Source organism: Salvelinus namaycush, chromosome 6, assembly GCF_016432855.1.
Source record: "Salvelinus namaycush isolate Seneca chromosome 6, SaNama_1.0, whole genome shotgun sequence".
Taxonomy (NCBI): Eukaryota; Metazoa; Chordata; class Actinopteri; order Salmoniformes; family Salmonidae; genus Salvelinus; species Salvelinus namaycush.
The window spans coordinates 2,941,513-3,012,543 of record NC_052312.1 but is presented as its reverse complement, the minus strand read 5'-3'; the positions used below and the strand labels follow the sequence as shown (position 1 = coordinate 3,012,543).

The following is a 71,031-nucleotide window of genomic DNA, read 5'->3' as shown; positions in this document are numbered from 1 at the left end:
GCAAGCTAGACAAGCAGTCATCATGAATCAAGTAGACAACCTACTGCCAAATCCTTTAAATTTCTTGTCATATGAAGAGATATTATTACACAACAAGTTTGAGATCCCAAATTCAACAATGAGTGGTTGGGAAGGAAACAGTGGCTAACTGGAACCGTTGCAAAGCAATCACTAGCCCGCTATTCAGTGGAGTGGGTGTGTGGTCCAAGTCTGGGTTTAAGGGTCTCTTTTCTGTCAAGACAGCATGGCTTCTGCCGCATTCAAAACAACTGGAAACTCAGAAATCTCAGACTTCAGAGAGTTCAAGACAACTGGGAACTCTGAAAAAAATGAGCTCCGACTCTGGGAAAATGTGTTTTGAACGGTCCTCCGACTCGGATTTCCAAGTCGGTAATTCGGGCCTCTTTCTAGAGCTACGACCTGAAGATCACTGACGTCATGATTCGACCTTGTTTTTTTTTCAGAGTTCCCAGTTGTCTTGAAAGTACCATAAAGCAAGAGAATGCCAGACTTTGATGACAAAGTTCGATGACAAAATTTACCCACAAGAAGGACCGCCGCGCCACCTTCCTGTACAAGTGAGCACAACAAGGGGAGTCCAAAAATGTATTGTACGCTGCTGCATAAATAATGTAATATGCCAGAGAGATATGTATACTGTAGCTAAGAAAGTAATATGTGTATGTTGTGTAATAAGCTGTTAGTAGCTCATGTGCCTCACTCTAATCATTTGATCCCTTTCCCCCTCATAACGTAGCCTACTGTTCTGACTTGGTGGTGCACATGTAGCCTATAGCCTGTTTTAGAGAAATGTCATCATTGAATATTGTAAGAGCTTTCATTGTCTGCTTATATGCCCCCTTTATTTATCCTACAGTTCTGACTTGGTGTACTGGGAGAATACTGTAAGAACGGCCCATGTTCTGAATTCTGTCGCTGTACATTTCAAAAGTGCTGAACAAATAGTTAGACTACGTCGGTCCTAGCTCGCTCATTGTCTTCATCTAAATTACGGACTGCCTCTCTTCTGCTCGTTGTCCCGTTATGCCATAGTTTATACATCTCAATTGTCAGTAGAAACCACATTTGTTTAAGCAAGTCAGCCATATCAGCTATGTTTTTTTTAAGTGCAGTAAATGAGGCTGAATGAGCTGTTTCGATGCCAGACAAGGCTCCCCTGATAGCCAGGTGTAGCAGTGGCAAGGTTTCACTTCATGGCGCCGAAAAGAAAGCTCTGCTGTTGGGACAGCTTTATATAGGCCGTAACAGTTTGTGGGCACCATTTGTCACCATTATAGTGCATTTGATGTATTGTTTAGTGTTGTGGCTTTGCTGGCATGCATCTAAAAAAGAAATGTTTTTGACCCACCAAGATTGACATGATAAAAATTGCCACTGCTCCCCTTATATGCCAATTATTTATTAATATGAAAATATCCTCTCCTTTTATTTATAATTCAGATTTCTGAAAGATATCTTCATAAATCTCTGGGAAATATTTCAAATGCATATGTGGCATTCCATGTGCCTAATATGGTATGATGTGCAGGAGCTTCTTTAAGTGTTTGCAAATTTAATGATGTGGGAAAAATGAATGGCTGAAAAACCATTGGAAGCATTTCTGTGTTTTTAATGGGAATTTATAGGGTGACACAGCGGTCTAAGGCATCACTACAGACACCCTGGTTCAAATCCAGGCTGTATCACAACCGGCCGTGGCGCACAATTGTCCCGGTGTAGGCATCATTGTAAATAAGAATTTGTTCTTAACTCACTAGTTAAATATGTTTTTATTTAAAAAAGGACACGTCCACTGTGGTGGACCATACTCCTAAACTTGAAAAACGAGAAAAAGGCGGCAATAATACTATTTGCCCAATTTGAGACGCCATAACCAGGATATGCTTCCTTAAAGTAGATTCATTCTGACTAAGAGAACTCAAAAAATATGTCATTAATTTCTACGTTTGTGCCGAAGAGATCTTAGATGTAAAATTATGCGACTAACTAAAATGTTTGGTGCTGTATTTTTCAATGGGGGGAAAAATGTGCATGAAAACGAATCGCCTCTCATTGAATGACAACAAATACTTCGAAAGAATCCTTACTGTTGACCAATCACCGACGAAGGGGCGTAGACTTCAGCTCCGAACTTCCGCTTGCCTCCATAAAAACTCTCGCCGAAGTCCAAAACTTTCGTCATAAAATAAATGCATATATTTTACCGAACTGTTTCGACTTCCAAACATGCTGTTCGCCTTAAAATACCTTAACTTGAAAAAAAAAAAAGCGTATTGTTTAAGTTTTTTAGGGACAAGAAATGTATCGTACGTAAGCAACAACAACACAATGTAATGAAGAATGTTCTTGTTTTCAAGTGAAACTGCAGTGAATAGCCAATGTCATTTGAAAAACGACTCAAAGGCGTGGTTCACTTCGAAATAACTGCTCGTAGCCTGCCTGATTGGGTAACCATTTGGGTGAGTAATGGGTTTTACCTCGGCAGTTTAGCCTACAAGTTCCAGGAACATTAGCAGGCCAGTAATATGGTGTATTTTGTCAGGGTGTATTGCGCTGACAGAAACATGCAAATGCTGGGATTTTTAGTGGAGCGTAATATGAACTATGATAATAGATGCGCGCAGAGAAAGTTTTATACATAGTTTCAGCGTTTGGCTATGGAGCCAGATACCTGTCAAAAGGTCGAACGTCGGGATCGTAAGAAAATCCATAAGTAAATTGTTAGACTCGTAAGAAAAGCCATGCGTGAAACATGAACGTAAACGTGACATTTAATCTGTGAACATACAAACGCCGTGTTACGATTACAGATTTAACATGTTACGCTTCAACTAATCTTGTTTTACAATAATACCTTTCAGAGTTTTGGCAGTTATCTCACCAACAAAAAAACGTACACCAAACGGTCTGTGAGTAGTGCTACTCGAACAAGCATAACGCAGTATTAAAAAAAAGGGAAAGGGGTATCCTGCATATGTTTTCAATTTAAAATTCTCTATTACTCCTGTTGCGTTTAATTGATATTTAGGTAGCTAATGTAATCAAATGTATTTATAAAGCCCTTACATCAGCTGATATCTCAAAGTGCTGTACAGAAACCCAGCCTAAAACCCCAAACAGCACGCAAGGCAGGTGTAGAAGCACGGTGGCTAGGAAACACTCCCTAGAAAGGCCAGAACTTAGGAAGAAACCTAGAGAGGAACCAGGCTATGAGGGGTGGCCAGTCCTCTTCTGGCTGTGCAGGGTGGATATTATAACAGAACATGGCCAAGATGTTCAAAGATGACCAGCAGGGTCAAATACTTTGAAATAACTGCTGGTAATGGATTTGTAGATAGCAGTGACGTTTCAGTCCGCTAGGTGTATCTACAGCATGGTCATGTCTCTGGGTGAAGTGGACATCCTCATGCGTGCGCCTTATAAAAACGACATAAATAAAGATCAATACATCAAACTACCCCTAGGTGGAGCCATATCCTTTTCTAACAAGCAGACCGACGTTGTCGATCAGTCTGCACAGACTCTGCTGTAGATTATGGTGCTGTATACTGTACAAAAATAGAAATGCACCAATATCATTGAATTTGCTGAGTTACAGTTCATATGAGGGAATCAGTCAATTGAAATAAGTTCATGTAGGCCCTAATCCATGGATTTCACATGACTGGGAATACAAATAGGCATCTGTTGGTCACAGATACCTTAAAAAAATTGACCTCACAATGGACCTCAGCATTCGAATTGCCATCGATTTAAATGCAATTGTGTTGTGCGTAGCTTATGCCTGCCCATACGATGACCCCACCGCCACTATGGGGCACTCTGTTCTAGAGGTCGGACGATTAATTAGGGCCGATTTTCAAGTTTTCATAACAATCGGAAATCTGTATTTTTGGACGCCAATTTTGCCTATTAAAAAAATATATAATAATTTACACCTTTATTTAACTAGGCAAGTCAGTTAAGAACACATTATTATTTTCAATGACGGCCTAGGAAACAGTGGGTTAAACTGCCTTGTTCAGGGGCAGAACGACAGATTTTTACCTTGTCAGCTCAGGGATTCAATCTTGCAACCTTACGGTTAACTAGTCCAACGCTCTAACCACCTGCCTCATGAGGAGCCCGCCTGTAACGCGAATGCAGTAAGAAGCCAAGATAAGTTTCTAGCTAGCATTAAACTTATCTTATAAAAAACAATCAATCAATCATAATCACTAGTTAACTACACATGGTTGATGATATTACTAGTTTATCTAGCGTGTCCTGCATTGCATATAATCGATGCGGTGCGCATTCGCAAAAAAGGACTGTCGTTGCTCCAACGTGTACCTAACCATAAACATCAATGCCTTTATTAAAATCAATACACAGAAGTATATATTTTTAAACCTGCATATTTAGCTAAAAGAAATCCAGGTTAGCAGGCAATATTAACCAGGTGAAATTGTGTCACTTCTCTTGCGTTCATTGCACGCAGAGTCAGGGTATATGCAACAGTTTGGGCCGCCTGGCTCATTGCGAACTAATTTGCCAGAATTTTACGTAATTATGACATAACATTGAAGGTTGTGCAATGTAACAGCAATATTTAGACTTATGGATGCCACCCGTTAGATAAAATACGGAATAGTTCCGTATTTCACTGAAAGAATAAACGTTTTGTTTTCGAGATTATAGTTTCCGGATTCGACCATATTAATGACCTAAGGCTCGTATTTCTGTGTGTTATTATGTTATAATTAAGTCTATGATTTGATAGAGTGTAACGGATGTGAAATGGCTAGCTAGTTAGCGGGTACGCGCTAGTAGCATTTCAATCAGTTACGTCACTTGCTCTGAGACTTAAGTAGTGTTGCCCCTTGCTCTGCAAGGGCCGTGGCCTTTGTGGAGCGATGGGTAACGATGCTTCGTGGGTGTCAGTTGTTGATGTGTGCAGAGGGTCCCTGGTTCGCGCCCGTGTCGGGGCGAGGGGACGGTTTAAAGTTATACTGTTACATTGATGCTGTTAAACCGTCCCCTCGCCCCGACACGGGTGCGAACCAGGGACCCTCTGCACACAACAACAGTCACCCACGAAGCATCGTTACCCATCGCTCCACAAAAGCCACGGCCCTTGCAGAGCAAGGTGCAACCCTACTTCTAGGTTTCAGAGCAAGTGACGTAACTGATTGAAACGCTACTAGCGCGTACCCGCTAACTAGCTAGCCATTTCACATCCGTTACGATAGAGCAGTCTGACTGAGCGATGGTAGGCACCAGCAGGCTCGTAAGCATTCATTCAAACAGCACTTTTGTGTGTTTTGCCAGCAGAAGCATTGCGCTGTTTATGACTTCAAGCCTATCAACTCCTGAGATTAGGCTGGTGTAACCGATGTGAAATGGTTAGCGGGGTGCACGCTAATAGCGTTTCAAACGTCACTCGCTCTGAGACTTGGAGTAGTTGTTCCCCTTGCTCTGCATGGGTAACGCTGCTTCGAGGGTGGCTGTTGTTGATGTGTTCCTGGTTCAATCCTAGGTAGGAGCGAGGAGAGGGACGGAAGCTACACTGTTACACTGGCAATACTAAAGTGCCTATAAGAACATCCAATAGTCAAAGGTTAATGAAATACAAATCGTATAGAGAGAAATAGTCTTATAATTCCTTTAATAACTACAACCTAAAACTTCTTACCTGGGAATATTGAAGACTCATGTTAAAAGGAACCACCAGCTTTCATATGTTCTCATGTTCTGAGCAAGGAACTTAAACATTAGCTTTCTTACATGGCACATATTGCACTTTTACTTTCTTCTCCAACACTTTGTTTTTGCATTATTTAAAACAAATTGAACATGTTTCATTATTTATTTGAGGCTAAATTGATTTTATTGATGTATTATATTAAGTTAAAGTAAGTGTTCATTCAGTATTGTTGTAATTGTCATTATTACAAATACATTTTAAAAATCGGTATCTGCTTTTTTTGGTCCTCCAATAATCGGTATCGGCGTTGAAAAATCATAATCGCTCGACCTCTACTCTGTTCACAACGTTGACATCAGCAAACCGCTCACCCACACAACGCCATATACGTGGTCTGCGGTTGTGAGGCCAGTTGGAGGTACTGCCAAATTCTCTAAAACCATGTTGGAGGTGGCAAATGGTAGAGAAATTAACATTCAATTCTCTGGCAACAGTTCTGGTGGACTTTCCTTTAGTCAGCATGGCAATTGAACACTCCCTCAACTTGACACATCTGTGGCATTTTGTTGTGTGACAAAACTGCACATTTTAGTGGCCTTTTATTGTCCCCAGCACAAGGTGCACCTGTGGAATGATCATGCTGTTTAATCAGATTCTTTATATACCACACCTGTCAGGTGGATGGATTATCTTGGTAAAGGAGAAATGCTCACTAACAGGGATGGAAACAAATCTGTGCACAACATTTGAGAGAAATACAGTTTTGTGCTTATGGAACATTCCTGGGATCTTTTCTTTCAGCTAGTGAAACATGGGACCAACACTTTACATGTTGCATTTATATTTTTGTTCAGCTTAAGTATGTAACAAATCAGATGGGTTTCTGCCCTCTAGTGGCTAGATAGATGCCAAGTCCTTACTATCCTCCTTTCCTTATATCCTTTCCTTCATGGCCACTGATCTGAGAGAGGTTTATAGGTTTAGGCAATATACAGCAGAAAGCTTTCCAACCTTTTATGTGGGTATTAAAGAAATGAGGCAAGTGGAATTGGGTCACCTGGGGGTGTTGGGACACAGCATCTCAATTAAGGCACAATGTTGCGGAACATTCAGATATAAATATATTTAGAAGAACAAACATGCACCTGTGACATGCAGAATGAGGTCAGTTTTATTCTTAATAGTTCTATCTACAACGTTCCACAATGTTTGCCTGCGTTGAACCTTATTGTCTCTCATTATGTACAGGAACTGAATACCGGTAGGAACTGAATACCGGTACAGATGCAGGTACTCGGTTCCCGGTGAGCTCCTTCCCAAGTCAAGCACTGCTTAGAGTTCAATTATCAGAATGAAAAGTGACCTAATCAAGATGTATACATTTAAAGGTAGACTCCCCGACATGACGTTGCTACGAGCAGCACCGGAGATATTGAAATGAGTGAGATGCAACACTTTGCTTTCATACAGTCACACACAGTATCTGTACACGTGCACGGGTTAGCTTCACGCTGTTCACAGCCTGGTAGCCAGGGCACTAAAAAAAGCGGAGAAGTTGAGCCTCACACTTCAACGCTCTTAGTTGTTGCGGAAATTTACCCACTATGCTGTTTACTTTCTTCAGCTACGTCATATCGCTGAGTCTACCTTTTAAAATTACCTTGTAGGGAAGACACCCTGAGATACTGTTGTGGGCTTTGGCATAGGGGTCTTACTGTTGTCACACCTGTTGTCATGGAGACTTGATAGTGAGGAAATTAACATAATTACATTTTGTCATGAACAATTACTAAACAATTTTGATAACACTTTTTACCATCCTGTCCGGGTGAGGTAATATCTTATTTACATACAGTTGAAGTTGGAAGTTTACATACACCTCAGCCAAATACATTCAAACTCAGTTTTTCACAATTCCTGACATTGTTGGAAAAATTACTTGTGTCATGCACCAAGTAGATGTCCTAACCGACTTGCCAAAACTATAGTTTGTTAACAAGACATTTGTGGAGTGGTTGAAAAACGAGTTTTAATGACTCCAACCTAAGTGTATGTAAACTTCCGACTTCAACTGTAGGTTCATCCGTCCTTTGTGCTCATAGCCAGTGCTTGGCTTGGGCCAGAACACACTGGTACTGAGTAGTAACTACGAGCACCTCAAATAAAACATTTTACGACTTGAATACTGGTAATGTACCTCTTATAGAATAATTGTCACGTTCCTGACCTTATTTTCCTTTGTTTAACTTTGTTTAGTTGGTCAGGACGTGAGCTGGGTGGGTAGTCTATGTTATGTGTTTCTATGTGGGGTTAAATGTGTTGCCTGATATGGTTCTCAATCAGGGGCAGGTGTTTGACGTTTCCTCTGATTGAGAACCATATTAAGGTAGGCTGTTCTCACTGTTTGTTTGTGGGTGATTGTTCCTGTGTCTGTGTCACCACATGGGACTGTTTCGTTTGTTCGTTCGTTTTGGCTAGTCTTACCTGTTCGTGCGTTCTTCGTGTCTATGTAAGTTCTCAAGTTCAGGTCTGTCTACGTCGTTTTGTTGTTTTGTTTCTATTCCAGTGTTCTTCGTGTGTTCGTCTTTGCTTTAATTAATAAATTCATTATGTCATCGTACAACGCTGCGTTTTGGTCCGACCCTTACTCCTTCTCCTCATCCGAGGAGGAATTAGACAGCCGTTACAATAATGGCTTAATTACGGCATTTCCCGCCACCAATTTTCCATCCACTTTAAGCACTGATCATAGCCTCATAGTCCTGCGGTCTTTTGGATCATGTTAGTCAGTGAAGTGAAGAATACACAAGTTGCTGTTACCATCACTTTTCTATTCATGATAAAAGGTATGATAACTCCTCCCACACACAGTTACCTCATCACGTTGTTTGCTACCAGTTCCTTTCAACCAGTATGATAGTATACCAACTGGCATGAATGTATACCCTGATTACCTGTGTGTGACTTGGTCAAGTATGTGTCAACCTGGGTTGCCTGCACTTCTTGTTCCAAAGTCAACAGGCGACACTTGACCAGAAAATCTAGCTTCAGGTTAGGGGGCCACAGTTGACTTTCTAGGTCAAAGGCCACTCATCATCACACGAGGCTACGGATCTGTTATACATGTGTATTCACACAGGCAAACTACCTCTGTACATGTACCAATTGCCACTTTAATTAATATTCTAGTAACACATTTGACTTAAAACCCACAAATATAATGCATTATTATGCTGTTATAATGCATTATTATGCTGTTATAATGCATTATTATGCTGTTATAATGCATTATTATGCTGTTATAATGCATTATTATGCCGTTATAATGCATTATGACGCCGTTATAATGCATTATGACGCCGTTATAATGCATTATGACGCCGTTATAATGCATTATGACACCGTTATAATGCATTATGATGCCGTTATAATGCATTATTATGCTGTTATAATGCTGTTATAATGCATTATGATGCTGTTATAATGCATTATGATGCTGTTATAATGCATTATGATGCTGTTATAATGCCTTATGATGCTGTTATAATGCCTTATTATGCCGTTATAATGCAGTATGATGCTGTTATAATGCCTTATTATGCCGTTATAATGCAGTATGATGCTGTTATAATGTGTTGCGGAGCCATTTACACCTAAACCTCTACAGTTAATTATATTGAATTGATTAATAATGCACAAGCTCTGCCTGTTACCGTACGTGGGTATGTCAGAACTGTTTGATCACATTCAGTACAAGGTGAAGCTAGCCTCTGTTTCAGAGCATCAGTTCTGTTGCTTATCACCGACTAAGCAAACAGACTGATCTATAAATACAACAACTCATTATGGGGTTTTCTAGGTCAGTCTGATCAGTTGCTGTGCAAAATCGGTGATCAGCGATAAAAGCAGAATTGATGCTGTTTTTCTCACAAACATGACCTACACATGCTAAATAACCGCTAGCCTAGCTCCGCTAGGTAACCTGAGGTCACCATCACAGGTTCTGTCACTCTCCTCATCTCCTACCTGGCCCTGCCCCAGACCATAATCACAGCCAACTACCCACAGTAAATATCACAGCCAAATACACACAGTAAATATCGGGCCAAATAATCATCCTATCCGACTTCCAAAGGAATATAAAGAAATAAGTAGGCGGTGACCTGCAGGACTTTTTGACACACTCAACGTTTAAAAAAAACTCCAAACACATGTCAATTACAGTAGATGTCAAATCAAATTGTATTTGTCACATGCTCCGAATACAACAGGTGTAAACCTTACCGTGAAATGCTTACTTACAAGCTCTTAACCAACAATGCAGTTAATGAAAGAGTTAAGAAAATATTTACTAATTAAACTATAATAAAATAAAACTAAAAAGTAATACAATAACGAGGCTATATACAGGGTACCGTGTCAATGTGCAGGGGTACAGGTTAGTCAAGTTATTTGTACATGTAGGTAGGGGTGAAGTGACTATGCATAGATAATAAACAGTGAGTAGCAGCAGTGTAAAAACAAAGGGAGGGAAGGTCGTGTCAATGTAAATTGTCCGGTGGCGATTTGATTAATTGTTCAGCAGTCTTTTGGCTTGGGGGTAGAAGCTGTTAAGGAGCATTTTGGTCCTAGACTTGGTGCTCCGGTACCGCTTGCCTTGCGGTAGCAGAGAGAACAGCCTATGACTTGGGTGACTGGAGTCTTTGACCATTTTTGGGGCCTTCCTCTGACACCGCCTAGTATTTAGGTCCTGGATGGCAGGAAGCTTGGCCCCAGTGATGTACTGGGCCGTACGCACTACCCTCTGTGGAGCCTTACAGTCAGATTCCGAGGAAGAGGGGAGAGGAGAAATATTAGAGCTGTTAGACTGGCTGATCTGCTGAGATACAGGTTGCTTTCCTGTAACTGGGTTATGCTACTGTGTGCTTGTGCTGTGAAAATGGCTTCAGCTATTCAAACACAACAGAGGCATTGCAGTGCCACTCATAGTGCAGGTTATACCAAGAGATGCATGAATATGCAGGCTAAAGTGTTTGAGTGTAATTATGTTCGTCATATTTGATTCAGAATGAAATGTATTCAAAATAAAGATGTTTACACGTCATTTAACCTCCATCAAATGGTATTATAGCAGCCATATTGGATTTTGGACGCCATATTGGATTTCAGGCAAAATCCAGGGTGGCCGCAAAGATCATCAGTGGTGGACCCCTGACTAATTGCAAGAGTAGGGACTAAAGATAGAAAATCCTTCAAGGAACATTGGACCCCCCCCCCCCCCCCCCCCCCACACACACCACAAAAAAATGAGTGTTTTGATGTCTGTCCCAACTTGTTTTCCTTAGAGCCGATTTAAAATAGTCACAACATCAGGAGACGTGTAGCTATCCCTTTGTTTTCACAGAGCACCATACAGCACTGAATGAGAGGAAATTTGACTTGGCAAGTTTTCTATTAATCATCAGCTAACGAAAAGTAAAGCTTACATTCATCATAAGTATTCACAGGTCTATATTTCCTAGATGCATTAAGATATCCTAATGCTGTTCGTTTGTGTATGTTGGGTAGACAATTTAAAACTACTTGTAATTCCACATTTTAGCAATATCAGAGCTTGCAATGGGTTACATGTGGCTCATCGCCCCTCAGCCAGACATTCTGCACTGTTTGAGTTTAGGGGGTGTGTCATATCTATCAATTTAACCACTTTTGCAGTAAACTATGTTTTCACAACCATCCATTTCATAAATGGGAGACATTAGAGATGTGAAAAAACATGGTTCTGTTTCGTTCTACCTCGGGTAGGGGTATTTAAAAATTTAATTTAAAAAAACAACTTTTTTCTCAAATACTTTTTGAGGATTGACCACTAGCCTATATGTGAGTTATATGTATCTAACCTATGTGCAAAGATCTAGTAATAGTTTATAATAGTCTACAAAATCATTGAAAAGTATTTGATGACCTCATATCAGTGCCCCCACCCGATCAGGACATTGGGGCTATTCTGTAGAGATTCTAATTCTAATTCACGGTCACATTTCGCACTGCCCTAGTTTTGAAGACTGTTTACCAGAAATACCATGTCTCTCTCAACCACCCAGCCAGCCGCGTGATTTTCGAGTTGGGTTGGGAGAATATTCATCGTCACGGTGCTAGTCTTGCAGAGGCACGTTGCTTTGTGCATGGACATCTTTCCAGCAGCTGCAAGTAATTGTATAGTGGCGCACGTGCAAAAAAAGAAAGAGGTTAGCAAATTACAATGACACTGTTTTTAACGTTCCAGTTTACTACTTCGTATGCGAAGCTTTGTCAGTAAATGATGTATTACAGGATTGCATTCAACAGGATTAATAACAGTTGTGTTTTCTTTGTTGATGATGTTGTGTACACTGATTTTGAGACAGTTCGGTCCCTAGAAGTACAGTGAGGGCACTGGGCCGTCATTGTAAATAATTTGTTCTTAACCGACTTGCCTAGTTAAATAATGGTTACATTTTTTTTTTTAAATTAAAAAAAATATCTACAAGTCTGTTTTGAGTTTCGGAGAGCATGCACGATGCAACGTGCGAGTTAAGCACAGCAGAGTCCCGTGTGGCAAGCGCCGCTCTCCTCGACCAATGGGAACATGCCTGGGTGTAACTGGGCTGGGTATTTGCTAACTGAGAGCCAATGAGTTTGTTCAATAGAAATGACCATGGAACCGATACAGGGCACGTGTACCTATGCGTGTAGACTGACATGGGCGAAGCGAAATGTGTGTGGTACGACAGAACAGAAACGAAGCAGGGGAGAGAAGTCCACTATCTCTATGGTCCATACCTTTTGAATTAAGACATTACTTATTGACAAGGACTATTCGAGAACAATATCGAAACAAGAGAAATTAAAGGTAAGATTTATTTTTATTTTTACAATAACAGTATTTGCGCTTTGGGAGTGGTGTCTGAATAGAACGTCAACCAATGCCAACTAACGTTAGCTATGTCGCATTTTTTTTCGGTTTATTTACAGTTTTTGTAGATATATATATATAGTTAGTCGCACATTGTGTATGTATTCTATGGCCCGTAAACGCATTCAACTGTTAGTCAACACCAGCTGTTTAGCAAGCATGTGACAAAGACATGTTGATTATTTAGTTGTATCTTTAAAAAAAATGTATCTAAAGATCACCCGGCAGCTAACATGACCACGCTGACTCAAATGCATCCACCGGGCAATGAAGGCTTTGCTGCTTTTGGCTCTTTGACTGTGACTTTGACTGGCCCAAAATAATAAGAATGTCCTACCTAGTTATGCGTGGTGATAGGATCTATTCAAATGTGACGTATAACTTTATTGTAACCTTAACTTTATCTTGTTACTTTATTACATTTTCACTTGCAAGATAGTTTACTGTAGCTATTCCTGAACATGCCAGCCAATCAGGTTTGGGAAGAGAGACAAGGGATTACAAGGGGAGAGGTGGAATATCAGATGCAGAATAGAGGGGGCTGTGTCTCGTTGATTTTTATTTTATTTAACTAGGCAAGTCAGTTAAGAACACATTCTTATTTACAGTGACGGCCTACCAAAAGGCCTCCTGCGGGGACGGTGCCTGGGATTAAAAATAATAAAAAATACTCTAATTGTGGCCATAAAGACACATCAGAACAGATGAGATTAAAAATAACACTCAGCACTTTGAAACAAACGACCGTTAGCCTAACCCGACATTTACTGGCCTGATTTGGTCAAAAGAGGACACCCAACAAAGATTAGGCTACACAGCACGATCGCTAGAGCGAGAGGGGGGACAGGGAGAGAGCCAATGACTCGTACACCGCCGTGACTCGGGAGTCAGCATATTTTTATTTATTTAACTAGGCAAATTAGTTAAGAACAAAATCTTTATTTACAATGACGGCCTGAACAAGGCCAACTGACTTGTTCAGGGGCATAACATAAAGACAGATTTTTACCTTGTCAGCTCGGGGATTCGATCTAGCAACCTTTCGGTTACTGGCCCAACGCTCTAACCACTAGGCTTCCTGATATGTCTGAGAAAACAACATAATCCTTTAGAAACAGTGTCCTCGTTGCAAATGGCTACAACAGCGTGCATTAAATGCCATCCACCTCTCCTGGTGAGAGAGTGAATGTGTTGATGGAGCTGGGCTGTAGATTTGATTAGAGCTTTGGATGTGTTTTCTAGACAGGTCACTATTGGTGGCCTCTTCTAACAAACGGCATGTTATCCTAGAGGAATAAGTTTGGTTTACCTCAGAGAGGTGTGTAATTCATTGGGCGTAAACAACAATGGTCCTTCCCAGTGTACCTGTTTTCTCACATTATTTTCTACACCAAACCAGTTGGTTCACATCCATTACTGCATTACACCCTGTGGTTGTTTCTTGCATGGCATCAACAAGTCACTGGTAGACAGTTAGCCACCTGGCTAACAAAGCATGCTGGGAGATTAATTGGAAGTTTAGTAAGTGAGTTGCATATCAGTGAAGTGACTGACTGGTGGAGAGGTTGAGGAAAACTTTCTAGATTGTAAAATTACGTTTCTTGTACTTGTTACATTCAGTTTCTCCAGTGTTAACCAGCTCCTTCAACTGTTTCACAACTGTAACGCCACTAATATCCTTTTACGGATCACGTCTTATCACAATAGTCGAGTAAGTCCACCGATTTTGCTGTCAGGTCACACTGTAAGTGACCGTTTCTAAGGTAACTATGACCGTTTCTACGGTAACTATGACCGTTTCTACGGTAACTATGACCGTTTCTACGGTAACTTAACAGCTTCACCGGGGCTCTCAAGTAAATCATTTGATGCATGATATAGGCTCAAGTGGAAAAAGTCAGCCAATCAGTCTAATATGCAAATGTTTTGAGAATAAAACTTATTGGGAAATGGATTTGACAGTTTTCTCATGAGCTTGAACATTTGGGACATTTGACAGTTTCTTTTGAGCATTGTTCTCTAATGGTCATTGGATGGCTTTAGTTTGCTTGGGCATATTTCATTTACATGAAATGTCAGTGCTGATGAGCCCATGTCTCGGTCAGCTTCGACTCCTATGGTTGATTGAAACCTATTGATTCAACGATTTGAAATGTACAGTCATGTCTCAGGCTCATCTCTTTTGGTGGCTGTTTTTTAAATCCAATATTTAGTATTTGATGACTCGTGGTTGTAATGCAGAGTCTACCAAAGCAGCAACACTCAGGTATAGCTTTAACGATAATGCCACGATGGTTACAATATCTACGGCTCCTGTAATTACAGTGTGATGGCACACAAAATTACACTCCCCTGCTGAAATGTATAGATTTAAAGTACTCATTAGTACTGGGTCATTCAAAGTCTTATACGTTGGCCTACTAAATATGGCTCAGACTGCGTCTTCAAATGGATTTTGCCTACGCTAAGAAATATTCGGCTCAGCCCTGATTTAATAGCCTATGCGTTGTATGTGACGTCTTCTCCTGGGCTGCATCTGTTCCATGAACGAGGTTAGTCTCCTAACGTTTGTGAGGGAGGGGTAGGTAACCTGTTGTCACATTGTGACAATTTTGATGTAATATCAGGATTTTTCTATGTGGGAGCTCCATTTTTTTTAATTTTAGGCCTTGTCGAAAAGAAACAAACTCACTTATTTTTAAGGCATCATGTTTTTTTTCTCAATAAATATGTTTATCACTACTGTGGGAAAGACATTTTTAAATTAGTCTTTTTTTATGGACTCTTAGCAGGACGTTTGGTTTTTCATCATAGTGGTACGGTCACTGTGAGAAACATGCACAGTACTAAGTTATCTGTCATTGGCTGGGCGCTCTGTCCAATGAGCAGCCTGTGAGGCTCGGGTAAAGCACAGCCGAGTACACGTGCATCATGTGTTTTGAACAGAGGAGCAGAAGGGAGCGATGACGGGCCACTAAAATCTCACTCCACACTGGGCGTTATATGCAAGGAACAGAATTTACAGACGCTCATAGAGACACCAACGGACCCGCCCGCCTCAATCTACAACCGTGAATATTTGTTCTTATTTACTGCTCACGTGATCGTGCCGAACTTAATCGTTTGAGCCATATGCCATGCCATCTTCTCTGCTACGTCTTAGCAACATTAGTAGAAGATAACTATACACACGTTTCTGATTCATCGACGTGTGTCTGTAACACATCTGCACATTGTGGTAGGAATTTAATTTATTTGCAATCTCTAGATGTATTATAGTTAGAGTGATGCTCTGTGATGCATGCATTTCTCAATATGGGTCCATGTTTCCTTGATTTCAGATTCTGTACAAGAATCTAGGCTGTTTTACTGCTGTTAATGTAAAAAAAAAAAAAAAAACGGGGGGTAAAGTAACCAAAAAAAGATTGATTTAGAATCGGAAGAATATTTGAGTAATTAAAACCAAACATGACCGGGCGGCTGGTGGGCACTTCAGTTCCTAATGGTTTATTACATAACCGGAATAGACCACAGTTGTAAATGCTTTTGTCAGGCTACAACTGTAAAACTAGGTCTGGAGGGAAGGGACAGTTATTTGAACAAAGCATGTGTGTTGACCTGGGTAGTTGTCTTCATCTGTAAACAGGAACTTGCCACTTATATTGAGAAATTGTATTTGTGGACACAATACTGCAATGTTGTTGTATTAGAGTGGCACAATGCCAACGTTTTCCCGGTTCCCCACTGACTTTCGGACTCTGACGCACTCCTTGTCGGATTTCCTGTCATTATTACACAGCTTTGAACAGTAAATATATTTTCTGCCAATATTTCTTCATTCAGAGAAAAGTTTTTTTTTAGTTTGGATAGACCACGGGAAATGCCAGGCACCGGTAGGTGCCCATAGTTAATATCATCCTAATAATACTGAGTTATTATGACCCTGTTAGGGTAGGTGAGTGGGGTATTGGGACTGCATGACTGGCTGTGGCTGCTTCAGATGTTGGGTCAGGAGGTGATCTGGATGGCTGTAACCTGAGAACAGTTACCCAGCCTGGGAAGTATGCATGGCTCGATCCATCACCCAGTTGAGGCACAGGATGTGTTGTGCTGTGTCATCCATAGGGTCTGTCTGCCACCCAGACCAACAGCTTTTTACATTTTTTTTAAAATTTAACCTCTAACTAGGCAAGTCAGTTAAGAACAAATTCTCATTTTACAGCCTACAGTGGGTTAACTACCTTGTTCAGGGGCAGAATGACAGATTTTTACCTTGTCAGCTCGGGGATTTGATCTAGCAACCTTTCGGTTACTGGCCCATCGCTCTAACCACTAGGCTTCCTGCTGCCCCATATGGTGACACAGGGTTTGGTCCAACATGACTATTGTAGACACCATCGGTAGACACTATCAAATTGGTATGAGTCAGTTCATTCAATCTACTTCCATTCACTTGATAAGATCATGTGTTTTACCGGTTTTACCGGTAATCCAAGGTGATGTTCTTGTTGTTTATCAAGTTTTTAATCACATCCGGCCTTGTCACTCAACACACGCGTTTACTCATTTAGGCTTATCCTTCCTGAGTCATCAGCCTCTTGCTGAGCCCCTTCACTCAGACTCCGCGACCTAAGACGGCTCTTCGGTGACCGTGCTCTGCTGGGTTTAAACCTGGCTGCTGTCGACACTGCCTGCGTCACACCAATTATAGGCCACCTGATGTTGGCCCGAAAGAGAAAGTGAGCGAGAGAAGAAATGGCAAATGTGTATCAGCATTGGGCTTCTAGTTCTGAGGATTTCTGGGATTTAAGGGAGAGGTATCTGGGGAGTAACTAGAGGAACATTCCCTGCGTAGGGGACCGGCCTGCCAATGCTCCCGGTGAAGGACCATTCAGGAATAACCGCTGATCTTTATGGCACCAACCTTGGGATAGTGATGATCTTAATTGAACAGACTAAGACTTTAACCTGTCCTGCAAGAGAATTAGGTTACAAATGACGATAGCTGAAATTACAAGTTGGCTGGCAGCAATTGAGATCTGTACCGGGGTGCAGATGGGAGTCTTTCTATTGTAAGCTAGAGGGAGGCCCGGTTTGCACCGGTTGTCTGGGAAATGGACCAACAGTTGGGTGCTGGTCACATGTGCGCACACAATCACACACACAGCCAGACTCATCCATGCTGGGCAGCTAGGAACCAGCTGAAACTGCACACACAGCCAGACTCATCCATGCTGGGCAGCTAGGAACCAGCTGAAACTGCACACACAGCCAGACTCATCCATGCTGGGCAGCTAGGAACCAGCTGAAACTGCACACACAGCCAGACTCATCCATGCTGGGCAGCTAGGAACCAGCTGAAACTGCACACACAGCCAGACTCATCCATGCTGGGCAGCTAGGAACCAGCTGAAACTGCACACACAGCCAGACTCATCCATGCTGGGCAGCTAGGAACCAGCTGAAACTGCATGCTGTTCTCAGTCAAAAGACAGACCAGCTGACAGAGACTCTGGGGTAGTCGGGGACTGTTGTACCCACACAGATGGACAGAAGGAAGCACAAAATGATTATAACATTTTAATAGAAAGGTATTGATAGATGTGGACACACACACACAGAGAGAGAGGTACAAGTCAGCTGTCTGCAGTGCTGTCCTCTCATAGGTTTATTTGATATTACCTTTGGCTTTCAACTGAAAAGGTGGCCTCCATTTGAGGTCTTGAAGCCTCTTCAGAGCCCCCTGGTACACCAAAGGAGCTTGGGTATATTGTTTTTTATAGACACTATCAAAGATTTAAGGAGTTGCCGCTGTAAGTATTGACTAGGAGACCCCCTCACTATTTATATATATAATCTCTCTCTCTGTAGGCCAAACCTCCCACAAAGCCCACTGTACTGCAGTTTGGACAAGGCAAGATAATATTGTACTGGTACAAAGCAAGTTGACAGAATGCATAGACCAGCTTCAATACATCAGACTAATCCTATCTCGAGAGAAAAGAAGTCCACACTATGAAGTCTAACCTGTTGTTTCTCCTTCTCCCCACCAGGTGGCCTGTAGCACAGAGAGTAACAGCCACACGGCCCAGAGAGTAACAGCCACACGGCCCAGAGAGTAACAGCCACACGGCCCAGAGAGTAACAGCCACACGGCCCAGAGAGTAACAGCCACACGGCCCAGAGAGTAACAGCCACACGGCCCAGAGAGTAACAGCCACACGGCCCAGAGAGTAACAGCCACACGGTAACAGCCACACGGTAACAGCCACACGGCCCGGAGGGTAACAGCCACACGGCCCGGAGGGTAACAGCCACACGGCCCGGAGGGTAACAGCCACACGGCCCGGAGGGTAACAGCCACACGGCCCGGAGGGTAACAGCCACACGGCCCGGAGGGTAACAGCCACACGGCCCGGAGGGTAACAGCCACACGGCCCGGAGGGTAACAGCCACACGGCCCGGAGAGTAACAGCCACACGGCCCGGAGAGTAACAGCCACACGGCCCGGAGGGTAACAGCCACACGGCCCGGAGGGTAACAGCCACACGGCCCGGAGGGTAACAGCCACACGGCCCGGAGAGTAACAGCCACACGGCCCGGAGAGTAACAGCCACACGGCCCGGAGAGTAACAGCCACACGGCCCGGAGAGTAACAGCCACACGGCCCGGAGAGTAACAGCCACACGGCCCGGAGAGTAACAGCAACACGGCCGAGAGCAGGCGAGACGCCAAGAGAGAAGTAGCGACCTGTTCTTTTCTGTTTCCCAGTCGTTTCTTGAGCGGAAGCAGCAGCGTCTCTCGATCAGTCCATCTGTGAGAGTCACGTTGGTCTACTTAGTTAGCAGAATATTATCTCTCCCTTCTGCGGGTGGAAAACCGCGGGTGGATCCCTCACCCTTTAGCACTTGACCGGAGGGTTTCAGCAAAAACGAACATTTTCCCAACATTTTCTGGAGAAACAATGTTTTCTCTCCTTAGTGTTTTATCAACCAATCAACCAACCACGATACACAACTGCAGTCACGCTAGTCCCACCTAATCAACTGGAAAAGAAACATTTTCTATAATTATCTTACATTACACTTGTTGAGAGAGCTTTATCTCAACCAAGCCTAACCAGCCTCATCCTAACCTATTATGAGTTATGCCGACTCAAACTCCGCCGCTGGCGATGACACTTGGGGACGAGTGGGAAGCGCCAATGAAGAAGAGGAGGCGGGAACAGGAGTGAGCTCCCTCCGCAGCAACAACAACCATGGCAGCCAATCGGGAACTTCGGACTTGGCCAATCGGGTGCGAGGATCCTCTCCAAGTGGTTCCGGCTCCGGTGGCTCGTCTGGGGGGGACCAGAGGGGTCCCATCTCAGATGACGGGGACGCTTTATCCAGCGGGAACGACTCCGGCGAGAGGGAGTCGAGTGAGGGAGGGAGCGGGTCCAGGGGACATCAGTCCAGGAGTTCCCACTGCTCCTCCAGCCAGAAGGACTCGGGCATGATGCTGGAGAACACAGAGAGCAACAAGAGCTCTAACTCTCTGTCCCAGAGCCCGTCTCCCCCCAGCAGTTCCCTGGCCTACAGCCTGCTGTCAGCCAGCTCAGAGCAGGACCCTCCTTCCACCTCCGGCTGCAGCAGCAACGAGCATCACCAGACGGCCCGCGTCCAGACCCAGAAGGAGATGCTGAAAGCCCTGAAGGAGCTCAAGGTCCGCCTACCGACCGAGTGCAAGGGCAAAGGTCGCTCCAGCACCCTGGACGCCCTCCAGTACGCCCTGAACTGTGTGAAGCAGGTGAGGGCCAACCAGGAGTACTATCACCAGTGGAGTGTGGAGGAGTGTCATGGCTGCAGCCTGGATCTGTCTGCGTATACCATTGAGGAGCTGGACAACATCGCCTCAGAGTACACCCTCAAAAATACAGTACGTCAACATCCTCCAAACAATGACTAAGCATTTCACACACGTATTTCAATTTCACTTTGTTTTTGAAAGTACATTTTTTTTAATGCAGTTGACTCACACGGTACGCAAGCAATCATTCCTGACTCACACTCTTCCTCCCCCTTCTCTCTCCTCCTCCCTCCAGGACACCTTCTCCATGGCGGTGTCCTTCCTGACAGGCAAAGTGGTGTACATCTCCCCGGAGGGCTCATCCCTGCTGCGCTGCAAGCCAGAGAGGCTCCAGGGGGCCATCTTCTCCGAGCTGCTGGCTCCCCAAGACGTCAGCACCTTCTACAGCAGCACGGCCCCCTGCCGCCTGCCCGCCTGGGCCACCTACATGGGCTCTGTGTCCCCACCGACAGACTGCACCCAGGGGAAGTCCATGTTCTGTCGCATCAGTGCCGACCGGGCGCAGGGAGGCGAGATCAAATACTACCCCTTCCGCATGACCCCCTATCAGCTAACCCTGAGGGACTTAGACACGTCAGACCCCCAGCCCTGCTGCCTGCTCATCGCTGAGCGGGTACAGTCTGGATACGAAGCTCCCAGGATCCCGGCTGACAAGCGGATCTTTTCCACCAGTCACACTCCCAGCTGTCTCTTCCAGGAAGTAGATGAAAGGGCTGTGCCGTTGTTGGGCTACCTTCCCCAGGACCTGGTGGGAAGCCCTGTACTCCTCTACCTCCACCCAGAGGACAGACCCATCATGGTGGCCATACATAGGAAGAGTAAGTACACCTTTTATTGTCTGTCTTCCTCCACATCTTTCAATCTTATTTTACTATTTTATTCTCATTCTGTCTGAATCATGTCGTCTCTCTCTTTTTCTGTCTGTCTCTTTGTCTCTCTCTCTTTCTGTCACTCTGTCGCTCTCTCTCGCTCTCTTTCTGTAAAGCTTAGTGTTCTTCCATTCTAACCTCTTTTCCTTCCGTCTTCCAGTCCTCCAGTCTGCAGGCCAGCCCTTCGACAGCTCTCCCATGAGGATGTGTGCCCGCAGTGGGGAGTATGTGACCATCGACACTAGCTGGTCCTCCTTCATCAACCCCTGGAGCAGGAAGGTGGCCTTCATCGTGGGCCGCCACAAAGTCCGAACCAGCCCCTTGACCGAGGACGTGTTCACCCCTCTGCGGGGCTGTGAGGGCCGCCCCATGGCCCCGGAGATCGTGCAGCTGAGCGAGCAGATCCACCGTCTCCTGGTGCAGCCGGTCCACAGTGGAGGGTCGCAGGGCTACAGCAGCCTGGCCTCAAATGGATCCTGGTCCCACGAGCAGCAGTACCGACGCACGGCCTCCTCCGCCTCCGACAGCAAGTCCACCAACGCCATGGAGGCCATGGAGGCAGCCGTGGTCGCTCTGCACAAACCGGTGAGTGGAATGAAGACACTCCAAAAGCCTATACACACGCACGCAGAGGTCTTCATATTTTACATGTTAGTCATTTAGCAGACTCTTCTTCAGAGTGACTTACAGACTTAATTACAGTTAAGTGCCTTGCTCAAGGGCACATCAAAAGATTGTTTACCTATTTGGCTCGGGGATTCAAACCAGCAACCTTTTGGTTACTGGCCCAATGTTCTTAACCGATAGGCTACCTACCACCCTATATATTCACACACTGACTTTTGATGGTCATTGTGCTGTTGTTCACCCAGATGACGTTCCAGCAGATCTGTAAGGACGTGCACATGGTCAAGACCAGCGGGCAGCAGGTCTTTATCGACTCTCGCAACCGAGCCCTGTCCCGGCGACACGCTGTCACAGCGCTCCGAGCCATTGGAGAAGTGGAGCCCGTCAAGAGTCTGATCCCGGAGGTGGCGTGTCCACCCAAAACCCCGGTGTTCAACACCCAGCAGCTGATGGAGGAGCCCCCCAGTGCCTACAGCTACCAACAGATTAACTGTCTGGACAGCATCATTAGGTATGTACTGGTGGGAATACTGCTGGTTTTAATAGTCATTTTACTGGGAATACTGCTGGTTTTAATAGTGATGGTTTTGATAGTGATTCAATTTATGGTTTGAATCCTAAATTGAAATCAAGTGCACTTCATAAAGTGAACCAAATGGACTTACGTTGTCACTTCCTGTTCCCCTCCCAGGTTCTTGGACGGCTGTAACGTTCCCAACACGGTTAAGAAGAAGTTTGGCTTGTCCTCTGGCACGTCCACATCGGACGAAGACAAACAGCAGGAAACCGCTGGGAATGCAAAAGGTACATTCACCCTACAACCTGTTAGATAGACGCTGTACACCAGGTTACCCTACAGCCCCTGTTAGATAGACGCTGTACACCAGGTTACCCTACAGCCTGTTAGATAGACGCTGTACACCAGGTTACCCTACAGCCCCTGTTAGATAGACGCTGTACACCAGGTTACCCTACAGCGTGTTAGATAGACGCTGTACACCAGGTTACCCTACATCCTGTTAGATAGACGCTGTACACCAGGTTACCCTACATCCTGTTAGATAGACGCTGTACACCAGGTTACCCTACAGCCTGTTAGATAGAGGCTGTACACCAGGTTACCCTACATCCTGTTAGATAGACGCTGTACACCAGGTTACCTACATCCTGTTAGATAGAGGCTGTACACCAGGTTACCCTACAGCCCCTGTTAGATAGACGCTGTACACCAGGTTACCCTACAGCGTGTTAGATAGACGCTGTACACCAGGTTACCCTACATCCTGTTAGATAGACGCTGTACACCAGGTTACCCTACATCCTGTTAGATAGACGCTGTACACCAGGTTACCCTACAGCCTGTTAGATAGACGCTGTACACCAGGTTACCCTACATCCTGTTAGATAGACGCTGTACACCAGGTTACCCTACATCCTGTTAGATAGACGCTGTACACCAGGTTACCCTACAGCCTGTTAGATAGACGCTGTACACCAGGTTACCCTACAACCTGTTAGATAGACGCTGTACACCAGGTTACCCTACATCCCCTGTTAGATAGACGCTGTACACCAGGTTACCCTACATCCCCTGTTAGATAGACGCTGTACACCAGGTTACCCTACATCCCCTGTTAGATAGACGCTGTACACCAGGTTACCCTACATCCCCTGTTAGATAGACGCTGTACACCAGGTTACCCTACATCCTGTTAGATAGACGCTGTACACCAGGTTACCCTACATCCTGTTAGATAGACGCTGTACACCAGGTTACCCTACAGCCTGTTAGATAGAGGCTGTACACCAGGTTACCCTACAGCCTGTTAGATAGAGGCTGTACACCAGGTTACCCTACATCCCCTGTTAGATAGAGGCTGTACACCAGGTTACCCTACAACCTGTTAGATAGACGCTGTACACCAGGTTACCCTACATCCTGTTAGATAGAGGCTGTACACCAGGTTACCCTACATCCTGTTAGATAGACGCTGTACACCAGGTTACCCTACAGCCTGTTAGATAGACGCTGTACACCAGGTTACCCTACATCCTGTTAGATAGACGCTGTACACCAGGTTACCTACATCCTGTTAGATAGACGCTGTACACCAGGTTACCCTACAACCTGTTAGATAGACGCTGTACACCAGGTTACCCTACATCCCCTGTTAGATAGACGCTGTACACCAGGTTACCCTACAGCCTGTTAGATAGACGCTGTACACCAGGTTACCCTACATCCTGTTAGATAGACGCTGTACACCAGGTTACCCTACAACCTGTTAGATGGACGCTGTACACCAGGTTACCCTACATCCCCTGTTAGATAGACGCTGTACACCAGGTTACCCTACAGCCTGTTAGATAGACGCTGTACACCAGGTTACCCTACATCCCCTGTTAGATAGACGCTGTACACCAGGTTACCCTACATCCTGTTAGATAGAGGCTGTACACCAGGTTACCCTACAGCCTGTTAGATAGACGCTGTACACCAGGTTACCCTACATCCTGTTAGATAGACGCTGTACACCAGGTTACCTACATCCTGTTAGATAGAGGCTGTACACCAGGTTACCTACATCCTGTTAGATAGACGCTGTACACCAGGTTACCCTACATCCTGTTAGATAGAGGCTGTACACCAGGTTACCCTACAGCCTGTTAGATAGACGCTGTACACCAGGTTACCCTACATCCTGTTAGATAGACGCTGTACACCAGGTTACCCTACAGCCTGTTAGATAGACGCTGTACACCAGGTTACCCTACAACCTGTTAGATAGACGCTGTACACCAGGTTACCCTACATCCTGTTAGATAGATGCTGTACACCAGGTTACCCTACATCCCCTGTTAGATAGACGCTGTACACCAGGTTACCCTACATCCTGTTAGATAGACGCTGTACACCAGGTTACCCTACATCCTGTTAGATAGACGCTGTACACCAGGTTACCCTACATCCTGTTAGATAGAGGCTGTACACCAGGTTACCCTACATCCTGTTAGATAGACGCTGTACACCAGGTTACCCTACATCCTGTTAGATAGACGCTGTACACCAGGTTACCCTACATCCCCTGTTAGATAGACGCTGTACACCAGGTTACCCTACATCCCCTGTTAGATAGACGCTGTACACCAGGTTACCCTACATCCCCTGTTAGATAGACGCTGTACACCAGGTTACCCTACAGCCTGTTAGATAGACGCTGTACACCAGGTTACCCTACAGCCTGTTAGATAGACGCTGTACACCAGGTTACCCTACATCCCCTGTTAGATAGACGCTGTACACCAGGTTACCCTACATCCCCTGTTAGATAGACGCTGTACACCAGGTTACCCTACATCCTGTTAGATAGACGCTGTACACCAGGTTACCCTACATCCCCTGTTAGATAGACGCTGTACACCAGGTTACCCTACAGCCTGTTAGATAGACGCTGTACACCAGGTTACCCTACATCCTGTTAGATAGACGCTGTACACCAGGTTACCCTACATCCTGTTAGATAGACGCTGTACACCAGGTTACCCTACATCCCCTGTTAGATAGACGCTGTACACCAGGTTACCCTACAGCCTGTTAGATAGACGCTGTACACCAGGTTACCCTACATCCTGTTAGATAGACGCTGTACACCAGGTTACCCTACATCCCCTGTTAGATAGACGCTGTACACCAGGTTACCCTACAGCCTGTTAGATAGACGCTGTACACCAGGTTACCCTACATCCTGTTAGATAGACGCTGTACACCAGGTTACCCTACAACCTGTTAGATAGACGCTGTACACCAGGTTACCCTACATCCCCTGTTAGATAGACGCTGTACACCAGGTTACCCTACAGCCTGTTAGATAGACGCTGTACACCAGGTTACCCTACATCCTGTTAGATAGACGCTGTACACCAGGTTACCCTACATCCTGTTAGATAGACGCTGTACACCAGGTTACCCTACATCCTGTTAGATAGACGCTGTACACCAGGTTACCCTACAGCCCCTGTTAGATAGACGCTGTACACCAGGTTACCCTACAGCCTGTTAGATAGACGCTGTACACCAGGTTACCCTACATCCCCTGTTAGATAGACGCTGTACACCAGGTTACCCTACATCCTGTTAGATAGACGCTGTACACCAGGTTACCCTACATCCTGTTAGATAGACGCTGTACACCAGGTTACCCTACATCCTGTTAGATAGAGGCTGTACACCAGGTTACCCTACAGCCTGTTAGATAGACGCTGTACACCAGGTTACCCTACATCCTGTTAGATAGAGGCTGTACACCAGGTTACCCTACATCCCCTGTTAGATAGACGCTGTACACCAGGTTACCCTACATCCTGTTAGATAGACGCTGTACACCAGGTTACCCTACAGCCTGTTAGATAGACGCTGTACACCAGGTTACCCTACATCCTGTTAGATAGACGCTGTACACCAGGTTACCCTACATCCTGTTAGATAGAGGCTGTACACCAGGTTACCCTACAGCCTGTTAGATAGACGCTGTACACCAGGTTACCCTACATCCTGTTAGATAGAGGCTGTACACCAGGTTACCCTACATCCTGTTAGATAGACGCTGTACACCAGGTTACCCTACAGCCTGTTAGATAGACGCTGTACACCAGGTTACCCTACAGCCTGTTAGATAGACGCTGTACACCAGGTTACCCTACATCCTGTTAGATAGACGCTGTACACCAGGTTACCCTACATCCTGTTAGATAGAGGCTGTACACCAGGTTACCCTACATCCTGTTAGATAGAGGCTGTACACCAGGTTACCCTACATCCCCTGTTAGATAGACGCTGTACACCAGGTTACCCTACATCCTGTTAGATAGAGGCTGTACACCAGGTTACCCTACATCCCCTGTTAGATAGACGCTGTACACCAGGTTACCCTACATCCTGTTAGATAGAGGCTGTACACCAGGTTACCCTACATCCCCTGTTAGATAGACGCTGTACACCAGGTTACCCTACATCCTGTTAGATAGAGGCTGTACACCAGGTTACCCTACATCCCCTGTTAGATAGACGCTGTACACCAGGTTACCCTACATCCTGTTAGATAGAGGCTGTACACCAGGTTACCCTACATCCCCTGTTAGATAGACGCTGTACACCAGGTTACCCTACATCCCCTGTTAGATAGACGCTGTACACCAGGTTACCCTACATCCTGTTAGATAGAGGCTGTACACCAGGTTACCTACATCCTGTTAGATAGACGCTGTACACCAGGTTACCCTACATCCTGTTAGATAGACGCTGTACACCAGGTTACCCTACATCCTGTTAGATAGAGGCTGTACACCAGGTTACCCTACATCCTGTTAGATAGACGCTGTACACCAGGTTACCCTACAGCCTGTTAGATAGACGCTGTACACCAGGTTACCCTACATCCTGTTAGATAGACGCTGTACACCAGGTTACCCTACATCCTGTTAGATAGACGCTGTACACCAGGTTACCCTACAGCCTGTTAGATAGACGCTGTACACCAGGTTACCCTACATCCTGTTAGATAGACGCTGTACACCAGGTTACCCTACAGCCTGTTAGATAGACGCTGTACACCAGGTTACCCTACAGGTATATTAGACTTGGACTAGACCGCTGGTCACTGCAGTCCACAGACACCACAGGAGAAACGGGACACACGAGTGTGAAAGAGAGTGGGCGAGGGGACTCTTAATGAGAACTTTGTCTGTTCTATAAAGGCCTGCTTGTTGTGACACGCTGAACTGGGGGCGGGGTTTTACCACGAGAGCAATCCGTACGATTGACTCACCTAGGCCTGTCCGTTCGTCTGTCTGTGTGTGTGTTGGGTGCTACAGGTGGTCCAGCTACTACAGTCACCCTGGTTGGGGACTCAGCGGGGGTACACCCCCTGGCCATGCACAGCCACAAGGCGAAGAGTGTAGCCTCAGTCACCTCTCAGTGCAGCTTCAGCAGTACCATCGTCCACGTGGGAGACAAGAAGCCCCCCGAGTCAGGTGGGAAAGACAACATGGCCGCCACGCTTGTCTCCTGGCCCGTAGTAGTGTTCTGTCACGGGAGTCTGTCTACTATACCACTCCTATTAAACTAGTGGTCTGTCACGGGAGTCTCTCTCTGCCACCGGTGTCTGTCCGTGGAATCTCTCACAGTTACTTGATAGTAACTCGTAGTTGCTTGTCGTTGCTCTGTTTTGTCTTGTGGTTATTTTTTTCCGTCTATCTCTCTCACCCCATCTAGTTTCTTATAGCTTGTTTGTTTCTCTCTCCATGACCTTTTCTTTCTCTCTCAAGCCGCCGAGTCCAGCCTTTCCTCTTCTCAGTGTTTTTCTGACACTGTCTATAACGTTTCCTCCTCCTCTTCTCTCCTACACAGACGTTGTCATGGAAGATGCTCCTCCCACTCCTATGCCAGCCACTCCCACCACGACCAAGTCTCCACCGACCGCCATCATTGCCCCTCCCCCGCCCAGAACGACCTCTCCACCCAGCCGGAGAGGAGGTGGCCTGACCAAGGGCCTGACCAAGGAGGTGCTCTCTGCTCACACACAGCAGGAGGAGCAAGCCTTCCTCTGTCGCTTCAGTGACCTGAGCCAGCTGAGGGTGATTGAGCCAGCTGAGGCCCTGCGTTTCCCGCTCCCCAACAGCAACCCCCGCCGCAGAGGTACAAATGCATTTCTCAACAACACTCTTTTCATCAACTCGATTTTTAACTCGGGCCACCTATCCAACTGCACTGAAATCCACACTTCACTGTTCTGTTAACTTATGCATCTCTCTCTCGCTCTCTCAGGAGCGTGTTCCCCTGACTACCATGCAGCTGGAGGCAGCAGTGGCCGCCGTGGAGCCAAGAGGCTGAAGCAGCAGGAGTCCTCAGAACAGAGGGGCCCTCTGGCTTTGGGCCTGACCGGACCCGTCGGGGGCCCCAATGTCGTCCCCATGAACTCCCCCCCCAGCTCCACCTACACCCTCCCAATGATGCCCCTGGGGCCTCCCACAACATCCTCCTGGCCCGCCTCCGTAGGATCCCAGGCCAGCCTGCCCTCTGTGCCCTACCCCTCGGGCACGCTCCCCCTCTACCCCATCTACCCTCCCCTCTCCCAGCCCATACAGAACCAGATGGTGCCTCCTATGATGGCCCTGGTGCTGCCCAACTACATGTTCCCACAGCTCAACCCCAACCTCCCCCAGATGGTCACAGCCATGAACACAATGGGAAGCCCCATGCCCCAGCCGGGCGCCGCCATGGTTACCCCCGGCCCACAGCAATTCTTCAACCCCAACGCTGGTTTCCCCTTCCCCGGTACCAGCGTCATGCCATGCCCCATGCCTACGATGCCCTCGCTCATGCAAACTGCCATGCCTATCCAGACCCAACGGCCAGCCTCTGGGTCCAGCACCCCTCAGTCATGTAGTCAAGTACCAGTCGGCCAGGAGGGTGCAGAGTCGCCCCTCTTCCACTCTCGCTGCTCCTCCCCCCTCAACCTGCTGCAGCTTGTGGAGGAGTCGCCTAGCAACCGGCCGGAGGTCGCCACGGCGCTGGCTGCTTCCGCGCTACAGGCCACGATCCCCGCACAAGGGACTCGGGGGAGATCGGCAGATGACTCCAAGGAGAACGTGAGTTGAAAAGATGTCATCTCTAAATGTACATTATTCATTATAGTTTGAACTCAATACTTCTAGCTAAGGTATTATAACTCATATCTCTCTCCTTCCTCCCTCTCTCTCTCTCTTTAGGCCAATGATTCCAGCCAGGATGGTGAATCCACCCCCAGTGACATACTGGACCTGCTCTTGCAAGAGGACTCTCGCTCAGGCACCGGCTCCGCGTCCTCTGGGTCGGGTTCTGACTGCTTGGGCACTGTGTCCAACGGCTGCAGCTCCTCAGGCAGTGGAACTAGTGAGTAATCCCTCAATACTGCCTGACATGGCAAATGGAACAGAACATGTTGACATTCACATGTCATTCTGTTGTTGCCTACATCGCTAGGTAAATGTCACCTAGAATGTATTGAAATGTCAAATCTTCTAGCTGTCACTCAAACATAGTGGGAATACCCCAATCACTAGGAAAATACTGTTCACACTAAAAACTCCAGCCGGTTCAGGTCTGACCTATAACAACTTCTTCTGTCGTCTTCTCCCAGGTCGCAGTCGCAGTAGCCACACCAGCAAGTACTTTGGCAGCATCGACTCGTCAGAGAACGACCACTCCCGCAAGCAGCCAGCAGGTGGCAGCAGAGCAGGAGGCGACGGGGAGGAGCAGTTGATTAAGTGTGTCCTGCAGGATCCCATCTGGCTCCTCATGGCCAACACCGACCACAAGGTTATGATGACCTACCAGCTGCCGACCAAGGACAGGGAGACGGTGCTGCGGCAGGACCGCGAGGCCCTGCGGGCCATGCACAAACGCCAGCCCCGCTTCACTGAGGACCAGAAGAGAGAACTGAGCCAGGTCCACCCCTGGATACGTACCGGGCGCCTGCCACGCGCCATCAACGTCTCGGTAAGCACCCCTCCCCTCTCGTACAAACGTAACTTTATTTATTTTGTTTTATGTGAACATAGACCTACACCCATATGACCTGTTTCATCCACAAGTGATCATACAGGAAGTGTTTTGGCTGTCAGCTAACCCTCCTCTACACCTCCCTCTCAGGCATGTATGGGGTGCAAGTCTTCCCCCTTACCAGAGAGCACCATGGACCAGGGAGGAGAGGCTCACAGAGAAGAGAGCAATGCGGCGCACTCTGAAACACAAGGCAACGACCAGGAAATGACAACAGAAGAGCAGGAAGTGACCTGGCCAACAGAGGAGGCGAAAGCAAGGGCTGCCGAATCCAAAATGACCCACTGAAAGGTTGAGAAGGGATCAAGAACACTTGATTGTGAGTTTTTCTTCCGGCTGACAGACGCCACGCTAAGAGATGCAAATTCCAGGCCCAAATGTCCCAACGCTAATCCGAGAGAATCAAGACTTTGTTCGCAGGCGGTTGCGGGTAATCGAAGTGCATTCTTTTTATATTAGCTGGGACTGCTGCCATGTCAGTGTCCCTATTGGCTGGCGGTCAAATCAATTGGGACTCTGGGTCCAATCGGTCAGTCCGCTTTGTGTGTTCCATCACCAGTATGACAGTGGTTGTGAGAGAGACTGTCGACATGACAGAAAGCCTTGAAAGCACGGGGGACACAGCACACTGTTAAAATCAGTGTACCATTGGATTGTACACACCAATATATATTTTTCCTTGTGTATTTATTGAACATGTTAATTTAATAAGAAACGCTAAGGTGTTAAAGGTGTGAATGTGTTACAAAATGGCCACTTTATTTCACAGCACGTCTACTCCCGTTTTGGGATAGAATGGTTTCTCCTGTACAGTTCTAGTTCCTGTTGGGAGGATTCATTTCACAGGGAGAGAGGGGGACCCCTTGGTTATTTTTCTCTGTTGGGAGCTTTTTTCTGATAACCTGGGATTGTTGTAAATTGTTTTGTTTTCTGCATATTTTTTTTCCACTTAAAACAAATGCTTGTTATACGAGTCCGTTTTAAGACCACATTTACACGGGCAGGTTTACTTTATTTTGTAAGCAGTATGTATATTTTATATCACTGTAAATTCTGTTCTGAGAAGAAATTGAAATTGTCTTGTGTTTGGTCAAAAACAAAACATTTATGAAAATCAAAGTACCCTCTGATCTCAGGGGAGTAGATGTGGCTGTTTCTGTGGTAACACAATCGAATGTGGTGTCACTCTGGACAACGGGGTGACGGTTGAACATGTGGGACCGCTGTACCCATTCCTGATTTGCTGGGCATTATGGTCACCCTGCAGTGAAACCGGTCCATTAAACGTTGCTGCAAACATATTTTCCTATGAAAACAGTCCAGGATACTGAACAAGGTAAAAAAAAAAAAAACTTCCAGCTTCCATAGCAACAAAGGGAACAGACTTTTGATTGGAGGCATCCATCACAAGGATTCGGGAATACTGAAAACCAGATTGGCAATGTTCTGATGGGTTTGAAAGGACTTTAACCTTTTCACAGCAGAACATTGTTCAGCTCTTAAGAGTTTTTAGAGACTATCGTTGTTTGACTGTCTCGCCTCTCTGTGGCACTGTACTAGTGATATGATATTCAAGCTTAATTTCCCAATATTTTGTATTAAAAAAAAGTAAATAAATGAAATGATATCCAATGTTTCATGACTTTGTCTTCTTCTGTAGTGCACCTGACTCAGGGAATGTAGCCTGTTAACCCATACTGAATGTACAGTTTCTTTAGATAAGGTATTTAAAACCCAGTTTCAACATCTGACAGCAACAAGCTAGTACTATAAAAATGTATTTGTATCATTTTTTTTGTTTGTTTGTTTTTGCTCATCGTTATGGAGGTTGTCTGAGGACTACGTGCTCAGGGACAGCCATATCCTGAGAGGGCCACAGGAGGCTGCTGATGGGAGAAAGATTCATAATGATGGCCAGGAACGGACCAAATGGAATGATACCGTTCCACCCATTCCGCTCCTGTCATTAACACGAGCCCGTTCTCCCCAATTAAGGTGCCACCAGCCTCCTGTGGTGTGCGCGCTGCTACTGGTAGGGGGACTTTAGTAGGTGGGGTTTAGTAGGGGGACTTTAGTAGGTGGGGTTTAGTAGGGGGAGTTTAGTAGGGGGACTTTAGTAGGTGGAGTTTAGTAGGGGGACTTTAGTAGGTGGAGTTTAGTAGGGGGACTTTAGTAGGGGGACTTTAGTAGGGGGAGTTTAGTAGGGGGACTTTAATAGGTGGGGTTTAGTAGGTGGGGTTTAGTAGGGGGAGTTTAGTAGGGGGAGTTTAGTAGGTGGGGTTTAGTAGGGGGACTTTAGTAGGGGGACTTTAGTAGGGGGAGTTTAGTAGGGGGACTTTAGTAGGTGGGGTTTAGTAGGGGGACTTTAGTAGGGGGACTTTAGTAGGGGGACTTTAGTAGGTGGAGTTTAGTAGGGGGACTTTAGTAGGGGGACTTTAGTAAGGGTTCCCATCCCCCCTAGAGTAGAGGTTTATCTGGACTGGCCTGCTGTCCAACTATAGTGTCTCAAACTGATTCACTCATACACATTCACTGAGCCTTTTTGTCTGGGGTTTGATAACTCTGTCCCATAGATTAGCTACCTGAGTCCACGTGTTTTTTTAAAGTCAGGTGACGCCACTCCTATGCAACGCTTGTCCCTCAGCCTCGCTGCAGATTAATTTAGAGATAACTAACGTAAGACATAGCATCCACGTGGAACACTTGAGACATTCCTATTCAAAAACAGCTGTGTGATATTTAAGTGATGATGCCCCCGAAGCCGGTGTTTGGAGGATATATTGGCATGGCGTTGAGGGGCGGTAAACCGTGCCAATATATCCTCCAAACACCGGCTTCCAGGGCATTATCACTTTTATACAACGGGTTACCAACATATTCAGATAATGATTTACATATTTTAATTAAAAACATTTTGATGAATTCATTCATACTATTTGATCCTTCCACAAGATATATAGTGCATTCGGAAAGTATTCAGACCCCTTGACTTTTTCCATATTTTGTTACATTACAGCCTTATTCTAAAATTGATTAAATTGTTTTTCCCCCTTCATACATCTATATACAATACCCCATAATGACAAAGCAAAAACATGTTTTTAGACATTCTTGCAAATTTTTTAAAATTAAAAACTGAAATATGTTTACATAAGTATTTAAACCCTTTACTCAGTACTTTGTTGAAGCACCTTTGGCAGTGATTACAGCCTCGAGTCTTCTTGGGTATGACGATACAAGCTTGGCACACCTGTATTTGCGGCGTTTCTCCCGTCCTTCTCTGCAGATCCTCTCAAGCTCTGTCAGGTTTGATGGGGAGCGTCGCTGCACAGCATTTTCAGGTCTCTCCAGAGATCGGTTCAAGTCCGGGCTCTGGCTGGGCCTCTCAAGGACATTCAAAGACTTGTCCCAAAGCCACTCATTCATTGTCTTGGCTGTGTGCTTATGGTTGTTATCCAGTTGGAAGGTGAACCTTCGCCCCAGTCTGAGGTACGGAGTGCTCTGGAGCAGGTTCTCATCAAGGATTGTACTTTGCTCTGTTCATCTTTCCCTCGATCCTGACTAGTCTCTCTGTCCCTGCTGCTTTAAAACATCCCCACAGCATGATGCTGCCACCACCATGCTTCACTGTAGGGAGGGTGCCAGGTTTCCTCCAGACGTGACGCTTTGCATTCAGGCCAAAGAGTTCAATCTTGGTTTCATCAGACCAGAGAATCTTGTTTCTCATGGTCCGAGAGTCTTTAGGTTCCTTATGGTAAACTCCAAGCAGTCTGTCATGTGCCTTTTAATGAGGAGTGGCTTCCATCTGGCCACTCTACCATAAAGGCCTTATTGGGGGAGTGAGGCAGAGATGGTTGTCCTCCTGGAAGGTTCTCCCATCTCCACAGAGGAACTCTAGAGCTCTGTCCGAGTGACCATCAGGTTCTTGGTCACCTCCCTGACCAAGGCCCTTCTCCCCCGATTGCTCAGTTTTCTTGGGGACCTTCAATGCTGCAGACATTTTTTGGTACCCTTCCCCAGATCTGTGCCTCGACACAATTCTGTCTCGGAGCTCTACGGACAATTCCTTCAACCTCATGGCTTGGTTTTTGCTCTGACGTGCACTGTCAACTATGGGACATTATATAGACAGGTGTATGCTTTTCCAAATCATGTCCAATCAATTGAATTTACCACAGGTGGACTCCAATCAAGTTGTAGAAACATCTCCAAGATGATCAATAGAAACAGGATGCACCTGAGCTCAATTTCGAGTCTCATAGCAAAGGGTCTGAATAGTTATGTAAATCAGGTATTTCTGTTTTTTATTTTTATAAATTAACAAATACTAAAAACCTGTTTTCGCTTTGTCATTATAGGGTATTGTTTGTAGATTGAGGGGGGGGGGGGGAAGATTTCATCCTTTTTAGAAAAAGGCTGTAACGTAACAAAATGTGAAAAGGGGGAAGGGGTCTGAATACTTTCCAAATGTACTGTAGTCCTGGCACAAATCTAGGGTTCCTACCCAAGAAGGGCTGGTTTTTCGTTCGTCAGAGACGCGACCCAGTCATTCAGTCTTTCTGTTCTGTATCTATGGACGCGACCCAGTCATTCGTTCTAAATGTTCTATTGCCAAACTGGCAGGCAATGTTCTTATCCCTTGCTTGCTAGCTAGCCAACTCCGGCTAACTTACAGTCACGTCAAAAAGTGCAGCCAGAATAACAGCAACGTTTAAGCTGTTTTCGAGTGACATTTATTTGGATAAATCCATAACAATTTCCTCTCCTAATGAGCTCGCTGAAGAGTCTGTCCAGAGTCTGAGTAAGATGAGTTTGTGGAGGCTGCAGTTTGTATACTAACCAGTCTCTTCATATTCTACATTCAATGTGGTTTCTGCCCAGTGGCCACCACAGCTTAAAAAAGACCAAGGAATGCCTGCGTTGTGGTTCTGCTCTTATTGACGCGAACACACAAACACTCACACGCACACACACACACACACCAGACAAGGATGGTGAAGGGAGGACGGCTCATAATAATGTCTGGAAAGGAGGAAATTAAATGGCATCAAATGGCCTGGAAACCGTGTTTCATGTATTTAATACCATACCACTCCAGCCGTTACCACGAGGCGGTCCTCCCCGTTTAAGATGCCCACACACAGACACACACAAAAAGATAACTAATGTAAAATAGTCTGTCTTTAAAATGTGTATAGTATGAATAAACTGGAAGAAGAAGCCCAAGTATTGTTGTTCATTAGTTTACTTCAATTAGGGGAGGGGTGGTAGGGTTAGGAGACAATACTGAAGTAGAGAGAAAAGTACATATAGGGGATTGGAAATGATGCAGACAATTACATTGATGGAACCCACAATCTATCTGCAATATAAAAACTGGATCTACCCCCTTTAAAAACAGAACTCTAACACACTCCAAACACAATGGTGATGATGATGATCACACAGTGGGTCGCAATGACAGGGATTTCCATTCCAAAGCCTGGTCAGAGTTTTAAATACCTACACAAAGGGTGCACATGTTGATACTATACATTTAGGCAGATCATATGGGAGTCATTTCCTTTCCTTCAAATCTATTTCAAGCCTATCTATTTTCATATCCACACATCAAATACTTTTAGACGAAATGCAGTTTTAACTACCAGTTTCATGAAATGGAAGGATTCTCTGCCCTATCTTTTTGACCAGAGTGCCCTCGGGTTGCCAATAAAAACAGGTCTCCTACCATCATATCCCCAAATAATCCTCAATGACATTGGCTCTCGCTCTGTAGAAATAAATGGTGTGTGTGGTTCAAGCAGGTTAGAGTTACAGTTAGAGTTACAGTTACAGTTAGAGTTAGAGCTAGAGTTAGAGCTAGAGCTAGAGCTAGAGTTACAGTTAGAGCTAGAGTTAGAGCTAGAGTTAAGGTTAGAGCTAGAGTTAGAGCTAGAGTTACAGTTAGAGTTACAATTAGAGCTAGAGTTAGAGTTAGAGTTAGAGCTAGAGTTAGAGCTAGAGTTAGAGTTAGAGCTAGAGTTATAATTAGAGCTAGAGTTATAGTTAGAGCTAGAGCTAGAGCTAGAGTTAGAGGAGTTAGAGCTAGATTTAGAGTTAGAGCTAGAGTTAGAGCTAGAGTTAGAGCTAGAGTTAGAGTTAGAGCTAGAGTTAGAGCTAGAGTTAGAGCTAGAGTTAGAGGAGTTAGAGCTAGAGTTAGAGTTATAATTAGAGTTAGAGCTAGAGTTAGAGTTAGAGCTAGAGTTAAGGTTAGAGCTAGAGTTAGAGTTAGAGTTAGAGCTAGAGTTAGAGCTAGAGCTAGAGTTAGAGCTAGAGTTAGAGCTAGAGTTAGAGCTAGAGCTAGAGCTAGAGTTAGAGGAGTTAGAGTTAGAGTTATAATTAGAGTTAGAGCTAGAGTTAAGGTTAGAGCTAGAGTTAGTTAGAGCTAGAGTTAGAGTTATAATTAGAGTTAGTTAGAGTTAGAGCTAGAGTTAGAGTTAGAGCTAGAGTTAGAGGAGTTAGAGCTAGAGTTAGAGTTATAATTAGAGTTAGAGCTAGAATTAGAGTTAGAGCTAGAGTTAGAGTTAGAGCTAGAGTTAGAGCTAGAGTTAGAGTTATAATTAGAGTTAGAGCTAGAGCTAGAGTTAGAGCTAGAGTTAGAGCTAGAGTTAGAGCTAGAGTTAGAGTTAGAGTTATAATTAGAGTTAGAGCTAGAGTTAAGGTTAGAGCTAGAGTTAGTTAGAGCTAGAGCTAGAGTTAGAGTTAGAGCTAGAGTTAGAGTTATAATTAGAGTTAGTTAGAGTTAGAGCTAGAGTTAAGGTTAGAGCTAGAGTTAAGGTTAGAGCTAGAGTTAAGGTTAGAGCTAGAGTTAGAGTTAGAGTTATAATTAGATTTAGAGTTAGAGCTAGAGTTAGAGCTAGAGTTAGAGCTAGAGTTAGAGTTAGAGATAGAGTTAGAGCTAGAGTTAGAGTTAGAGCTAGAGTTAGAGCTAGAGTTAGAGTTAGAGTTAAGGTTAGAGCTAGAGTTAAGGTTAGAGCTAGAGTTAAGGTTAGAGCTAGAGTTAAGGTTAGAGCTAGAGTTAAGGTTAGAGCTAGAGTTAGAGTTATAATTAGATTTAGAGTTAGAGCTAGAGCTAGAGTTAGAGCTAGAGTTAGAGTTAGAGTTAGAGCTAGAGTTAGAGCTAGAGTTAGAGCTAGAGTTACAGTTAGAGCTAGAGTTACAGTTAAGGTTAGAGCTAGAGTTAAGGTTAGAGCTAGAGTTAGAGTTATAATTAGAGTTAGAGTTATAATTAGAGCTAGAGTTATAGTTAGAGCTAGAGCTAGAGCTAGAGTTAGAGCTAGAGTTAGAGTTAGAGCTAGAGTTATAGTTAGAGCTAGAGCTAGAGTTAGAGTTAGAGCTAGAGTTAAGGTTAGAGCTAGAGTTAGAGCTAGAGTTAGAGCTAGAGTTAGAGTTAGAGCTAGAGTTAGAGTTAGAGCTAGAGTTAGAGCTAGAGTTAGAGCTAGAGTTAGAGTTAGAGCTAGAGTTAGAGTTAGAGCTAGAGTTAGAGTTATAATTAGAGTTAGAGCTAGAGTTAAGGTTAGAGCTAGAGTTAGTTAGAGCTAGAGTTAGAGTTAGCGCTAGAGTTAGAGTTAGAGTTATAATTAGAGTTAGTTAGAGTTAGAGCTAGAGTTAAGGTTAGAGCTAGAGTTAAGGTTAGAGCTAGAGTTAGAGTTAGAGTTATAATTAGATTTAGAGTTAGAGCTAGAGTTAGAGCTAGAGTTAGAGCTAGAGCTAGAGTTACAGTTACAGTTAGAGTTACAGTTACAGTTAGAGCTAGAGTTAGAGTTACAGTTAGAGTTACAGTTACAGTTAGAGATAGAGTTAGAGTTAGAGTTAGAGCTAGAGTTATAATTAGAGCTAGAGTTATAGTTAGAGCTAGAGCTAGAGTTAGAGTTAGAGTTAGAGTTAGAGCTAGAGTTAGAGTTACAGTTACAGTTAGAGTTAGAGTTAGAGCTAGAGTTAGAGTTAGAGTTAGAGCTAGAGTTATAATTAGAGCTAGAGTTATAGTTAGAGCTAGAGCTAGAGCTAGAGTTAGAGCTAGAGTTAGAGCTAGAGTTAGAGTTAGAGCTAGAGTTATAATTAGAGCTAGAGTTGTAGTTAGAGCTAGAGTTATAGTTAGAGCTAGAGCTAGAGTTAGAGTTAGAGCTAGAGTTAAGGTTAGAGCTAGAGCTAGAGCTAGAGTTAGAGCTAGAGTTAGAGTTAGAGCTAGAGTTAGAGTTAGAGTTAGAGCTAGAGTTAGAGCTAGAGTTAGAGGAGTTAGAGCTAGATTTAGAGTTAGAGCTAGAGTTAGAGCTAGAGTTAGAGTTAGAGCTAGAGTTAAGGTTAGAGCTAGAGTTAGAGCTAGAGTTAGAGTTAGAGTTAGAGCTAGAGTTAGAGTTAGAGCTAGAGTTAGAGCTAGAGTTAGAGTTATAATTAGAGTTAGAGCTAGAGCTAGAGTTAGAGCTAGAGTTAGAGCTAGAGTTAGAGTTAGAGCTAGAGTTAGAGTTAGAGCTAGAGTTAGAGTTATAATTAGAGTTAGAGCTAGAGTTAAGGTTAGAGCTAGAGTTAGTTAGAGCTAGAGTTAGAGTTAGAGCTAGAGTTAGAGTTAGAGTTATAATTAGAGTTAGTTAGAGTTAGAGCTAGAGTTAAGGTTAGAGCTAGAGTTAGAGTTAGAGTTATAATTAGATTTAGAGTTAGAGCTAGAGTTAGAGCTAGAGTTAGAGCTAGAGCTAGAGTTACAGTTACAGTTAGAGTTACAGTTAGAGCTAGAGTTAGAGTTACAGTTAGAGTTACAGTTACAGTTAGAGCTAGAGTTAGAGTTAGAGTTAGAGCTAGAGTTATAATTAGAGCTAGAGTTATAGTTAGAGCTAGAGCTAGAGTTAGAGTTAGAGTTAGAGCTAGAGTTAGAGTTACAGTTACAGTTAGAGTTAGAGCTAGAGTTAGAGTTAGAGTTAGAGCTAGAGTTATAATTAGAGCTAGAGTTATAGTTAGAGCTAGAGCTAGAGCTAGAGTTAGAGCTAGAGTTAGAGCTAGAGTTAGAGTTAGAGCTAGAGTTATAATTAGAGCTAGAGTTGTAGTTAGAGCTAGAGTTATAGTTAGAGCTAGAGCTAGAGTTAGAGTTAGAGCTAGAGTTAAGGTTAGAGCTAGAGTTAGAGCTAGAGTTAGAGTTAGAGCTAGAGTTAGAGTTAGAGCTAGAGTTAGAGCTAGAGTTAGAGGAGTTAGAGCTAGATTTAGAGTTAGAGCTAGAGTTAGAGCTAGAGTTAGAGTTAGAGCTAGAGTTAAGGTTAGAGCTAGAGTTAGAGCTAGAGTTAGAGTTAGAGTTAGAGCTAGAGTTAGAGCTAGAGTTAGAGTTATAATTAGAGTTAGAGCTAGAGCTAGAGTTAGAGCTAGAGTTAGAGCTAGAGTTAGAGCTAGAGTTAGAGTTAGAGTTATAATTAGAGTTAGAGCTAGAGTTAAGGTTAGAGCTAGAGTTAGTTAGAGCTAGAGTTAGAGTTAGAGCTAGAGTTAGAGTTAGAGTTATAATTAGAGTTAGTTAGAGTTAGAGCTAGAGTTAAGGTTAGAGCTAGAGTTAAGGTTAGAGCTAGAGTTAAGGTTAGAGCTAGAGTTAAGGTTAGAGCTAGAGTTAAGGTTAGAGCTAGAGTTAGAGTTAGAGCTAGAGTTAGAGTTAGAGTTAGAGCTAGAGTTACAGTTAAGGTTAGAGCTAGAGTTAGAGTTAGAGCTAGAGTTAGAGTTACAGTTAGAGCTAGAGTTGGAGCTAGAGCTAGAGCTAGAGCTAGAGTTAGAGTTAGAGCTAGAGTTACAGTTAGAGCTAGAGTTACAGTTAAGGTTAGAGCTAGAGTTAGAGTTAGAGCTAGAGCTAGAGTTAGAGCTAGAGTTAGAGTTAGAGCTAGAGTTAGAGTTAGAGCTATAGTTACAGTTAGAGCTAGAGTTACAGTTAAGGTTAGAGTTAGAGTTAGAGTTAGAGTTAGAGTTAGAGCTAGAGTTAGAGCTAGAGTTAAGGTTAGAGCTAGAGTTAAGGTTAGAGCTAGAGTTAAGGTTAGAGCTAGAGTTAGAGTTAGAGTTATAATTAGATTTAGAGTTAGAGCTAGAGTTAGAGTTAGAGCTAGAGTTAGAGCTAGAGTTAGAGTTAGAGTTAAGGTTAGAGCTAGAGTTAAGGTTAGAGCTAGAGTTAAGGTTAGAGCTAGAGTTAAGGTTAGAGCTAGAGTTAAGGTTAGAGCTAGAGTTAAGGTTAGAGCTAGAGTTAAGGTTAGAGTTAGAGCTAGAGTTATAATTAGAGTTAGAGTTAGAGTTATAATTAGAGCTAGAGTTAGAGCTAGAGCTATAGTTAGAGTTAAGGTTAGAGCTAGAGTTAGAGCTAGAGTTAGAGCTAGAGTTAGAGCTAGAGTTAGAGTTAGAGCTAGAGTTACAGTTAGAGCTAGAGTTACAGTTAAGGTTAGAGTTAGAGTTAGAGTTAGAGTTAGAGTTAGAGCTAGAGTTAGAGCTAGAGTTAAGGTTAGAGCTAGAGTTAGAGTTAAGGTTAGAGCTAAAGTTAGAGTTAGAGTTAGAGTTAGAGCTAGAGTTAGAGCTAGAGTTAGAGTTAGAGCTAGAGTTAGAGTTAAGGTTAGAGCTAGAGTTAGAGTTAGAGCTAGAGTTAGAGTTAGAGCTAGAGTTAGAGCTAGAGTTAGAGCTAGAGTTACAGTTAGAGCTAGAGTTACAGTTAAGGTTAGAGCTAGAGTTAGAGTTAGAGTTAGAGCTAGAGCTAGAGCTAGTGTTAGAGTTACAGTTAGAGCTAGAGTTAGAGTTAGAGCTAGAGTTAGAGTTAGAGTTAGAGCTAGAGCTAGAGTTAGAGTTAGAGCTAGAGTTAGAGTTAGAGCTAGAGTTAGAGCTAGAGTTAAGGTTAGAGCTAGAGTTAGAGTTAGAGCTAGAGTTAGAGCTAGAGCTAGAGTTAGAGTTATAATTAGAGTTAGAGCTAGAGTTAAGGTTAGAGCTAGAGTTAGTTAGAGCTAGAGTTAGAGCTAGAGTTAGAGTTATAATTAGAGTTAGAGCTAGAGTTAGAGCTAGAGTTAGAGCTAGAGCTAGAGTTAGAGCTAGAGTTAGAGCTAGAGCTAGAGTTACAGTTAGAGCTAGAGTTAGAGCTAGAGTTAGAGCTAGAGTTAAGGTTAGAGCTAGAGTTAAGGTTAGAGCTAGAGTTAGAGTTAGAGTTAGAGTTAGAGTTAGAGCTAGAGTTACAGTTAAGGTTAGAGCTAGAGTTAGAGTTAGAGCTAGAGTTAGAGTTACAGTTAGAGCTAGAGTTGGAGCTAGAGCTAGAGCTAGAGTTAGAGTTAGAGCTAGAGTTACAGTTAGAGCTAGAGTTACAGTTAAGGTTAGAGCTAGAGTTAGAGTTAGAGCTAGAGCTAGAGTTAGAGTTAGAGCTAGAGTTAGAGTTAGAGCTAGAGCTAGAGTTAGAGCTATAGTTAGAGTTAGAGCTAGAGTTAGAGCTAGAGTTAGAGTTACAGTTAGAGCTAGAGTTAGAGTTAGAGCTAGAGTTAAGGTTAGAGCTAGAGTTAGAGTTAGAGCTAGAGTTAGTTAGAGCTAGAGTTAGAGCTAGAGTTAGAGTTATAATTAGAGTTAGAGCTAGAGTTAGAGCTAGAGTTAGAGCTAGAGCTAGAGTTAGAGCTAGAGTTAGAGTTAGAGCTAGAGTTACAGTTAGAGCTAGAGTTAGAGTTAGAGTTAGAGCTAGAGTTAGAGCTAGAGTTAAGGTTAGAGCTAGAGTTAAGGTTAGAGCTAGAGTTAGAGTTAGAGTTAGAGCTAGAGTTAGAGTTAGAGTTAGAGCTAGAGTTAGAGTTAGAGCTAGAGTTAGAGTTACAGTTAGAGCTAGAGTTGGAGCTAGAGCTAGAGCTAGAGCTAGAGTTAGAGTTAGAGCTAGAGTTACAGTTAGAGCTAGAGTTACAGTTAAGGTTAGAGCTAGAGTTAGAGTTAGAGCTAGAGTTAGAGTTAGAGTTAGAGTTAGAGCTAGAGTTAGAGTTAGAGCTATAGTTAGAGCTAGAGTTAGAGCTAGAGTTAGAGCTAGAGTTAGAGTTACAGTTAGAGCTAGAGTTAGAGTTAGAGCTAGAGTTAGAGTTAGAGCTAGAGTTAGAGCTAGAGTTAAGGTTAGAGCTAGAGTTAGAGTTAGAGTTAGAGTTAGAGCTAGAGCTATAGTTAGAGTTAGAGCTAGAGTTAGAGCTAGAGTTAAGGTTAGAGCTAGAGTTAGAGCTAGAGCTAGAGTTAGAGTTATAATTAGAGTTAGAGTTAGAGCTAGAGTTAAGGTTAGAGCTAGAGTTAGTTAGAGCTAGAGTTAGAGTTAGAGCTAGAGTTAGAGTTATAATTAGAGTTAGAGTTAAGGTTAGAGCTAGAGTTAAGGTTAGAGCTAGAGTTAAGGTTAGAGCTAGTGTTAAGGTTAGAGCTAGAGTTAGAGTTAGAGTTAGAGTTAGAGTTAGAGCTAGAGTTACAGTTAGAGCTAGAGCTAGAGTTAGAGTTAGAGCTAGAGTTAGAGCTAGAGTTAGAGTTAGAGCTAGAGTTAGAGTTAGAGTTAGAGCTAGAGTTAGAATTAGAGCTAGAGTTAGAATTAGAGTTAGAGTTAGAGTTAGAGCTAGAGTTAAGGTTAGAGCTAGAGTTAGAGTTATAATTAGAGTTAGAGTTAGAGTTATAATTAGAGTTAGAGTTAGAGTTAGAGCTAGAGTTACAGTTAGAGCTAGAGTTACAGTTAAGGTTAGAGCTAGAGTTAGAGTTAGAGCTAGAGCTAGAGTTAGAGTTAGAGTTAGAGCTAGAGTTAGAGTTAGAGTTAGAGCTAGAGTTAGAGTTAGAGTTAGAGCTAGAGTTAGAGTTAGAGTTAGAGCTAGAGTTAGAGCTAGAGTTAGAGTTAGAGCTAGAGTTAGAGTTAGAGCTAGAGTTAGAGCTAGAGTTAAGGTTAGAGCTAGAGTTAGAGTTAGAGCTAGAGTTAGAGTTAGAGTTAGAGCTAGAGCTATAGTTAGAGCTAGAGTTAGAGTTAGAGCTAGAGTTAGAGCTAGAGTTAAGGTTAGAGCTAGAGTTAGAGCTAGAGTTAGAGTTAGAGTTACAGTTAAGGTTAGAGCTAGAGTTAGAGTTACAGTTAGAGTTAGAGTTAGAGCTAGAGTTAGAGCTAGAGTTAGAGCTAGAGTTAGAGCTAGAGTTAGAGTTAGAGCTAGAGTTAGAGCTAGAGTTAGTTGCTGTGGCTGTAGGAGTAGTGAAGCAGTCCTTCGTTATATACATCTACAGTAACACTGGAATTCTGTCTGTGACACACACACACACCTTATATTCCAATATATTTCATTTGTTATATTTCACCTGTTTTCCAACAATACAATACTCATATGTTTACATGTAGGTTATTTGTTCACTTGTCACATGACACCCCAGCCACACGACCAAATAAAACATGGCATCCCCATCTGGGACATATTAAACTCTCCTTCTCTCGCCCCTCTCGTTCCTCCCTTCGTTCCTCCCCTCCTCGTACCCATGCCTCCTGTATCCCTCTCTCTCTCCCCTTTCTACATCCCCCTCTCTCTCAATCCTCCTCTCTTTCTACATCCTCTACTCTGCCTCTCCCTCCCTCTTTCCCTCCTTTCTGTCTTCCTCTACTCGCCCTCTCTCTCTGGTCTGTTCCCTCTCTTGGTCTGTGTGGGCATTAGAGCAGGATGCAGGGCAGGGTGTGTGTGTGGACTGTGTCTGTCCTCCTGTCGATGACACTGGGATGGACCCAGGCTCAAAGCCAGACCACTAATTTTACCAGGTGAGTCAGAAAAAAGGTGTGTGCGTTCACTTGAGGGTGCATTTGTGTGTTTAAAGAATGTGTGTGTGTTAGTGTCAACGTGTCTTTGGTCAGTGTGTACCCAGTGTGCATGTGTGTGTTTGTGTCAACGTTTCATATGTGTGCATATTAACACATGTGTAGATGTGAACACAGTAAGCCAGTTGGCTTGCCTGTTTGTCTGTAAGCATTTGCATTTTTCATCTGTTCCTGTCTCTGCACTGTTTTAATCTGTTCCTGTCTCTCTGCACTGTTTTAATCTGTTCCTGTCTCTCTGCACTGTTTTAATCTGTTCCTGTCTCTCTGCACTGTTTTAATCTGTTCCTGTCTCTCTGCACTGTTTTAATCTGTTCCTGTCTCTCTGCACTGTTTTCATCTGTTCCTGTCTCTCTGCACTGTTTTAATCTGTTCCTGTCTCTCTGCACTGTTTTAATCTGTTCCTGTCTCTCTGCACTGTTTTAATCTGTTCCTGTCTCTCTGCACTGTTTTAATCTGTTCCTGTCTCTCTGCACTGTTTTAATCTGTTCCTGTCTCTCTGCACTGTTTTCATCTGTTCCTGTCTCTCTGCACTGTTTTCATCTGTTCCTGTCTCTCTGCACTGTTTTAATCTGTTCCTGTCTCTCTGCACTGTTTTAATCTGTTCCTGTCTCTCTGCACTGTTTTAATCTGTTCCTGTCTCTCTGCACTGTTTTAATCTGTTCCTGTCTCTCTGCACTGTTTTCATCTGTTCCTGTCTCTCTGCACTGTTTTAATCTGTTCCTGTCTCTCTGCACTGTTTTAATCTGTTCCTGTCTCTCTGCACTGTTTTAATCTGTTCCTGTCTCTCTGCACTGTTTTAATCTGTTCCTGTCTCTCTGCACTGTTTTAATCTGTTCCTGTCTCTCTGCACTGTTTTAATCTGTTCCTGTCTCTCTGCACTGTTTTAATCTGTTCCTGTCTCTCTGCACTGTTTTAATCTGTTCCTGTCTCTCTGCACTGTTTTAATCTGTTCCTGTCTCTCTGCACTGTTTTAATCTGTTCCTGTCTCTCTGCACTGTTTTAATCTGTTCCTGTCTCTCTGCACTGTTTTAATCTGTTCCTGTCTCTCTGCACTGTTTTCATCTGTTCCTGTCTCTCTGCACTGTTTTCATCTGTTCCTGTCTCTCTGCACTGTTTTCATCTGTTCCTGTCTCTCTGCACTGTTTTCATCTGTTCCTGTCTCTCTGCACTGTTTTAATCTGTTCCTGTCTCTCTGCACTCTCTCTGCACTGTTGTTTTCCCCTAAAACTCAATTCTTTCCCCTAGTGTAGTTAGAAATAGCCTGTAGGCGGTTAGGCAGGACCCACAGGAGGACATGATGTGGTTAGTATGGAGACTAGCTAGCCCTGCTCTGACTGTGGCACCCTGTTTTCTAGTGCACCACTTTTAATCAGATCCCTTTCAGCCTCAACGGTCCAGATGGGTCCTATGGGATTTTGGATCTTAATCATCAGAACTTTTGACTCTCCTCAGAATTTGTGACGGCCGCATCTCGCTACCCACTTCACTAAACCACCACACGAGATACAGAGCAGTGGAAAGTTAGCGCAGGTTTGACAAGCAGATACTTGTGTGCTGTTTTATTTAGCTTGGCACGTCAGAAGAGGAGGGACCAGACCACTTGAGATATTTAGGACGTTGGACCACGCAGTGTGGCTTTTCCGGCACTACTTTAAACACAAAGCAACCCTGTCAGGACCTGGAAGTGGAACATGGTTGGAGAAGGGAGCGGGTCAGGGAGGGAAACTTTCTACAACACGACATCTCTGAACTATAAACTGAGCTATGGGGGGTTGTGATAAAAAAGTGTTGACCGTGGATATGATTTTGTGTATACAGCACAGTATGTTGGAACACACTGATGCCTTTTTACAACAGATCAGAACCATTACAGTTGTTTGAATTAAATATTAAAGTCGAATAAGCCTGAGGGCTTGCTGTAAAATATACCTGTGTGTGTGTGTGTGTGTGTGTGTGTGTGTGTGTGTGTGTGTGTGTGTGTGTGTGTGTGTGTGTGTGTGTGTGTGTGTGTGTGTGTGTGTGTGTGTGTGTGTGTGTGTGTGTGTGTGTATATATAACAGGCTATGTGTAGTGCCGATTGGTTTCAGTTTTTCAAAAGTGCCACTGTTTGCCTGTGGCCCCTGTGGCCCCATGCCAAAGTAAAGTGTGCATTGTGTGTGGTGACACTTTTCTGATGTGGCACCGCTTTAACACGAGCGTGTGTGTTGACCAGTTGGCGGGCATCTTCTCGGACATCTTCAACCTGTCCCAGTCCCAGGTTGTAGTCCCCACCTGCTTCATGGAGACCACCATCATCCCAGTGCCCAAGAAACACAAGGTGACCCCGTCGTGCTCACCCCGGACATCATGAAGCGCTTCGAGAGGCTGGACAAGATCCACATCAGGGCCAGCATACCAGACACTGGACCCACTCCAATTAGTCTACCACTCCAACAGATCCACTGAGTCCATTTCCCCCGCTATTCACACGGCCGCTACACATCTGGACAAGAGGAACACCTATGTCAGAATGCTGTCCATTGACTACAGTTCAGCATTCAACGCTATTGTCCCCCTCCAAGCTCGACACCAAGCTCAGAGCCCTGGGTCTGGACACCAAGCTCAGAGCCCTGCGTCTGAACACCAAGCTCAGAGCCCTGGGTCTGGACACCAAGCTCAGAGCCCTGCGTCTGGACACCAAGCTCAGAGACCTGCGTCTGGACACCAAGCTCAGAGCCCTGCGTCTGGACACCAAGCTCAGAGTCCTGGGTCTGGACACCAAGCTCAGAGCCCTGCGTCTGGACACCAAGCTCAGAGTCCTGCGTCTGGACACCAAGCTCAGAGCCCTGCGTCTGGACACCAAGCTCAGAGCCCTGGGTCTGGACACCAAGCTCAGAGCCCTGCGTCTGGACACCAAGCTCAGAGTCCTGCGTCTGGACACCAAGCTCAGAGCCCTGCGTCTGGACACCAAGCTCAGAGCCCTGCGTCTGGACACCAAGCTCAGAGCCCTGCGTCTGGACACCAAGCTCAGAGCCCTGCGTCTGGACACCAAGCTCAGAGCCCTGCGCCTGGACACCACCCTCTGCAACTGGACTTCCTGGACTTCCAGACGGGCAGACCACAGTCTGTGAGGATCGGCAACAACACCTCCTCCACACTGACTCTCAACACAAACACAGGAGTCCCCCCCCAGGGATGTTTCCTCAGCCGTCTGCTGTACTCCCTGTTTACCCACGACTGTGTGGCTTTGCACGACACCAGCCCTATCATCTAGTTTGCTGATGACACCACGGTTGTTAGGCCTGATAACAGACAACGACAAGTCAGCATATAGGGGGGGGGGGGGGGGGGGGATTTTAAGTGCCTCTGAGTCCACATCACCTATGACTTGACATGGGCCGACAACACCACCCGCTGTTGTCAAGAGGGCGCAACAGCACTTCCTGCCACGAGCTGTTCTCTTCCTTACCGTCGGGTCGATGGTATCGGAGCAAGAGGTCTGATACCAACAGGCTCAGAGACAGTTTCTATCTACAAAGCCATCAGACTGCTGAACACTTGAACTGGACTGACCACCTGCACTGACTCTCTGCACCTTAGCACACATGCACCAACACACGCACAAACACACACACACACACACACACACACACACACACACACACACACACAGACACACACACACACACACACACACACACACACACACACACACACACACACACACACACACACACACACACACACACACACACACACACACACACACACACACACAGCTACTACCAGACTCTTATTATACTGCTCAGTTTATACACTGTCTCCATCCCCCTTCCTCTATACACGTTTAAATATTACACGACAAATAGTACCTTCCTGTATTATACTGATGCTAAAATGTTTATTCTATTCTACTGAGCCATTTACTTTATGTTGGTATTCTTATCTTGTATTATTTCTTGTTGTTGTTGTATTGTCGAGAAGGAACCTGCAAGCTATCATTTTGTTGGATGATGTATACCATACATAGAAATAACAAAACTCTAAACGTGCGTATATGTGTGTGTCTATGCTTGACTGTGCTATAAAACCCCTCCCCTATGTGAGTTCTCCCCAACATACATATTATCCGTGTTTACTGCCCAGGATTGGGCCTACCTTTATAAAACCCCTCCCCTATGTGAGTTCTCCCCAACATACATATTATCCGTGTTTACTGCCCAGGATTGGGCCTACCTTTATAAAACCCCTCCCCTATGTGAGTTCTCCCCAACATACATATTATCCGTGTTTACTGCCCAGGATTGGGCCTACCTTTATAAAACCCCTCCCCTATGTGAGTTCTCCCCAACATACATATTATCCGTGTTTACTGCCCAGGATTGGGCCTACCTTTATAAAACCCCTCCCCTATGTGAGTTCTCCCCAACATACATATTATCCGTGTTTACTGCCCAGGATTGGGCCTACCTTTATAAAAACCCTCCCCTATGTGAGTTCTCCCCAACATACATATTATCCGTGTTTACTGCCCAGGATTGGGCCTACCTTTATAAAACCCCTCCCCTATGTGAGTTCTCCCCAACATACATATTATCCGTGTTTACTGCCCAGGATTGGGCCTACCTTTATAAAACCCCTCCCCTATGTGAGTTCTCCCCAACATACATATTATCCGTGTTTACTGCCCAGGATTGGGCCTACCTTTATAAAACCCCTCCCCTATGTGAGTTCTCAGAGAACAGAGTGGGTCTGTGTTGCCGGTGGTTTCAGTGTGTTTAGAGAGGGGTTCTGCCCCCAGAATGTTGATGCTTAAAGGAGTTACCTTAGTAGCAAGGTTCCTGTGACGTCTGAAACCGTTTTCTATAGAATTATAAAACATGCCATGGATCGGTTCATTTTTACTCACAGAGAAGAGAAATAATAGAATGGATCTCTCTCTCAAATTCAATTCAAGTGAAATAGATCATAAACAAAAGTGAAATAATCCCCAAACATTTTTACTCAAAAAATTACACGTTTGTCGAATTTTATGTTCCATTTGGTGGTCTCTCCCTCTCTCTCTCCCTCTCTCCCTCCCTCCCTCCCTCTCTCTCTCTCTCTCTCTCTCTCTCTATCTCTCTCTCTCTCTCTCTCTCTCTCTGTCTCTGTCTCTCTCTGTCTCTCTCTCTCTCTGTCTCTGTCTCTGTCTCTGTCTGTCTCTGTCTCTGTCTCTGTCTCTCTCTGTCTCTCTCTCTCTCTCTCTCTCTCTCTCTCTCTCTCTCTCTCTCTCTCTCTCTCTCTCTCTCTCTCTCTCTCTCTCTCTCTCTCTCTCTCTCTCTCGCTCTTTCAATTCAAGGGGCTTTATTGGCATGGGAAACATATGTTAACATTGCCAAAAGCAAGTGAAGTAGATAATATACAAAAGTGAAATAAACAATTAAAATGAACAGTATACATTACACTCATAGAAGTTCCAAAATAATAAAGACTTTACAAATGTCATATTATGCATATATACAGTGCTGTAATGATGTACAAATGGTTGAAGTACAAAAGGGAAAATAAACATTAATATGGGTTGAACTTACAATGGTGTTTGTTCTTCACTGGTTGCCCTTTTCTTGTGATAACAGGTCACAAATCTGCCTACGGCGACCTTTCTCAATAGCAAGGCTATTCTCACTGAGTTTGTTCATAGTCAAAGCTTTCCTTAAGTTTGGGTCAGTCAAAGTGGTCAGGTATTCTGCCACTGTGTAATCTCTGTTTAGGGCCAAATAGCATTCTAGTTTGCTCAGTTTTTTTGTTGTCTTTCCAATGTGTCAAGTAATTATCTTTTTGTTTTCTCATAATTTGGTTGGGTCTAATTGTATTGCTGTCCTGGGGCTCTGTGGGGTCTGTTTGTGTTTGTGAACAGAGCCCCAGGACCTGATTGCTTAGGGGACTCTTCTCCAGATTAATCTCTCTGTAGGTGATGACTTTGTTATGGAAGATTTGGGAATCACTTCCTTTTAGGTGGTTGTAGAATTTAACGTCTCTCTCTCTCTCTCTCTGTCTCCTCCCACACACTCTCACTCTCTCTCCCTTTCTCTCTCTCTCTCTCTCTGTCTCTCTGTTTCTCTCACTCCCTCTCTCTCTCTCTCTCTCTCTCCCTCCTGCTCCCTCTCTCTCAGGCCTATCTTCCACTGTGGAGGTCACTTGGTGACTGAATCAGGCTTTGTGGGCAGTGAGGGATTCCCCAGCCACTACAAACCTAACCGCAAATGCACCTGGTACATCACTGTGAGTACCCAACAGAATATATACCACGACACCATATAACACCAGAAGTACTACTCAAACCGTCCAGCTGCACCCTAGCTGTAATAACAGTACCTTCTACATAATCACATGCCACTTTAATAATGTTCACATATCTTACATTACTCATCTCATATGTATATACTGTATTTAATCATGTTTACATATCTTACATTACTCATCTCATATGTATATGCTGTATTTAATCATGTTTACATATCTTACATTACTCATCTCATATGTATATGCTGTATTTAATAATGTTTACATATCTTACATATTAACCATCTGTTAACCATCTGTATGTGACCAATAACATCTGCTAACCATCTGTATGTGACCAATAACATCTGCTAACCATCTGTATGTGACCAATAACATCTGTTAACCATCTGTATGTGACCAATAACATCTGCTAACCATCTGTATGTGACTAATAACATCTGCTAACCATCTGTATGTGACTAATAACATCTGCTAACCATCTGTATGTGACCAATAACATCTGCTAACCATCTGTATGTGACCAATAACATCTGCTAGCCATCTGTATGTGACCAATAACATCTGCTAACCATCTGTATGTGACCAATAACATCTGCTAACCATCTGTATGTGACCAATAACATCTGCTAACCATCTGTATGTGACCAATAACATCTGTTAACCATCTGTATGTGACCAATAACATCTGCTAACCATCTGTATGTGACCAAGCCCAAGGGACTACTAGGGGGGCACTTGAACATTCGTCGTAGTGTCATTCCAAAAAGTGATCAAATTCCAACATCTTCTCACAGACTCCAACCTTGACTTCCTCTGCCTCTCAGAGACATGGCTCCATAAAAACTCTCCATATGCTGCTTTGATTGTGCCTGGCTACAATGTTTTCAGGAGAGACAGGATTGAAGGAAGAGGGGATCTCTCTACTGAACAGGTTTCCTCTCTCTACTGAACAGATTTAACCTCTCTACTGAACAGGTTTAACCTCTCTACTGAACAGGTTTAACCTCTCTACTGAACAGGTTTCACCTCTCTACTGAACAGGTTTAACCTCTCTACTGAACAGGTTTCACCTCTCTACTGAACAGGTTTCACCTCTCTACTGAACAGGTTTCACCTCTCTACTGAACAGGTTTCACCTCTCTACTGAACAGGTTTCACCTCTCTACTGAACAGGTTTCACCTCTCTACTGAACAGATTTAACATCTCTACTGAACAGGTTTAACCTCTCTACTGAACAGGTTTCACCTCTCTACTGAACAGGTTTCACCTCTCTACTGAACAGGTTTAACCTCTCTACTGAACAGGTTTCACCTCTCTACTGAACAGGTTTCACCTCTAGACTGAACAGGTTTCACCTCTAGACTGAACAGGTTTCACCTCTAGACTGAACAGGTTTAACCTCTCTACTGAACAGGTTTAACCTCTCTACTGAACAGGTTTAACCTCTCTACTGAACAGGTTTCACCTCTCTACTGAACAGGTTTAACCTCTCTACTGAACAGGTTTCACCTCTCTACTGAACAGGTTTCACCTCTAGACTGAACAGGTTTCACCTCTAGACTGAACAGGTTTCACCTCTAGACTGAACAGGTTTAACCTCTCTACTGAACAGGTTTAACCTCTCTACTGAACAGGTTTAACCTCTCTACTGAACAGGTTTCACCTCTCTACTGAACAGGTTTAACCTCTCTACTGAACAGGTTTAACCTCTCTACTGAACAGGTTTAACCTCTCTACTGAACAGGTTTCACCTCTCTACTGAACAGGTTTAACCTCTCTACTGAACAGGTTTCACCTCTCTACTGAACAGGTTTCACCTCTAGACTGAACAGGTTTCACCTCTAGACTGAACAGGTTTCACCTCTAGACTGAACAGGTTTAACCTCTCTACTGAACAGGTTTAACCTCTCTACTGAACAGGTTTAACCTCTCTACTGAACAGGTTTCACCTCTCTACTGAACAGGTTTAACCTCTCTACTGAACAGGTTTAACCTCTCTACTGAACAGGTTTAACCTCTCTACTGAACAGGTTTCACCTCTCTACTGAACAGGTTTCACCTCTCTACTGAACAGGTTTCACCTCTCTACTGAACAGGTTTCACCTCTAGACTGAACAGGTTTCACCTCTAGACTGAACAGGTTTAACCTCTCTACTGAACAGGTTTAACATCTCTACTGAAAGGTTTAACCTCTCTACTGAACAGGTTTCACCTCTCTACTGAACAGGTTTAACCTCTCTACTGAACAGGTTTCACCTCTCTACTGAACAGGTTTAACCTCTCTACTGAACAGGTTTCACCTCTCTACTGAACAGGTTTCACCTCTCTACTGTTAGAAAGCCGGATCAACTCAGAATACCTAAGAGTGAAAAAAAATATTTTGAAAACGCAATTAAGGGAATTAACTGGAATGATCTCTTGTCCTATTTTCTATCACAATCCAGACTACAATAAATGGTTTCCTAAAGAAAATCAAATCCAAACCTGGCCTAAAGAGCACTCTTCCTTGGCTAAATGGAGAAATCTGGAAATGTATGTAAGAATGAGATTATGCTCTAAAAACAGCCCTAAAATCTAAATTAGAGCATGACAGATGTAGGTTTACCATGTTGAGAAATAAGGAGATGAAAGAAATCAGACAGGCCAAGGCAAACTTTTTTATTAACATAACTGGTGAAGCAAAGGGAAATTCAAACTTGATCTGGGAGAATCTAAAAACGTTAACAGGGAAAGACCATGGTAACACTGCAAAAAGACTAGAAATCCTGGCGAATAACAATCTAACACAGGATGCAGTCGAAATAGCAATAGCCTTCAATTCCTACTTTATTGACTCTGTCAGGGTACTGACACAGAACCCCTCCACCGGTTTCTTGGGCTCAGTGCTAGTAAATGACGCTCAACCTGTCTTCATCATAAGAGAGGTTTCTGAGTCAAAGGTTAACAAGGTGATTAGCTCACTAAAGAACTCTAAAGCCAAAGATGTGTTTGGGCTGGACTCTACCTTTCTTAAAAACTACAAAGAGTCACTCAATGGCCCCATTACTAAGGTCACCAACACATCTATTGGTCAGGTGGTGTTTCCAAGGGTCTGGAAGTCAGCCATAATAACGGCCATCTTTAAATCGGGTGACCCTGCTGACGTGAGTAACTACAGGCCCATTAGTATACTACCTGGTGTGTCGAAGGTTGTTGAAAAGTGTGTAGCAGAGCAACTGATTGCCCACCTCAACAACAGCCCCTTCACATTACACTCCATGCAGTTTTGCTTCAGAGCGAAACACTCCACAGAAACGGCCAACTGCTTTTTTCTGGAAAATGTGAAGTCCAAGATGGACAAATAGGGCGTTGTTGGGGCTGTGTTTCTGGACCTAAGGAAGGCTTTTGATGCTGTTAACCATTAGATTCTCATCACAAAATTGTCCAAGTTCAACTTTTCCCCCGATGCCTTGAGATGGATGAAATCATACCTTGAAGGCAGAACTCAGTGTGTCAGAGTGAGCAATGAGCTGTCGCCCACTCTCAGCTATGATGTGGGCGTGCCCCAAGGGTCAATACTGGGGCCCCTCCTGTTCAGCCTGTACATTAATGATCTGCCTTCTGTCTGTACTGGGTCTGAAGTTCAAATGTATGCAGATGATACAGTGATATATGTGCAAAGAGCAAACAACAAGCTGCACAAGAACTCACTACTGTAATGGTCCAGGTTACAAAGTGGCTCACTACTGTAATGGTCCAGGTTACAAAGTGGCTCACTACTGTAATGGTCCAGGTTACAAAGTGACTCACTACTGTAATGGTCCAGGTTACAAAGTGACTCACTACTGTAATGGTCCAGGTTACAAAGTGGCTCACTACTGTAATGGTCCAGGTTACAAAGTGGCTCACTACTGTAATGGTCCAGGTTACAAAGTGGCTCACTACTGTAATGGTCCAGGTTACAAGTGACTCAGTGACTCACTACTGTAATGGTCCAGGTTACAAAGTGGCTCAGTGACTCATCTTTACATCTCAATGTGAAAAAACAGTCTTTATGTTCTTCACAAAGAGGACAACTGATGCTACTGAGCCAGATGTCTGTGTGTCAGGGGAGAAGCTCCAGCTGGTATCTGATGCTACTGAGCCAGATGTCTGTGTGTCAGGGCAGAAGCTCCAGCTGGTATCTGATGTTACTGAGTCAGATGTCTGTGTGTCAGGGCAGAAGCTCCAGCTGGTATCTGATGCTACTGAGCCTGATGTCTGTGTGTCAGGGCAGAAGCTCCAGCTGGTATCTGATGCTACTGAGCCAGATGTCTGTGTGTCAGGGCAGAAGCTCCAGGTGGTATCTGATGCTACTGAGCCAGATGTCTGTGTGTCAGGGCAGAAGCTCCAGGTGGTATCTGATGCTACTGAGCCAGATGTCTGTGTGTCAGGGCAGAAGCTCCAGCTGGTATCTGATGCTACTGAGCCAGATGTCTGTGTGTCAGGGGAGAAGCTCCAGCTGGTATCTGATGCTACTGAGCCAGATGTCTGTGTGTCAGGGCAGAAGCTCCAGCTGGTATCTGATGCTACTGAGCCAGATGTCTGTGTGTCAGGGGAGAAGCTCCAGCTGGTATCTGATGCTACTGAGCCAGATGTCTGTGTGTCAGGGCAGAAGCTCCAGCTGGTATCTGATGCTACTGAGCCAGATGTCTGTGTGTCAGGGGAGAAGCTCCAGGTGGTATCTGATGCTACTGAGCCAGATGTCTGTGTGTCAGGGGAGAAGCTCCAGCTGGTATCTGATGCTACTGAGCCAGATGTCTGTGTGTCAGGGCAGAAGCTCCAGCTGGTATCTGATGCTACTGAGCCAGATGTCTGTGTGTCAGGGGAGAAGCTCCAGGTGGTATCTGATGCTACTGAGCCAGATGTCTGTGTGTCAGGGGAGAAGCTCCAGGTGGTATCTGATGCTACTGAGCCAGATGTCTATGTGTCAGGGGAGAAGCTCCAGCTGGTATCTGATGCTACTGAGCCAGATGTCTGTGTGTCAGGGGAGAAGCTCCAGATGGTATCTGATGCTACGGAGCCTGATGTCTATGTGTCAGGGCAGAAGCTCCAGCTGGTATCTGATGCTACGGAGCCAGATGTCTGTGTGTCAGGGCAGAAGCGCTAGCTGGTATCTGATGCTACTGAGCCAGATGTCTGTGTGTCAGGGGAGAAGCTCCAGCTGGTATCTGATGCTACTGAGCCAGATGTCTGTGTGTCAGGGGAGAAGCTCCAGGTGATATCTGATTTTAAGTGCCTTGGCATCATACTTGATTCCAACCTCTCTTTTAAAAAGCATGTGAAAAAGGTAATTCAAATAACCAAATTCAACCTAGCTAATTTCCGATTTATATGAAATTGTTTGACTACAGTGGTAGCAAAACTGTACTTCAAATCTATGATACTCCCCCACTTAACATACTGCTTGACTAGTTGGGCCCAAGCTTGCTGTACAACATCAAAAACCTATTCAGTCTGTCTACAAACAGGTGCTTGATAGGAAGCCCAATAGCCATCATCACTGTTACATCCTCAAAAAGCATGAGCTCTTGAGTTGGGAAAATCTTGTGCAATACACCGACGCATGTCTTGTATTCAAGATCCTAAATGGCCTGGCTCCCCCTCCACTCAGTACTTTTGTTAAACAGAAAACCCAAACATATGGCAGCAGATCCACAAGCTCTGCCATGAGAGGTGACTGTATAGTTCCCTTTTAAGGAAAAGCACCTTTAGTAAATCCGCTTTCTCTGTGAGAGCTTCCCATGTCTGGAATACACTGCCATCAGACACACATAACTGCACCACATATCACACTTTCACAAAAAACATGAAGACATGGCTAAAGGTCAGTCAGATTTGTGAACATAATCCCTAGCTGTGTATTTCCGCATTCCATGTTGTCTGTTGTCTGTAGCTTGTGAGGTGTGGAAACACGCTTTTATGGATTTTGTCTTGTTGCTTTTTGTTCTATGTTGCTCTGTCTGCATGCTACGTGTTACTTGTTCTATGTTGCTCTGTCTGCATGCTACGTGTAACTTGTTCTATGTTGCTCTGCATGTGCTCACTGCTCATTGATTGTCTGTATTGTAATTGTAATTGTTTTTAATAACCTGCCCAGGGACTGCGGTTGTAAATTGGCCGGCTGGCTAAAACCGGCACTTTTACTGAAACGTTGATTAATGTTCACTGTCCCTGTAAAAATAAAAATAAACTCAAACCAATAAAATGGTATAAAATAACCTCTGACATTTAGCCCCTCACATCTACATCCCATAATACCCAGGTCCCCGAGGGTCACGTCGTCATGCTCTCCTTCCGCATGTTTGACCTGGAGGCCGACCCCACCTGTCGCTATGACTACCTGGACGTGTACAACGGCCACTTGCACACGATGCAGAAGCTGGGGAGGTTCTGCGGGACGTTCCGACCCGGGGCTCTCATCTCTACCTCCAACACCATGATGCTGGAGATGGTGTCTGATAGTAGTACAGGAGGACGGGGGTTTGCGGCTCACTACCAAGGAGGGAAACCACACATGGACGGTGAGATGTGATTATTGATACTATGGTCTCATAGACAGTGAGATGTGATTATTGATACCGTAGTTTCATGCTCTTCAGTCTATCTCTATTTATAGTGTCCGTCTCTCTCTCTCTCTTTCTGTCACTCTGTCTCTGTCTCTCTCTCTGTCTCTCTGTGTCTCTCTGTCTCTCTCTCTGTCTCTCTCTCTCTCTCTGTGTCTCTGTCTTTGTCTCTCTTCTCTCTCTGTCTCTCTCTCTCTCTCTGTGTCTCTCTCTGTCTCTCTCTCTCTGTCTCTGTCTCTCTCTGTGTCTGTCTCTCCTCAGAGAATCAGTTCTGTGGGGGTAGACTAACGAAGGCTCAGGGTTCAGTCAAGACACCCAACTGGCCCAACTCAGATTACCCAGCAGGCATCAGCTGCTCCTGGCACATCTCCGTGGAGCCCAGCAATGTCAGGGCTCAACCAATCCTGACACAGCATCAGCAGCACACCTCCACCAATCACAACACAGCATCAGTAGCACACCTCCACCAATCACAACACAGCATCAGCAGCACACCTCCACCAATCACAACACAACATCACACCTCCACCAATCACAACACAGCATCAGCAGCACACCTCCACCAATCACAACACAGCATCAGCAGCATATCATTTCATCTTATTTGAGGTTCTGAAAGACACTTAACGGCCATCGTTAGAGACGGCTCTGGAAGCTTAAGTTACGGGAGTAGATCCGTGTGTGTGTGTGTGTGTGTGTGTGTGTGTGTGTGTGTGTGTGTGTGTGTGTGTGTGTGTGTGTGTGTGTGTGTGTGTGTGTGTGTGTGTGTGTGTGTGTGTGCGTGCGTGTCCCCTGACTGCGGTCCTGTGACGTGTGCAAATGAAAGGTTTCATTGAAGGAGTAGGGCGTGTACATGTTTGCCGAGGCAGAGAGAGAGAGAGACAGAGAGAGAGAGAGAGAGAGACAGAGAGACAGAGAGAGAGAGAGAGGCAGAGAGAGGGAGAGAGAGAGGCAGAGCGAGAGAGAGACAGAGAGAGAGAGACAGAGAGAGAGAGAGAGAGAGAGAGAGACAGAGAGAGACAGAGCGAGAGAGAGAGACAGAGAGAGAGAGAGAGAGAGAGAGAGGCAGAGAGAGAGGCAGAGAGAGAGAGAGGCAGAGAGAGAGAGAGAGAGAGGCAGAGAGAGAGAGAGAGAGGCAGAGAGAGAGAGAGACAGAGAGAGAGAGACAGAGAGAGAGAGAGAGAGAGACAGAGAGACAGAGAGAGAGAGAGAGAGAGAGAGAGAGGCAGAGAGAGAGAGAGACAGAGAGACAGAGAGAGAGAGACAGAGAGAGAAGGTAAATGCCCCTCTGTATTCTAAAGCTCCTTTCACTCTACATTACAGTGCAAGAATTATGAATAACAAGAAAGCAACTACAGTGACACATAACTAAAACGTATCATGACCTTAGAGTTCTGAGCTCATATCTGTCAAAAGATGATTCTGAGATAAATAGCTTTGAAGTTCCAACACACATTGGTTTGAATGGTGTGATCATTTTCCATCTTGTGTAACTTAACATGATTTGGGTTATGTAAGGATGGTTTGTGTTCTCTGCTGTGTTTCTGTCATCTTGTGAAAGTCCGTTGTGACATTGTGATTGGTTGTGTTTTCCTAGGTGATCGAGGTCAAGTTTGTGAAGTTGGATATAGAGGCTGACACGTACTGTCGCTATGACTACGTGGCATTCTTTAATGGGGGTGAGAGGGACGACTCGCGGCGCATCGGGAAGTACTGTGGTGACAGGGTACCAGGGTCAGAAAATGTTCTTACGATGTTACTGAAATGTTTATCAAATGTTGTTACATTTTCACTTAGATTTGTAAAACTTTTCACTAGTATCAAAAGGATTTTTCAAAATCTACCACGGCTCTCTCTCGTCACTCTCATTCCCTTCGCTATTCTCTCTTCCTCTCCTCTCTCTTTCCCCTCCTCTTCCTCCTCTCTTTTTCCCTTCTCTTCCTCTTCCTCTCTCTCTTCCCCTCTTCTTCCTCTCCTCCTATCATCTTCCTCTCTCTTCCTCTCCTCTCTCTTCCTCTCTCTCTTCCCCTCTCTTCCTCTCCTCTCTCTTTCCCCTCCTCTTCCTCCTCTCTTTCCCCTCTTCCTCTCTCTCTTTCCCTTCCTCTTCCTCTCCTCTCTCTGCCTCTCCTCATCTCCCTCTCCTCTCTCTGCCTCTCCTCCTCTTTCTTCCCCCTCCTCTTCCTCATCCTCTCTCTCTTCTCCTTCTCTTCCTCTCCTCCCCTCATCTTCCTCTCCTCCTCTCTCTCTCCCCTCCTCTTCCTCTCCTCTCTCTTTCCCCTCCTCTTCCTGTCCTTTCTCTTTCCCCTCCTCTTCCTCTCCTCTCTCTCTCCCCTCCTCTTCCTCCCCTCTCTCTTTCCCCTCCTCTTCCTCTCCTCTCTCTTTCTCCTCTCCTCTCCTCCATTCCCTCCACCCCTCTTACAGGACCCTAGTGACCAATGGGAACGAGCTCCTGGTGCAGTTTGTGTCTGACCTCAGTGTGACCTCCAACGGCTTCATGGCCCACTACTCCAGCGTGCCCCGGGGTTCCCGGACGCCCTCCTCCGGGGAAGACAACGTCCATGGGTCTCGGGTCACCGCAACACCCCAGAAACCAACCTCCAAGCTGACCAAACCAGCCCGGAACACTCCTAAACCCAAGCCAGCCATCAGGGCCAAGCCCACCCCAAAACCAGCCGTCAGACCTGGGGTAAGGATACCAGTGAAGCCTCCACCACGTAAGCCTACAGCCAAGCCCGGAGTCAGACCCATACCTACCCCTAAACCTGGTACCAAGGCTAAACCAACCACTAAACCTGGTACCAAGGCTAAACCAACCCCTAAACCTGGTACCAAGGCTAAACCAACCCCTAAACTAGGTACCAAGGCTAAACCAACCCCTAAACCTGGTACCAAGGTGAAATCCAAGCCCACACCAAAACCAGGGGCCAAAACAGTGAAACCAATTAAGAAACCCTTCTCTAAGCCTGGAGCCAAGCCCACACCTGAACCAGGGACTAAGCCTAAAACCACAGCCAAGCATGGACCGAGCCGGACTAAGACTGTGACTAAGAAACCTGCCGTGAGCAAGAAACGTGAGTTACAGTCTGATGAGGGAACAACCGTTTGATACTGCACTGTGATTGTTACTGCTGCTTTTCAGACATTTTGTTTTGAAATAACAGTGTGTGTGTGTGTGTGTGTGTGTGTGTGTGTGTGTGTGTGTGTGTGTGTGTGTGTGTGTGTGTGTGTGTGTGTGTGTGTATTTTGTAGCCCTACCGATGAATCAGCTGTGTACCGTGGCTTGTAAGAGGACAGGAACACTCCAATCCAACTTCTGCCCTAATGATTTCGGTGAGTCACACCCTCTACCCCTCTTCTTACGGTCTATCTTTTTGGTTCTCCCTGTCTTCCCTAATGATTTCATTCCTCCCTCTCTCTCTCTCTCTCCCTGTTTCTCTCTCTCTCGCTCCGTGTCTCTCTCTCCCTCTATCTCACATGTTCGTTGGCATGGTTTGAAGTTGCTATCTTGGTTTTCATAGCTACAGTATTTGTGCTAGTAGATTGGTATGTGATCTGCATGGGCACAGTTTAATGGTAGACAGGAAGAAGACACAGCACTTAGAACAATTATTCTAAATGACTCAAAACAAGGTCCTGTGGGGAAATCTTTCTCTCTCTCTCTCCCTCTCTCTCTCCCTGTCTCTCCCTCCCTCCCTCCCCCTCTCTCTCTCTCTCTCTCTCCCTCCCTCTCTCTCTCCCTGTCTCTCTCTCCCTCCCCCTCTCTCTCTCTCTCTCTCTCCCTCCCTGTCTCTCTCCCTCTCTCTCCCTCCCTCTCTCTCCCTCCCTGTCTCTCTCTCCCTCCCTGTCTCTCTCCCTCTCTCTCCCTCCCTCTCTCTCCCTCCCTGTCTCTCTCCCTCTCTCTCCCTCCCTCTCTCTCCCTCCCTCCCTCTCTCTCTCCCTCCCTCTCTCTCCCTCCCTCTCTCTCTCTCTCCCTCCCTGTCTCCCCCCCCTCTCCCTCCCTCCCTCCCCGCCTCTCCCTCCCTCTCTCTCTCCCTGTCTCCCCCCCCCTCTCCCTCCCTCCCTCCCCGCCTCTCTCTCTCTCCCTCCCTCTCTCTCCCTCCCTGTCTCTCTCTCCCTCCCTGTCTCTCTCCCTCCCTCTCTCTCTCCCTCCCTCTCTCTCTCTCTCTCCCTCCCTCCCTCTCTCTCTCTCCCTCCCTGTCTCTCTCCCTCCCTCTCTCTCTCCCTCCCTCTCTCTCTCCCTCCCTCTCTCTCTCTCTCCCTCTCTCTCTCTCCCTCCCTCTCTCTCTCCCTCCCTCTCTCTCTCTCCCTCCCTCTCTCTCTCTCCCTCCCTCTCTCTCTGTCTCCCTCTCTCTCTCCCTCCCTCTCTCTCTCTCCCTCCCTCTCTCTCTCTCCCTCCCTCTCTCTCTCTCTCTCTCCCTCCCTCTCTCTCTCCCTCCCTCCCTCTCTCTCTCCCTCCCTCTCTCTCTCCCTCCCTCTCTCTCTCTCCCTCCCTGTCTCTCTCTCCCTGTCTCTCTCTCACTCTGCCATTCTCAGATTTTAACAAACACCAAATAATACCCATAGGAAAATGTTTGTCACAAGCCTTGATATGACAATAATATCTTAATCCCTCAGAGAAGGAAGTGGGATGAGTGAGTCAGAATGTACAAACCACAGAAATAGAATCCTGGTGTCCTGTTTCAACCCCTCCCACTCGGTATCTTACTCCATCACCCCACCCCCCCCCCCACCCCTCCCACTCGGTATCTTACTCCATCACCCCCCCCCCCCCACTCGGTATCTTACTCCATCACCCCCCCCCCCACCCCACCCCTCCCACTCGGTATCTTACTCCATCACCCCCCCCCCCCCCACTCGGTATCTTACTCCATCACCCCCCCCCTCCCACTCGGTATCTTACTCCATCACCCCCCCCCCTCCCCTCCCACTCGGTATCTTACTCCATCACCCCCCCCCCCCCCCCCCCCCTCCCACTCGGTATCTTACTCCATCACCCCCCCCCCCCCCCTCCCACTCGGTATCTTACTCAATCACCCCCCCACCCCACCCCTCCCACTCGGTATCTTACTCCATCACCCCCCCCCCTCCCACCCCTCCCCTCCCACTCGGTATCTTACTCCATCACCCCCCCCCCCCCCCTCCCACTCGGTATCTTACTCCATCACCCCCCCCCTCCCACCCCTCCCCTCCCACTCGGTATCTTACTCCATCACCCCCCCCCTCCCACCCCTCCCCTCCCACTCGGTATCTTACTCCATCACCCCCCCCCCCCCTCCCACTCGGTATCTTACTCCATCACCCCCTTCCCCCTCCCACTCGGTATCTTACTCCATCCCCCCCCCCCCCCCCCCCTCCCACTCGGTATCTTACTCCATCACCCGCCCCCCCCCTTCCCACTCGGTATCTTAATCCATCACCCCCTCCCCCCTCCCACTCGGTATCTTACTCCATCACCCCCCCACCCCACCCCTCCCCTCCCACTCGGTATCTTACTCCATCACCCCTCCACCCCCCCCCACCCCACCCCTCCCACTCGGTATCTTACTCCATCACCCCCCCCCCCACCCCACCCCACCCCTCCCCTCCCACTCGGTATCTTACTCCATCACCCCTCCACCCCCCCTCACCACCACCCCTCCCACTCGGTATCTTACTCCATCACCCCCCCCCCCCCACCCCTCCCCTCCCACTCGGTATCTTACTCCATCACCCCCCCACCCCTCCCCTCCCACTCGGTATCTTACTCCATCACCCCCCCCCCCCCCACCACCCCTCCCACTCGGTATCTTACTCCATCACCCCCCCACCCCTCCCCTCCCACTCGGTATCTTACTCCATCACCCCCCCCCCCCCACCACCCCTCCCACTCGGTATCTTACTCCATCACCCCCCCCCCCCCCCCCCCCCCACCCCTCCCCTCCCACTCGGTATCTTACTCCATCACCCCCCCACCCCACCCCTCCCCTCCCACTCGGTATCTTACTCCATCACCCCCCCACCCCACCCCTCCCCTCCCACTCGGTATCTTACTCCATCACCCCCCCCCCCCCCCCACCCCTCCCACTCGGTATCTTACTCCATCACCCCCCCCCCCCCCACTCGGTATCTTACTCCATCACCCCCCCACCCCACCCCTCCCCTCCCACTCGGTATCTTACTCCATCACCCCCCACCCCACCCCTCCCCTCCCACTCGGTATCTTACTCCATCACCCCCCCCCACCCCACCCCTCCCCTCCCACTCGGTATCTTACTCCATCACCCCCCACCCCACCCCTCCCCTCCCACTCGGTATCTTACTCCATCACCCCCCCACCCCACCCCTCCCTCTCCTATCCTCTCTCCCAACTCCCAGTGATCACAGGGAAGGTGACATCCTTGGTCCCAGGCCCTAGAGGCAGTGTGACTGTGGATGTGTCTCTCATCAAGTCCTATAAGAGTGGCCACATGGCCATCATCAAATCAGGACCAGCCATGTCCGTCAAACTCACCTCCAACTGCAGGAATTGCCCCAGCCTACGCAAAGGTATGTACTGTCTCACATACACTGACTATACCAAACATTAGGAACACCTTCCTAATATTGAGTTGCACCCCATCCCCCCCAGTCCCCCATCCTTTTTGCCCTCAGAACAGTCTCAGTTCATCGGGGCATGGACTTTACAAGGTGTCGAAAGCGTTCCACAGGGATGCTGGCCCATGTTGACTCCAATGCTTCCCGCAGTTGTGTCAAGTTGGCTGGATGGCCTTTGGGTGGTGGACCATTCTTGATACACTCAGGAAACTGTTGATTGTGGAAAAACCCAGCAGTGTTGCAGTTCTTGACACAAAGTGGTGCGCCTGGCACCTACTACCAGACCCTGTTCAAAGGCACTTATTAAATATTTTGTATTGCCCATTCACCCTCTGAATGGCACACATACACAATCCATGTGTCAATTGTCTTGAGGCTTTAAAATCCTTCTTTAACTTGTCTCCTCCCCTTCATTTACACTGATTGAAGTGGATTTAACAAGTGACATCAATAAGGGATCGTATCTTTCCCCTGGATTCACCTGGTCAGTCTATGTCATGGAAAGAGCAGGTGTTCTTAATGTTTTGTACACTCAGTGTACATCTGACACACACACACACACACACACACACACACACACACACACACACACGCACACGCACACGCACACACACACACACACACACACACACACACACACACACAACTGAGTAGAACATTAGCTTCTTCCTGTAACTGTCTGGCATATTTGGTGGATGGACTAATTCAGGGTTTCTCAAACTCGGTCCCGGGGCCCCACCTGGGTGCACGTTCCGGTTTTTGTCCTAGCTGATTCAAATAATCAAAGCTTGATGATCAGTTGGTTATTTGAATAAGCTGTGTAGTTCTAGGGGGGGTCCCAGGACCAAGTTTGGGAAACTATGGACTAATTGACTGATTAGTAAATTGGTTAATTCATTAATTTGTTCATTCATTCATTCATCTACCCATCCATCCATTCAGTTATTAATTCCTTAATTCATTAATCTATCAATCAATTCATTAATTTATTAATTGATTCATCTATCTATCTATCGATCAATTTATTTATTTATTAATTGATTCATTCATTCATCTATCCATTAATTTATTCATTCATTCAGGAGCGAACTACGTGCTGATGGGCAAGGTGGATGTGCAGGGGCGCGGCCTTCTCAACCCCTCCAGCTTCGCTCTCCTGTACAAGGCGGTCCACGCCAAAGCACTGGCCAATCTCGCCCGCCAATCATGCTGATCTTACAGCCCAGTCCACCAATCACAGAGTGGGAAACCTGCCATTCCTCCGACTGTACCACTACCAACCAACAACTACACAACAACTGTCCAAATATGAAAATATGAAAAACTAATTCTAAACGAGCGAATCAAAATGATTCAAAATGAGGACCAACGACCAAAGATGGTTTCCGTAAGTTTAGGGGTACGGGGCTAACCATTACGTACAGTGTTGAAAATCTTTTTATGTTGTCGTATTGCTATTTCGTATTTTTATACACTCAGATATACTTCTTTGTATTTGTATGTAAATTGTGATATTTCTGTGAATAAAGGATGTATATCGCAAAGGTTAGATTATTTTGTGTGTTACGTCAAAGTTTAATTTTCTTAAACTAAAACATCGGTAAACGCCTATGCCTCATCATCAGCTGCAGCACTTTCCCCATCAGGTAGCCTAGTGGTTAGAGCGTTGGGTTAGTATCTGAAAGGTTGCTGGGTCGAATCTCCCCGAGAAAGACAAGGTAAAAAAATCTGTCGTTCTGCCACTCGGAAGACACATTTCAGTTGAATACATTCAGTTGACTAAGTATCTCCCCTTTCCCCATCTGGTCTCAATGAATATGGACATACTCGGCTAAATACAAATCAATATCAATCGCCCATGCTGCACCTGGTGGTAGTTTGTGGTTAAGCAATCACATCTAATGTGGTTCAGATATGAACTCAAAATAAAAGGTACTGATTTGAACTTGCCTTTATTTTTGTTATGATTATATTAGAAAATCGAATTTTATATTTACTTTTATAATTAATATCAACTGTATATTATCAACAAGGGAAACAGCAGTGTCCTATTTTGGGATGAGTCTATTTCTTCCTATGGTCTGTATCAATCTTAAACTCTGTTCATCAGAATGATCACATATTATAAAGAGTTACATAAGAGTTACATAATGGCCTTGACAAGTCACCTGTGGTCACCTTCAGGACAAGATGTGTAGTCATGGGGACACATGGCTCAGAGACGGTTTGTGTCGCCACCTGGTGGTCTATTGAAGTATTACGCTTTCTCTCGCCTGTATTTCTATCTGCTGCTTTCAGACCATCTGCCTCTGTCTCTCTCCTTCTCCTCCTTCTCACTCTCTCACAGTGACTCACTGGCTAAGCAAGGGAAGGTGACACTGCTGAAGGGAGGGAGGGAGTGCACACAAAGAGAGCTTGAACTGCTGCCAACTCTCCTCTGTTGTACCTGTCTCTCTCTCTCTCTCCTCCATCGCTCTTCTTCGTCTGCCCATCTCCTATTTCAGTGATCTGTTGAACACTGGGAGTTACAGGGCATATAGAGAGACGGAGGGAGGGGAGAGAGAAAGAGAGGAATGGAAAGAGTCGGTGTGGGGGTGGAGAATTGTGTGTGTGTGTGTGTGTGTGTGTGTCATAACCATGTAATGGCCAGCTGCTCATGCTCCTCCACACAGCAGAAAACACTGAAACACACACGCACGCACGCACGCACGCACGCACGCACGCACGCACGCACGCACGCACGCACACAGCACTGACACAGCAGAAAACACTAAACACTGAAACACACACACGGAAGACAGCACAGCTTGGCACACTCTGTCTACAGACTAGCAGCAGCATTCAGAGCCTTTCGAAACTATTCAGACCCCTTTACTTTTCCAACATTTTTGTTACGTTACAGCCTTAAACTAAATTTGATTAAATCGTTTTTCCCCCTCATCAATCTACACACAATACCCCATTATGACAAAGAAAAACTGTTTTTATTTTTTTATTTTGCTAATTTATAAAACCTAAAAACTGAAATATCACATTTCCATAAGTATTCAGACCTTTTACTCAGTACTTTGTTGAAGCGCCTTTTGCAGCAATTACAGCCTCGAGTCTTCTTGGGTATGACGCTACAAGCTTGGCACACCTGTATTTGGGGAATTTCTCACATTCTTCTCTGCAGATCCTCTCAAGCTCTGTCAGGTTGGATTGGCAGCGTTGCTGCACAGCTATTTTCAGGTCTCTCCAGAGATGTTCGATCGGGTTCAAGTCCGGGCTCTGGCTGGGTCACTCACGGACATTCAGAGACTTGTCCCGAAGCCACTCCGGCGTTATCTTGGCTGTGTGCTTAGGGTCGTTGTCCTGTTGGAAGGTGAACCTTCACCCTGGTCTGAAGCCTTAATTGCTCTGCCTTAGGTTTTCATTAAGGATCTCTCTGTACTTTACTCTGTTCATCTTTCCCTCGATCCTGACTAGTCTCCCAGTCCCTGCCATTGAAAAACATCCCCACAGCTTGATGCTGCCACCACCATGCTTCACCTTAGAGATGGTGCCAGGTTTCCTCCAGATGAGACGCTTGACATTCAGGCCAAAGAGTTCAATCTTGGTTTCATCAGACCAGAGAATCTTGTTTCTCGTGGTCTGAGAGTCCTTTAGGTGCCTTTTGGCAAACTCTAAGCGGGCTGTCATGTGTCTTTTACTGAGGAGTGGCTTCCGTCTGGCCACTCTACCATAAAGGCCTGATTGGTGGAGTGCTGCAGAGATGGTTGTCTGTCTGGAAGTATTTCCACAGAGGAAATATATTTTCACCATCGGGTTAATGGTCACCTCCCTGACCAAAGCCCTTCTCCCTGATTGCTCAGTTTGGCCGGGTGGACAGCTCTAGGAAGAGTCTTGTTGGTTCCAAACTTCTTCCATTTAAGAATGATGGAGGCCACTGTGTTTTTGGGGACCTTCAATGATGCAGAAATGTTTTGGTACCCTTCCCCAGATCTTCTATAGACAGGTGTGTGCCTTTCCAAATCATGTCCAATCAATTGAATTTACCACAGGTGAACTCCGATCAAGTTGTAGAAACATCTCCAGATGATCCATGGAAACAGGATGCACCTTAGGTGAATGTTAAGTCTCATAGAAAAGGGTCTGAATACTTATGTAAATAAGCTATATTTCTGTTTTTTATTTTGAATACATTTGCAAAAATTTGTCATTATGGGGTATTGTGTGTAGATAGATGAGGGGGGAAAAAAACGATTTAATCCATTTTAGAATAAGTCTGTATGCACTGTACGTGTTCTCCAAACCCATTTGCAAACATTTGAATCTTGGATTATTCAAATTTATTCAAAGAAGAGCTATGCTACCTCAACACACCTGTGCTGTAACGACAAGACAGGAAATAGAGGTACACAACAACGCTGAGTACTCCTAGATAACGTGTCTACATTTTATTATTTTATATTCAGTTCATTCAATTAATTCAACTGTACATCTCAATATTAGGACTCGCTCTCTCTACACACAATAATATTATTGCACAAAAGACAGAAAAATTACCCTTTTCAAATTAAAAATGATTATAATTAGGATGAAATCAATGTGATCTGCTAATCGTCATTAATATATATATTTATACTATTTAAAATGCATATATCAGAATCAGCCTTTAGCCCTGAAAGCCATACTGTACGTCAGGGGTTGGCAACTAGATTCAGCCACAAGACAAGTTTTGTGGTCCGGGGGCCAGAACATAATTCTAATCATTTGTACACTGCAAGCTCAAAAAGAGATTGTATTTTCAAATACAATCATTTCAAACCTTGATTATACCGAGGCACCATTACATATGTCTCTTTATTTATTCGTGGGAATACTTGGGAACAAATTTACTAAATTATGCAAAAAAAATTGGGCTGAATTTCTGGTGATTTTACAGTCTTTTTCGACCGGTTTTGGCCCGCGGGCCCGTCTGTTGCCGACTCCTGGTATAGGTAAAGTAGCCTTGTTTGTACAGTCTTACATCCACAGTGGCTTTGCATTACATCTGATAACTTTATGTCTGGTATCTCCTGCCTACACAGACAGGATAAAGAGCCTAATGTTGTGTCAGCGTTTCCATTCACAGTGCAGCAGAACTATTGAAATGTTACATTTAAGTTATGGAAAGATTATTTCCTCAACGTTTGTAATAATGCATAATTCTTCCAAGTCTGGCAGATAGCCGACCTACAAAGAGCTGTGTAGGGCTTTGAAGGTCGACTTCCTGTAAGCAAGTGTTGCCTAAACGTTGCAGAATGTTACAGTGCTACAATGTTACGTCAACCTTTACATTACAGCAATGTTACGCCAACCTTTACATTACAGCAATGTTACGCCAACCTTTACATTACAGCAATGTTACGCCAACCTTTACATTACAGCAATGTTACGCCAACCTTTACATTACAGCAATGTTACGCCAACCTTTACATTACAGCAATGTTACGCCAACCTTTACATTACAGCAATGTTACGCCAACCTTTACATTACAGCAATGTTATGTTGAGATGTAGCTTTTTTTGTGGACCATAAGAAGCAAAAGAACCTTCCTTAAAAAAAAGTCTGGTTCTCAAAAAGCTACCTCTCACAAGCTTGTGCAATTCAGTGCATCGAGACACATGTAAATACATGTAGTATGTCTGTGTGTGTGTTAGTGTGTGTGTGTGTTAGTGTGTGTTAGTGTGTGTTAGAGTGTGTGTGTGTGTGTTAGAGTGTGTGTTAGAGTGTATTAGAGTGGGTGTGTGTGTGTTAGAGTGTGTCTGTGTGTATTAGAGTGGGTGTGTGTGTGTTAGAGTGTGTCTGTGTGTATTAGAGTGTGGGTGTGTGGGTCTGTGTCCTCACAGTCTGTTCTATGAGTTGTTGTTTAATCAGTGTTTAAAGGTCGTTCTGCTGTTTGCTGACTAACAGGAGATGCAAGGGAGTTCTATGTGATCATGGCTCTGTATAATAATACTGTGAGTTGCCGTGAATTCCTGTTGGACTTTGGGACTGTGAAGAGACCCCTGGTGCCATGTCTTGTGGGGTATGTACGGGTGTCTGAAGAGACCCCTGGTGGCATGTCTTGTGGGGTATGTACGGGTGTCTGAGCTGAATGTTATTTGATGATGCAGACAATCTGCAATTTTCATCACAGTAATTTTTTCTCTCATAAAAACTGGAAGAAAAGTAGCTAATCTCTCGTCAATCCTCAACCAGGAAAGTTGATGTTAGTTGATGTTGTTGACGTTTGTTGTATATGGGCCTTTAAAGGTGCTCCGTTTTGAGCTGCAGCTTTGCTAGGTCTTTCTTTGATACACTTGACCACATTAGCGGACGGTTATCAAGATCGGACAAGATCTGAGCCTGAACAACTAGTACAGTTGATCTTTGTGTCAAAAACGTAGAACATGTTTTTTTATAACAGACACGCCCCCTCCCCATCTTCACAACAACTCTGTCAATATGACTTGACCATGATAATTGACCATCCGATGTTATTATACATAGGAGTTTAGCTTCCTCAACTGGCTCAATGGGGAAAAGGGGGGATACCTAGTCAGTTGTCCAACTGAATGTATTAAAATGAAATGTGTCTTCCGCATTTTACCCAACCCCTCTGAATCAGAGAGGTGAGGGGGGGCTGCCTTAATCAACATCCACGTCTTCCACACCCTTTATGTACAACTCCAGTTTAGGTTTAGGTCTTAGAGAATGTTTTGAACCAAACACAATGCTTTTAGTTTTATATATATTAAAAACCCGTTCGTTATTAATCACCCATTCTGATTCTAACTGTAACTAGAATGTCAGTGAGCTCACTGGCTTTGGGTGCTGACATGTACAGTGTGGAATCATCCGCATTAGTCATTCTAGCTTTGTGTAAGACCAGTGGCAAATCATTTGTAATAACAGAGAAGAGTAACGGCCCAAGTCAACTGTCCTGAGGGACACCGCACTGTACATATCTGATGTTAGAGAAGCTTCCATTGAAGAACACTCTCTGGGTTCTATTGGATAAATAACATTCCAACCCAATCCAACGGCAGGTGATGTAAAGCCATAGCAAGTGAGTTTCTTCAATAACATCAAAGGCTGCAATGAAATCTAACAATTCAGCTCCAACTATTATCTTACTATCCATGTATTTTAGCCAATCATCAGTCATCTGAGACAGTGCAGTACAAGTTGAG

At 45.1% G+C, this 71,031-nt stretch overlaps 2 protein-coding genes and 1 long non-coding RNA gene across 5 annotated transcripts; 2 read left to right on the top strand and 1 right to left on the bottom strand.

The window, feature by feature from the left end:
• Positions 1-12,453: 12,453 nt before the first annotated feature.
• per1b (period circadian clock 1b) lies at positions 12,454-32,237 on the top strand. Of its 3 annotated transcripts, none has more exons than XM_038995837.1 (12): positions 12,454-12,599; positions 18,716-20,579; positions 20,746-21,328; positions 21,540-21,964; positions 22,252-22,517; positions 22,698-22,810; positions 27,878-28,036; positions 28,413-28,700; positions 28,830-29,653; positions 29,774-29,936; positions 30,184-30,542; positions 30,696-32,237. In XM_038995837.1, the coding sequence occupies exons 2-12, from the start codon at positions 19,803-19,805 to the stop codon at positions 30,891-30,893; spliced, it is 4,155 nt and encodes a 1,384-aa protein (XP_038851765.1). In that variant the 5' UTR covers positions 12,454-12,599; positions 18,716-19,802; the 3' UTR covers positions 30,894-32,237. The 3 variants fall into 3 exon arrangements, with proteins under 3 accessions (XP_038851765.1, XP_038851767.1, XP_038851766.1); XM_038995838.1 differs by lacking the exon at positions 12,454-12,599 and adding an exon at positions 15,614-15,900; XM_038995839.1 differs by lacking the exon at positions 27,878-28,036.
• Positions 32,238-46,582: 14,345 nt separating this feature from the next.
• On the top strand, positions 46,583-65,044 carry LOC120049452 (procollagen C-endopeptidase enhancer 2-like). Its single transcript, XM_038995718.1, has 10 exons — positions 46,583-46,726; positions 47,498-47,604; positions 50,541-50,649; positions 56,958-57,216; positions 57,520-57,644; positions 58,856-58,992; positions 59,680-60,329; positions 60,508-60,588; positions 63,613-63,783; positions 64,914-65,044. The coding sequence occupies exons 1-10, from the start codon at positions 46,583-46,585 to the stop codon at positions 65,042-65,044; spliced, it is 1,914 nt and encodes a 637-aa protein (XP_038851646.1).
• A 3,201-nt stretch (positions 65,045-68,245) lies between these two features.
• Positions 68,246-69,596, bottom strand: LOC120049560. The gene is made up of 2 exons (XR_005477119.1): positions 69,202-69,596; positions 68,246-69,145 (listed from the first exon to the last, which is right to left on the bottom strand). It is a non-coding gene; the product is annotated as an uncharacterized LOC120049560 (long non-coding RNA).
• Positions 69,597-71,031: the final 1,435 nt, after the last annotated feature.

Coding starts and splice junctions, on each gene's coding strand:
- LOC120049452 (XM_038995718.1), top strand. CDS start 46,583: ATGTGGCACCGCTTTAACACGAGCGTGTGTGTTGACCAGTTGGCGGGC. Junction 57,217..57,519: donor AGGGAAACCACACATGGACG/GTGAGATGTGAT, acceptor GTCTCTCCTCAG/AGAATCAGTTCTGTGGGGGT. Junction 58,993..59,679: donor TGTGGTGACAGGGTACCAGG/GTCAGAAAATGT, acceptor CCCCTCTTACAG/GACCCTAGTGACCAATGGGA.
- per1b (XM_038995837.1), top strand. CDS start 19,803: ATGAGTTATGCCGACTCAAACTCCGCCGCTGGCGATGACACTTGGGGA. Junction 22,811..27,877: donor AACCGCTGGGAATGCAAAAG/GTACATTCACCC, acceptor TGGGTGCTACAG/GTGGTCCAGCTACTACAGTC. Junction 28,037..28,412: donor CAAGAAGCCCCCCGAGTCAG/GTGGGAAAGACA, acceptor TCTCCTACACAG/ACGTTGTCATGGAAGATGCT.